This window comes from Aythya fuligula, chromosome 20, assembly GCF_009819795.1.
Source record: "Aythya fuligula isolate bAytFul2 chromosome 20, bAytFul2.pri, whole genome shotgun sequence".
Lineage (NCBI taxonomy): Eukaryota > Metazoa > Chordata > Aves > Anseriformes > Anatidae > Aythya > Aythya fuligula.
Window position 1 is genome coordinate 995,295 of NC_045578.1, and position 53,071 is coordinate 1,048,365.

The following is a 53,071-nucleotide window of genomic DNA, read 5'->3' on the forward strand; positions in this document are numbered from 1 at the left end:
CCGCCGGAGGCTGCCTTGGCAGCTCCCCTGCAATTTTGGCAGAGCCGCACCAGAATTGGAGAGAGCGGCGAGGGAGAGAAATTACAAAAAAAAAAAAAAAAAAAAAAAAAAAAAAAAAAAAAAAAAAGGGAAAGAAAAAGGAAAAAAAAATACAGCCCAATAGCCTGGAGAGGCTTGTGTGTTTGCCCTTTCGTCATGACGTAGTGTCCTGTGCCTCTCTCCCCCCTTCTCTCGTTCCTTTTCCCCTCCCTCCTTCCAACCCCCACACCCCCCCTTCCCCTCACATCCTTGGAAGCAACAATTAAGCAGCTCTGGGATAAAACACACTGACTGCGAGAGCACGGGGGCATTGCTTCAAGAGATGGCAAAGCAGGCAGCTGCACCCCTCCTTCCCGGAGTCCTCCTCCTCTTCTCCATCCTCCCGGCTTCCCAGCAAGGAGGTAAGGAAAGAAAAGGCTCCTTCCCCTTAGCACGGGGAGGCTCTGCCCGGACCTCCCCATCCTGCCCCGGCTGAGGAGGGACGAGCAGCCCCTGCCCTGCCTTGGGGACAACCGGGGGCGGCAGGGCAGCCCGCCTGGGTGCCACCTCCCTGGAGGGCTCCTTGCTCCCCGCATGCCATGCCCAGGCAGGGTGGGATGGCACCCGGGGGGACGCACAGCTCTCCAGGGCAGCACTGCCAAGCACTTTCCGGGGGGGCTCCCAGGCACCGCATCTGGGCACTGGGGATGTGCAGGCAGGGTGGGCACTGCAAGTGCCAGGGGCCGGGGGGCTGACCCCCATCGCTCTCCCGGTGTATATCCCGGTGTGGGCTGGGGGTGTGTGTGTGTGTGTGTGCATCCCGCAGCCCATGCGTGCAAGCTGCTGCGTGGTGGCCGTGGCAAAGCCCGCAGTTGGGCACCGCTGCAGAGCACCATGGCCCAGGACTACGGTGCCTGGTCTGGCCCCTGCGCCGTCCTCTTGTGCTTGTGTCACCGGTGTCGGGGTGGCTGTGTGTGTCCCCAGTGCCACCCAGACCCCGGCTGGGCAGCACTGGCCGCAGCAGCTGCGTGGCACCTCTGGCACACACACATGCAAGTGCATGTGCCAGGGCAGGGGACAAAAGCCACCGTGTGCCAGGGAGCCCCCCGTGTCCCGCTGCACTGCGGGAGGGAGCCGGAGCAGCTCACGCAGCAGGTGCCTGCCCGCGGGACAGCTCGTGTTTCGTGGCGGGGCTGTGAGCACGCACCGGGGAGAGCTGCTCCCAGCACAGACTTGGAGCTGCCCACAAGGGCAAAACTGGGCAAAGGGCCGCGAGGTGGGGACGGCATGCTTCGGGGTGGGACAGGCACCTCTGCTGGGGCTGGGTTGAAGGGGGACAGTGCCTGTCTGCCTGCCCGGGGAAAATGCAATGGCTAAAGGGGCAGAGGCAGCAGCAGTGATGGGGACCGTGCCAGAGCCATTGCATGGGGCCAGCAGAGTGGGGACAAGGCAGGATCCCATGGGCAGGGGAGGGCAGTGCCAGTGCTGAGCCACCCAAGGCAGAACCCTCGGGGCTGCTGTCGGCAGCCAGCAGCTCCGTCCACCAGCGCCCTGCTCTGCTCCCAGGACCCTGGCCCCCGGCTGGCCTGTCCCCTGCCATGTGCACAGGGTCACCCCCAGCAGTGCCGAGCCAGCACCCATGGAGCCGAGCTGCTGTCAGTGCCTGATCCTGAGTAGCTTGGGACCCAGGAGCCATCCCTGATGGGATGCAGCTCAGTCCTGGCCACTCTCCGTGCCTGGCAGTGATGCTCTGTGCTGGCTTTGCTTAACCACGGTGGCTTTGCTCACCAGCTCTCACGACGTTGCCATTTGGGGCAGTCTCAGTGACTTTGGCCCCAGGGTCAGATCCCACAGCGCCTGGGGCTGCTGGCCCCCACTCCAGACTCTGGCTGCAGGGGTGGTTGCTGCTTTGGGAAGCAGCTCCCTGAGGAGTGGGTATTGGAGGTGGTCCCAGGGCTGCCGGGGACACTGGAGAACATTTCCCCGTGGAGGAGTGACCGATGTCCTGCAGCCTGGAGTGCTGCTTTGCACCGGACAGGCTCAGCTCTGCTCAACCAGCCTTGGGGGCCGAGCTGGGACAGGGGCATGGCCAGTGGCACCCACAAGGGTGGTGGGGGTGCACCCACCCGGAGGGAGCTCAGTCAAGGGGGTGAGTTGGTGGCATTTGGGAGGCTCCCAGCAGTGGATTGGGCTCAGCCCCTGCTGCTCTGCACCCCTCTGGGCTGCAGGGTTGTTCATGGGGGCATGCATGGCCCATGGGCCGGATTCAGGCTGCTGCACGGGGAAGCTGCTGTAAGAGGTGCCAAGTGTGGCGTTTGGAGGGGGGCACCCATCCTTCAGTGCTTCCTGGGGAGTGACACCCCAGGGATGACAGAGGCACATGGGGGTCCCAGCCCTGCAGGCTCAGGGGCACAGGAGCAGCTGGGCTGGGCAAAGAGGTGCTGGCAATGGGTACAAAAGTCATCCCGTGGTACCTTCATCTCCACCAGGCCTGGCCCAGGCAAGGCCACCAGGAGGGTTTGTCAGATCCCAGTCTGTGTCACCGTGTGTGCTGGGGACCGTCCCAGATGCGATGGCATCTCCCCTCCCCGCCGCCGCAGCAGCCTGGCGGGGCTGCTCCCTTTGCAGGAGCCACAGGGTGCAGGCTGTCCGCAGCCACCCGGAGATGAAAGCTATGAAAGCTGAGGCTCGGGGGCTGGATGGGAGCCAGGCTCTGGAGGCTGCCTCCCGCTCTCCCGTTAGCTCTCGCTCCCGCCTGGCCTCCCGAGCTGCTACCAGTGGGCTCGGGACACAGCACGACTTCAAAGTTGCCTGGAGACTGCGTGTTTCCAAAACCCATTCTCCCAGAAAAGCACACAGCAAGAGGGAAACGTCTGCCTCAGTTGAGCGCTGAGCCTCCCGCGGGAAGAGGACGGGGGGGTCTATGGAGGCGCGGGGCTGAGGACACGGGGCAAGGGGCTGAGCTGCAGTGGAGCCCAGGCTGTGCATGTCCGTCCTGCTGTGGGTCCTCAGCCCGCTCTTGGATGTGGGAGGAAATAAGCTGTAGAATACAGAAACCATCTGCATTTCTCACTTGGACTGGAATCTGCAAGTAACGCTGCAGGTAGTGGAAATGGAATAATAGAAGTAGTGGTCAGGCTGAAATAGTGCAGCTGTAGTAGTGACCAAACAGTACAGAAATATGGAAGAAAAAGCCTATTTTCTATAAACAACGCCCCACTCCAGGTTCTGAAGCACCTCCATGAGTGCTGCAGCCAGGGCTGTACATTCAGATGCAAATTCTTGGAAAGCGTTGGAAATAGAGCCCTGGGGTGCAGGGCCCAGTCAAGCCCTAGCCCTGTGGGGAAAAAAGAGGATGTGGGAGAAACCCTCCCTTCCCAGCCTGCCAGCAGCCTCTGAGCAGGAGCAAACACAGGGCAGGGACCTTCAGCCCCAGCAGGGCTGTGACTCAGTTTCCCCATCCCTGATGTGCCAAGGAGAGGGCAGAGGACCCCCATGCCAGGATCTGACCCTGAGCCAGGTGATGGGCAGCACTTGCCTCCTCCCTGCAGGGTATGGGACAAGTGCAGCTGTGGTGGCACAGCCCTGGAGCCATCCCCGTAGCCCTGGTGCAGCATCTCAGGGTGTGTGGGTCTGGCCGGAGTGTGGAGCTGACCGAGTTTGGTGTCAGAACTGGCTGGGAGCAGCATCCTGCAGAGCTCCTGAGCAACAGCCTCATCTCCCCCAGATCCACACAGCCATCCTGGCTCGTGTCAAGGCAGGTGGTCCCCATCCACCTCCTGACCTGACCTGGAGGGGGCTGGTGAACCCCCGAAAACAAGCACCTCCTCTTTAACCCTCCAGAACACGCATGGCCATGAGGCGCTAGGACTGTGTGGAGCTGAGATGGGAGAGGCATGCAGGGCTGAGCACGGCCTCTGCAAGCCCCCTGGGGAGTCCCAGGGCAGGTGTCCCATGGGCCTTTATGTCCCCGCACACCCTGTGAGGACTGTGAGCTGCACAGCCTCCTCCCGGCTTCTCTGGGGGGCTCCTCCAGGCAGCAATGGGGCAGGGGGCCGGGGGCTCCCCAGGGTGCCCAGCATTCCCCCTGCCGGCAGCAGGGTGCAGCCTGGCCATGGGGACTGCTCCTGGGGACGCTGCGCAGAGTGTCCACCCAGCTGGCTGTGGCCATCCCCTCCCGGCAAGGCGGGCCAGGGAGGCTGGGCGATGTGCGGATGATGTTTGGGAACAGGCAAAGGAGCTGGGCTTTGTTTTTCCAAGCTGGTGGGGGGGGAGGGGACAGGCGGGGGAATGTGCCGGGAAAGGGAGCTGCTCCGTAAGCCCTGGCCGGCTGCCACCCGGCTGGGCTGGGCTGGGGCGGCGGGGCAAGCCGGCCGGTCAGCGGGGAGAGCAATGACCGAGCGCGGCCGCTGCGCTCCGGGGAGGCCAGCTGCGACGGGAACGGGCTCGTGCCCCGAGCCCATGGTTTGGGGATGCGCGAGGCCAAATCCCGCTGCTTGGCAACACTGGGGCACATCGGCTGGGCAACACGCCGTGTGTGTGTGTGTGTGTGTGTGTGTGTGTGTGTGTGTGTGTGTGTGTGTGTGCCCATGGGGGTGCTGCTGGGGGAGGCTCTGAGCCCGACGTGTCCCCTGATGTGCGTGGGGACAGTGGCACGTGTCCTCCTCGTGTGTGTCCTGACATTTGTCCTTCGCCTGTGCGTGCATCCTGATGGGGGTGCGCGTGTCCCGATGCCTCACCTGTGCCTGTGTGCCCCCCCAGATGAGCACCTGTCCCCGTGAGGCAGGGAGGGGGCTCTGTCTCTGGTGCTCCGTGTGGTGGAGGGCACTCATGAGCAGGGTGCAGGGGACGCCCTTGTCCCTGCCATGCAGGGTGCTCCATGTGCAGCACTGGGTGCCCCCCCTGCTGGGTGCCAGCTCTGCCACCCAGCTGCCACCTGTCCCAGGGCTGTGCCACTGCCTGCACCCAGCTTCGGGGGGTGCCGGGTGCCCTCCAGCCACTGTAACCTTCAGAAACCCCCAAATCCTCCTGCCAGCTCCATTAAGAGTCCCCTGCAGCCCTGCCAGCCCCACCACAAATCCCTTTGCAAGCCCCCCAGTGCCAGAAAGCCCTGCCAGAAGCAAAGTATCCCCTGCACTGCATCCTTGTTCCCCAAACCCTGTCTCCACCCCTTCCATTGACACGATGGAGCAGGGACCATTGATCTGCCGCACGCTGTCCTGCAGGAGACAGAGCAGGGGCTAAGCCAAGCACCCCAAAAAGCATCACTGCAGTGTTTGAGCACCACTGCTGCCTGCCCTGGAAAGCAGAGGGGCCTGGGAGCTTCTCACTGCACAGGGGCGGACAGAGGGACACAGAGCTGCCAGGAGGTGGTTCTGGAGACGGCACTGGCTGGGCGATGGGATGGGGTTTGGGCAGCAGAGCTGGATCCCCCCCACTCTCCCCCCATGGTGTAGGGCCAAATCCTGCTGCCACCCCGTCAGACCCTGGGGCAGCTCCAGACCCCATCACCACCGTATTGCTGGAGAAATTGAGGTGTGCAAGGAAAGGCAGGGAGCTGCCCTCGGCTCTTGCCCTGGGGCTGTGCATCCTGCCTCATCTGGACAGAGCTGCACCCATCCCAGGGGGTGCCCCCCCAGTCCAGCTGGACACACAAATCCTTGTGGGGGTTTTAGCGAGGGTCTCTTCTCTTGCAGGGGTTCCTGGTGCTATCCCGGGAGGGGGAGTCCCAGGAGGAGGCTTTTTCCCAGGTAAGGGGACCTGGGCAGTGTGGGGGCATCACAGGGATGGGCAGGCCCTTGGGTGGGCACCCAGGGCACCTCTGAGCCCAGCAGAGCAGGACCAGGGTGCTGGGACACCCTGCCCTGGGCAGCTGAAGCACCACAGCATAGGGACAGGGCTGTATCAGCCCTGGGGTCCCCAGCCCAGGGCTGGCATCTCCACAGCCCTGGCCACAAGGGGCAAAGGCCCAGGGTGACAGCCTGTCCCTAGTGCTCTGGCTAAAGTCCTGGGGACACCACAGAGGACACCCCATCTGCTTGTGTCCCCAGACCCTCAGCGTGGGCAGGGCTGGGTGGGAGCTTGCAGGGGTGGGTGCTAAGCCTGTGTCATTGCTTGCAGGTGCTGGGGTTGGAGGTTTGGGAGCAGGTAAGTGCCGGGGACCCTTCTCTGGGGCGGGGAGGGGGTGGCAGGGCAGAGGCTCAGCCCGTCCCACCCGGTGTCCCCATCCCGGGATGCCTGCAGAGGGGACACGCTGCAGGGAGGGGCACATCTGACCACCCTCCCTCACTCTCCCCCAGGGCTCGGGGCTGGAGGAAAACCTCTCAAACCAGGTAAGAAACCTTTCCTTCCTCTCTCGCCGACTGTGCCAGCAGCCAGGGTGCAGGAAGAGGCCGTGGGGACAGGATGTTCCCTGGCAGCTGCCCGCGCTTTCTGCGCTGCTCTGCTGTGCTCACCAAGCTCTCAACAGCCCCAAGGGCTCCGTGCGCCTTCATCCTTGTCCCCAGCTTCAGCGTGCTGCCACCTCCTCCACAACTGTTCCCAAGCCCTGGTCTTCAGGTGTCCCCTGCCTGCCTGCACTCATGGCTGGGCAGCTTTTGCTGGGGTTCGTCTGGCCCAGAGAGGAGGGGACAGGCAGGGCCACCACTAGGACTGGGAGGGGATGCAGGCAGAAGGACGCACAGCACTGGGCCTTTTGGGGGACTCCAATCCTGGGGCAGGTCACGGACTGCCAGGCACAGCTGGGAGGTGCTAGGGCAGCACAGACTGCTTGGTTTGGTGCTGGTGGAGACGTCCAGAGCCCCGTAGCCCAGGGGGAGATGCTCTCAGATGGGGACCGCTGTGCCTGGGGCAGGGTGCGCCGGCCTCCTCGGCCCAGCTCCGCGCCGCAGGAGCGCCAGCCCCAGGCGGGGGCCTGCAACCTCCGTTTACTCAGATTTCAGCTCGTGGAAAGAAAAACAAGGCCCTTTATTTCGGCGTAATTAAAACCAAACGCGGTGCAGCCGCGAAGCCCCAGCCGGAGCGGTGTCCGCGCCGTGAGCCAAAGGCAGTGGAATTTGCGCCTGGAGGGAGCGAGCACTGATTAGCCCCAGATGTTGGAAGGCAGCGCTGGCCCAGCCGGAGGGACTCATTCCTCAGCCTGAAACATTTCGGCTCCGTCCCCTCATGGCCTGGCGGGGTGGGGGGCGGGCGAGGCGGAGCGAAGTGGGAAAGGACAGCAGCAGTGATCGGATGGGGACACGTGCCCCATGCCACCGTGGCCGGGTCCTGTCCCCATCCCCCATGCCCTTCCCTGGGGCTGTGGTGGGCTGGGAGCACCAGCAAGCGAGGCGAGACCAGGAGCAATCTGTCCTGCCAGGATGGTGCAAATGGGGACCCCCCACTCAGCTTTTCCTGGTGGGGAACCATCCTGTGCACATCCCCATGCAGCACGATGGCCGGGTCCTGTCCTCCCTGCTTTGCACAGGGAGCAAGCATTGGGGTGGCTGGCAGAGGAAGCTCACAGCTGGATGCTGGAGCTGCGTGGGACTGGGATGGGCAAGGACGGCAGCACCCCAGCCCCTTCCCTGTCCCTGTGTGGGTGCTTCTGCACCCCCCAGCCTCCCTCAGCCCGCTTCTCTTTCCAGGGGTCGGTGGCCTCGGGGGACTTGGCCCTCTTGGCCTCCAGCCAGGTGAGCATGGACAAGAACTGTCCCCAGTGCAGTGTCCCCAGAGAACCTCCCCATGGACTGCGGGTGGCCCATCCCCTTCAGCTGTAGGGCAATGAGGTGGCTCCTCCACCACTTCCTCCCACGTGGCCAGGCTGGGCAGCCCCATGAAGCAACAGGGGAGAGGGCCCTGTGTCCCCACGGGGTTGGCAGCAGGGTGGCAGTGCCCCTGCGTGGCACACACAGCCGTCCAAGACACCACGGGGTGCCTGGGTGGCAGGGGAGCAGAGGGGAGCAGGTTTTGGAGGGGATGTAGGGAGAAGTGCAGGGCACAAGCCAGGCTGGCACCGCAGAGCTGTCCCCACGCAGATGTCACCTAACCCTGCCTTGCACTGCCTCATGCCAGCTCGCCACCCCTCACCGCCACCGCAGCCTGGGGGTGCAGGCACCTTCTTGCTCCCCGGGCTCACCCTGCCCCTTCTCCCCTCGCAGGTGCTGCAGGTCTGCTCCCAGGAGGTGGCTTCCCCGGGGGCGTCTTCCCAGGTGCTGCATCCGCAGCCGCTCTTAAGGCTGCTGCGAAAGCTGGTGAGTGCTCAGGGTGCCTGCTGTGATGCTGGGGGGCAACACTGGGCTTGGGCATCCTCAGGGCTCTGGGGGCCCCCTCTATGCCCAGCCTTTCCTGAGGATGGGGGGCTGCAAGCAGGAGATGTTGCTCTCTCTGCCAGCCCCACCTGGCGCCTGTTCTTGTGCTGAGAAAGGGGCTTTGGTCAAGCTGGAGCCACCAGGAGCATGAAGCCCCCTGTCCTGGGACTGGGTCCCTTGTCCAAACCTGGGGGACACATCTCCAGTGCTCCTTGGGGTGTCCCCTGGGGCCATCCCTTCCTTTGGCACCTCTCCAACCACCCGCAGCCCAAAGGTGGCATCTCACTCTGTGCCCTTCTTTTTCCCAATGTCCCCAGGTGCTGGTCTTGGTGGCGTGGGTGGAGTTGGTGTTCCTGGAGGCCTCGGGGTCTCCGCAGGTAGGAAACGCCCTGTCCCTGTACCCCTAGCCCGTGGCAGTGCTGAGTGGGTTCTCAGGGCTCTCTGCCACCGGCAGGTGCTGTAGTGCCCCCAGGAGGGGTACAACCTGGGGTCGGCGCGGCAGGGAAGCCCCCCAAAGTACCAGGTGGGTGCACGGCCCAGGAGGGGCTGGTGGTGGTTGGGGAACGACTCTGGCTGGGGGCTCACCGCTGCCTTTCTCATCCTGCAGGTGCTGGCATCCCTGGAGCCTTCCCAGGTGGTGGCGTGCTCCCTGGTGCAGGTGAGCTGGGGTCCCCATCCTGCAGCAGCATCCTGATCTCCGAGGGGGTCCTTATCCCACGGGAACACCCATGGGAACATCATCTGAGTGGGTCCCCATCAAATGACAGTAACCCAGCCTGCAAGGGTGGCCCCATCCCTTTGTATCATCCCTACATCCGATGGGGTCCACATCCTGTGGCAACACTCCAGCTTTCAAGGGAAGCCCCATGCAACAGCAGCACCCATCCCTTGAGGGGGTTCCCATCCCACGGTGGCACCCCAGCCTGCAAGGCAAAGCCCACCCAAACGTGGCACCCCAACCTCTTGGGGTTTTCCTATCCCACAGCAGCACCCCAGCTTCCAAGGGGGTCCACATCTAATAACATTGCCCAAACCTTTGAGGGTGTCCCCATCCCATCGCAACACCCCAGCCTCTGAGGGGATCCCCACCTACCAGCAGCACCCCAATCTCCAAGGGGGTCCCCATCCCAAGGCAACACCCCAGTGCCCGACCCTCCTAGCTGGCATCGGTGCTCTCATGGCCAGCTGTGCCCTGGCCCCATGTCCCTGTCCTGGTGTGCTCAGTCCCACTGGGACACCACTATCAGCCTGCCCGGCTGTCACTTTTCCTAAAGTGACATCTTTACGGTGCCAGAGGCAGGGGCCTGTGGCAGCAAGGGGCACCAGCATGGGACACAGAGCGGAGCTGGCGTGGGCCACGCGGGGGCAGCTCGCCTGGCCAAGGGCTGTGGAGGGAGGAGACGGGTGGCGGGGGCAGGAATTCCTCACTGCAAAGCAATCTGGGGAGGAAAACTTGTGAAAACAAGATGTTTCGACATTGTCAGAATGGGAAGTGTGTTGTTGCTGGTCAGGAATGTCTTTCCATGTCTGAAAATGTGTGAGTTATAATGAAAGACATTTGTAAAAGGGGGGGGGGGGGGGGGGGGGGGGGGGGGGGGCTGGAGAGAAAAATACAAACAAGCAAAAACGAAGCAGCTCAGTTTTTCCGTTTTTTTCCCTGGTTGCCTCTGGAGGGTGAGGGCTGGGGGGGGCAGGACCCCACCTCCAGCCTGGGGGGGGCTCGGGTGCCCCCCGGCTGGGTCTGGCTGCGGGGAGCACGTCCTCTCTGGCTGTGCCAGTGCTGGGTGCAGGGTGCTGAGCCAGGCAGGCTGGCAAGGATTTGGGTGGTGGGGGCGGTTGGGTCATGGCAGGAGCAAGGTCTGGAGGGTTTTTCCCTTGCACCCAGCCAGAGATCGTGGGTCTGGGGTGCCAGTAACACCAAGAGGCCCCACCACGCTCACCCGTCCCCTCTGCTCCATCCCAGGTGTCCGCTTCCCTGGCGTAGGGGTGCTGCCTGGCGTTCCCACCGGCACCGGCGTCAAGGCGAAAGGTCCAGGTACGTCCCTGCTCCTCCGCGCACGGCAGGGTCCAGGGCTGTCCGCGGGCCACCCCCCAGGCTGACCAGGCAGGATGTCACGGGCTGTTGTGGAGCCCTGGGGACCGGCCCCATGACTCACGGGGACATTTGTGTTTCTCCCCAGGAGCAGGAGCCTTCGCAGGAATCCCTGGTGAGTGTCCCCTCTTTCCCGCCTGTCCTTCTCTTCCTTTCCAAGCTTCTCCATCACTGCTGTGGCCTCCTCACACCAAAAGGTGCCTCAGGGGCTTCCCAAGCCGTGGCCGGGGACCCGGGGTGCCACGGGCACCCCCCTCTCGCAAGGTCTGGTGGCAGCCTGGGCAAGGGCTCCAGGTGAGCGTCTGCTGTTGGCTTTGCAGGACTGGGAGGCTTTGGAGGCCAGCAGCCCGGAGTCCCTCTGGGGTATCCCATCAAAGCTCCCAAGCTCCCAGGTAAGCGGCCACAGCCAGCAGGGGTGCGGGTGAGGGCCCCGAGCAGTGCCAGGGGGACCCCATGTCCTCACTGCACCGGGCTGAGCCCCGGTGGCCCTGGGTCCCCCGGACCCGGCAGTGCTGGCGCTGGTAGGGGACAGCAGGACGGAGCCGGGCACTGCTGGGCAGGCGATTCCAGCTGCTGCCCACAGCCCCCAGGGCAGATCCTGCCCAGGGCTGCCGCTGCTCCTGCTCCCGGCCCCAGGGTGATGCTGTGCCTTCCGCTGGCTGCCAGGTGTGCCGGGGACAAGCAGGCGTGCTCTGGGGATGTGCGCTGGGCAAGGCCATCCCAGGCTGGCTCCACAGCCCCCTCCTGGCACCAGGCACATCTTTCCAGGAATCCTCTGCTTCCTGTGGCTCCTGGGGGCCAGGGGATGTGCTGGGCATCACCAGACGCTCACCCAGGCTGAACGTCCCCTCTTGGGGACCGCTAACCAAGGCCACCACCAGCAGGCTGGCAGTGGGGACGGAGCACAAGGCAGGTCTCCCTCCTCACTGCCTGCAGAGACGATGCTCAGCCCCAGCCCAGGGGTGCTCAGCACCCCTTTCCCAGCCTGTGCTGCTCCAGTGGCATCTGTCACCTGTCCCCGCGCTGGGTGCCAGACATGCCTGTCCCCAGCCAGCTGTACCCAGCTGGCACAGCAGCAGGATGGCAGTGCCAGGCGGCAGGGATGAGGTGACACAGCCTGTCCGGGGACGCCAGCAGCTGACAGGCCCACCCCAGTGACATCCAGGGCAGGAAGAGGAGAGCCAGATCTGGCCAGGGATCCACATCCCTGGGGTGCCAGAGTGAGAGTAGGTCCACGGGCTTTATGGGCTTTATCCTGGGGTGGAGCCCACTCTGGGGCACGCATCCCTCCCCACCACGGGCGCCAGACCCAGCAGCTCTGCCGGCTTCCCCCGCCAGGGCCCACGGCCGCGAGCGGCAGCAGAAATACTTGGCCAGCGCCCGCTTCCTCCCACAGAGGCTCGTTACGCTCGTTAGGGCGACCCAGCCCCGCGGAGATCGGATGCCGTCTGGCCGCCCGGCCCCAGACTGCCTTTCATGGGGTGCCTGGTGTGGGCACCTGGCCACGTCCCGGCGGCCCTGCCAGTGGCCTGCAGCCCAGACGGGGCTGACCCACTTTCTGGGGAGCCGCCGTGCCTAAATCGGAGGAGGGAGCCCCACCAGCAGCGAGTGGCTGCGTCACCCCTCTCCCTCTCTGGGGACCCCTGTCCCTGTGGCTGCAAGGCCGGCAGTGGCGGTGGTGGTGCCACCCCTTGTAGGGTGCAGTAGGATAGCGGTGCTGTCCCCCAGCCCGGTTTCAGGTGCTGTCTCCCCCAGGATCCCACCTTGTTAGTCCCCAGCAGCTTGGGGACACACTGGGCCGGCTGTCACAGCTCTTGGTTTGAGCAGGGCAATGCTGCAGGTGGGCTTGGGAGCTGCTGGAAGATGTGTGACACGTCCCTGTGTCCCCCGTGTCCCCTGCACTGCATGCCGGAGCTGGCGAGCACAGGGCAAGAGGGGATGAGGGGCGAGCACTGAAAATGACGTGTTCAGAGGAAAGTCTCCTTTCTGGAGGGATTGCTGAAAATGCCCCAGGCAGCTCCCGCTCTGGCCTGCTCTGACTCAGGAGGGGTCCCCAAGGCCACCCCACTTTCTGGGGGTGCAGGCTGATGCTGTGGCTGAAATCAGGGTCCCACCTGGTGTCGTAGAGAAGGGAATGGTGCCCCAGTGCCCAGCCACACCAAGGTGGTCTCAGGGCTGGGAAAATCGGTTCCCATGCCAGCTGCTGCGTCCATTGGCATTGGTGATGCTGGTGGCTGTCCTCGTGCTGGTGCCAAGGGGGTGAGCACCATCCGGGTGGGTGGCAGTGGCTCTGCGGAGCTGGGGTTGGACCAGCAAAACCCCTGGAGCTCCAAGGGCTTGGACCTTTGGTGCCACCTCCACGGGTGTCACCCAGTCAGTGCCAGGCGGCTCTGGGGCAAGTGAGGCGCTGGTGGCACTGGGTGCCCCTGGGGACCCCGGACACAGCTGCCGGATGCGGAACCCATCCAGTCTTGTGTGGCACCCGGTGGAAAGGGCTGCCGGGGGTGTGGGGGGAAATGTGGTGCGCACATGTGTCTGTGGGAGGGGATGCCTGGAGGGATGCCTTCTCACGAGCATCCTGGCCACAGGCGCCGGCCCTGCCCGTGGCTGGGGAGCTGGGTGTCCGCGGGGCACCCCTGCCGTGTGCGGCCCCAGCTGCCACCAGAAGGGACACAGCAGCTTGTCCCTGCTCCTCAGGCTGTGGCCACCGCCATGCAGAGAGGCGGGGATCCCCGCGCTGTCCCACGCATGGGACGCCGCTCTTTCACGAGGAGCCATCTCCCCGGCCGCGATGTTCCTTCTCGTAATCCCCCGCCGTCCCTTCTTGCCGACCTCCTAATGAGGTCACGTTTCAGCGGAGGCTCCCAAGCCCTGATTCCAATTAAAGCCTCGCGTTTGGAGCCGGCCTTGGCGCAGCCAGCTGGGTACAGCTCTCGCCGCGGGGCTCCTGGGGGGCCCCCTGCCGAAACAGGGTCACGGGAGGCTCTGGCAAACACACGCTCATGTTGGAAACCAGCTCTGCGTGCTGCAGCCCTCAGCATGGGGCTCACTTCTGGAGCTGCTGTGGAGAGGGGCACCTCCGGGAGGTCCCGTCACGAGGTGGGGGCGCACCCCAAAAAAGATTTTCCTGACTTGTAAGGAGCCCCGGTGCTGAGGGCTCGCGTTGCACAGCCAGCTGGCAAAGAGGGGCTACACTGCGGGGCAGGGGGGGCACAGCCACCAGCAGCCAGGTGCTAACCAGCCGCCTTCTCTCCTCTCCAGGTGGCTATGGATTGCCCTACAGCACTGGTAAGCTGCCCTATGGTGAGTGCTCATAGCCCTTGCTCCACGGTCGTAGCTGCTCACAGAGTCTGGGCTGTGTGAGGAGCACCCTGATCCGGGGCAAAGCGACCCACGCTGGGTGGGGACGCGGGCAGGGCAGAAGGACAGGGATGGGGTGGTGCCCACGGGCACCCCCCATGCTGGGCATCCCGTGCCATGGGGCCAGCAGCTCTTGGCTCATGCTGGCTAGGATATATCGTGTGCTGCAGCCAGCTCTGCTCAGGGAGGTTTGAGGTGGCATCTCCAGCCTGGGGCTGGCTCGGATGTCCCCAGCATGTCCCCAGATGTGGGGCTGGAGCTGCTGTCTGCCTCGCCCCCCCTCTTGAGGGCCAGATCCTGACCTTGCTGTGTTTTCTCTTTGTGTTTGCAGGTCTCGGACCTGGTGGGATAGGAGCAGGACTTGGTGCTGGAAAGGCTGGGTACCCCACTGGGACAGGTACGGCCCCTTCCCCAGCAGTCCTGTGGGGTGGCAGGGACCCGCAGAGTATGGCAGGGAGAGCAAGCACCCCCTTAGCTTCAGCGGTCACTGGACGGGATACGCAGCATTGTCTGGTGGCCCCAGGGTGGCCAGAGGGGGGCTAGGAACAGCCTGGGGTGGGCTGTGTCACCTTGCTAAGGAGAGGGGGCAGCTGCTGGTGGGAGGCACCAGTCCCCAGGACTGGGGAGGCTGTGCTGGGATGGCCACAGGCCCTCAGCATCTCCTCATGTCCTTCCCCAGGAGTTGGAGCACAGGCAGCAGCAGCGAAAGCGGCAGCTAAGTACGGTGAGTACCCTGTACACCTAGTACACTGTTGTGCTCCGTGGGCACAGACAACGCCTGTGTCCCCGCCCGGGTGGCTGCTGTCCCCCTCCCAGGCTGAGGGAGGCCGGTGGTGTCCCCTTCCCACGCTGACATCCTCTTTTCCCCCCTCAGGAGCTGGTGTCCTGCCCGGGGCTGGTGGCATCCCAGGGGTCGGCGGCATCCCAGGGGTTGGCGGCGTGGTGCCGGGCGTCGGCGTTGTCCCAGGAGCTGGAGGTGAGGCTGGGCTCAGCCCCGGGGTGCGGATGCCGATGTCCCCCCCCCGTCCCACACCCCTGACTCTATTCTGCTACCCCGGCAGTCGGAGGGCCGGCAGCTGCAGCGGCAGCAGCGAAGGCAGCAGCAAAGGCAGGAGCCTACGGTGAGTCCCTGCTCTCGGCAGGGCTGAGCAGTGCTGGCGTGGCTTCACAGGGTGCTGCCCTCTGGGATGCTCGCCCAGCCCAGGCTCCCGCATGGCTCCAGCATCTGCGTGCCCATGCTTGGGGCGAGTTGATCCCTTCTGCTGAGCCATTGCGGGCTGCAACACCCCCGTAAGGCTGCAGGGGGGCTTTCCCCCTTCTTGCAGCAGCTTGGCATTGCAAAGCCTCCGCTGCCTGCGCTGGAGGACGTGGGGACGTGGCAGGTCCAGGCTGTGACAGTTCCTGCAGTCCCGCTGGGAGGGCGTCTGCAGCGAGGCATGGCTCATGAGCAGAGGGACAAGCTGGGCTCTGCAGATCGCATGCTCGCTGCTCCCCTTGTTGGCAGAGGGAGCCGGTTTCGCAGGAGCAAGCACGCGCTCATTGGAGCATCCAGAGGAAATGCGTCAGCCCCGGGAGCAGCTGGGATTTACGAGCCCGTCCTTGGGGGACCTCGGGGTCCCGCCAGCTGCCACCAGCTCCCGAGCGGCCATGTGGGCTCCCAGGCTGGGAGCTGGGAATCCCCTGCCCGGGTGCGTGCGAGCGGCGGGGCCATCGCACACCCAGGAGTGGAAGCATCCCAGGGCTCAGTGGAGAGCAGCACAGCAGCCAGAGAACATCTGCTGCCAGGGGGATTTGCTGTTCCTGGAAGCCCACCCCATGCCCGTGCCTGCTGGGCAAGTGGGAGCCCCAGCTTGGGCACCCCAGCCCTGGAGGATGCACATGTGGGCACTGGTCCCTTAGCAGACATTCTGGGAGGTGCTGAGCCCGCTGATGCTCCAGCTTCTGGCTTTGCTTGAGGGGTCCATAGCCACATGCTCTGGGGCCGGCAGCATGGGGCATTTTGGGGTGCTCTGACTGCTCTGCTTCCCTCCAGGTGCAGGGGTGCTGCCTGGTGTCGGCGGTGTGCCAGGCCTCGTGCCCGGTGTTGGTGGTGTGCCTGGTGGTGTCCCCAGCTTGGTGCCCGGTGTCGGAGGTGTCCCCGGGGTGGCAGGTGACTGTTTCTGTGAGTGTTGTCCCCACGGCGGGTGGCACGGGGGCAGGTGGCTCAGGGTCCCTCTCTCTCCTGTCCTCAGGAGTTGGAACGCCAGCAGCAGCAGCAGCAGCAGCAAAGGCAGCTAAGTATGGTAAGTACCGTAGGGGGCAAGGAGACCCCCATCCACTCCATTATCCTGGGGATGCCTCTGTGGGACTTGGGGTGCCACCAGGCAGGTGGCTTTGCCCTGGAGATCACTCCTGGTGGATCTTTATGGGGAAGCATCCAGGCGCTGGATGTGCCCAGCCTGGCTTCCCAGCTGCTCTGCCTGGGCTCGCCTTTGTCCCCTGCCTCTGTCCCTCCCCAGGTTTCTGCAGGCCGTGATGCTACTGGTGTTTCATGGGGGTGAATGGATGAGAACAAACTGACTTTGTTTGGTTCTCGTCTGAAATTTTTGGTTTCGTTCCAAAAAAACAGTGGGATCCGGCAAGCACACCTGATTTGGTCTAGCAGGACTGCGGGTCCCAGCAGGGGCTGACACCCCAGCACCTTGCACAGCAGTGAAGCTGGGAGGCTGGGCTCAGAGAGCAGGCACAGTGGAGGGCTAGACCATTGCTGGCCATTTCTTTCATTTGTTTTCTGCATCATGAAGGATGAAAAAAAAAAAAAAAAAAAAAAGCAATAAGTGGATAGGATTTAGGGAGAAAATTGGCAATCTTCTTGGCCCCTGCTCTCACACACCAGTGAGCTTTTCATTGCTGAGTTTCTCCCTGAATCCCAGCACTTCCAGGTGGCTACTGGGGGCCACCAGCCACTTCTCTGTGCCCTTTTGGGCCGAAAGGCTCCATCTCCTCATGCCGAGGATCATCTGGAGCCCCCCGTGGCATCGTTCCCTGTGCTGGTGAATTCCTAGCTTCTTGGGTGACCCAGCACCAGGCGCGTGTCCCAGCCGCCTGCAGGGATGAGGCACGGGGTGCTTCCCCCCATGGCATGATGGCAAGGGCAGACCTCCCTCCTTGTCCCATGGCTCAGCCACTCCAAATTCTCTCCTCTTGCTGCCTGCAGGAGCCGGCGTTGGTGTTCCTGGTGTTGGTGTTCCTGGCATCGGCGGCGTGCCCGGTGTGCCTGGCGTTGCTGGTGTCCCCGGCGTGGCTGGTGTCCCTGGTGTGGTGCCTGGTGTCGGAGGTGAGCGAAGGGGCTGGGGACACAAGGGGACAGCGTGGTGCTGGCCTCTCTGCTCCCCCTGACACCCTTCCTTCTGTCCCCACAGTGGGTGGCCCAGCAGCTGCTGCCGCAGCGAAGGCTGCAGCGAAAGCGGCCGCATTTGGTGAGAGACCTTCGTCCTTTGTGCTGGGATGGAAGGAGGGAGAGGTGTTACAAATGGCTGGGGCGTGGGGCTCGGACGCATCCCTGGTCCTCTCTGCAGGAGCAGGGCACCTGCCCGGGGCTGGTGTGCTGAGGGTTGGTGTAACGAGAGTTGGTGTAACAGGAGCTGGTGTGCCTGGAGCCGGTGTTCCCGGAGTTGGAGTACCTGGAGTCGGCATTCCTGGAGTCGGCGTTCCCGGCGTTGGCGTTCCTGGAGTTGGTGTTCCCGGCGTTGGTGTTCCTGGAGTCGGTGTGCCTGGTCTGGTACCCGGTGAGATGCTCTCTAAGGGATGCTCAGGGATGCCTGCAGTGCTGCTGGCCAGTAGGCACTGGCGTGGCCACTGCAGGCCGTCACTGCCCCTCACTCTTCCCCTCTCCCCCAGGAGCTGGCCCTGCTGCCGCCGCTGCTGCCAAAGCGGCCGCCAAAGCAGCCAAGTATGGTAAGACGGGCTCACTCCGGGGTTACCCCACACGCCCTGCCTCCTGCCACCTCCCCGCTCCAGGCTGCTTCCCCAGCTGGGGCTGAGGCACTGCATGGGGTCCCCATGAGTCGGGGTGAGGGGTGAGAACTCTGCGCGTGGGATGAGGTCCTGGCTGCGTCAGGGGATGCTCTTCAGAGAGCTGGTCTGCATGGAGGCTCCTAGGTCCATCATCCATGTGCCTTCTCATACATTCATCCATCCATCCTACATTCTACTCACACATCCGCACCACTGTCCCCTCATCCCCTCATCCATCCACCCACACCTCACCTCCATCCACCCACCCATGCACATCTCATTCCCTCCATTCACCTCACCACACATCCATCCATCCACTACCCACTCCATCCATCCATCCATCCATCCATCCATCCATCCATCCATCCATCCATCCATCCATCCACCCACCTACCCATCCATCCATCCATCCATCCACCCACCCACCCACCCATCCATCCACTACCCACTCCTCCATCCATCCACCTTCCTTCCCACCACCTCTCCCACCGCCCTCCCACCTGCACCTCCGTCCATCCCAGCCCTCTCGCAGCCCCCGTCTCTCTTCCTGAGCTGGAGCCCCAGTCCTTCTCCTTCTTCTTGCAGGGGCAGGTGGCCTGGCTCCTGGCGTGGGTGGCCTGGCTCCTGGCATAGGTGGCCTGGCTCCTGGTGTGGGTGGCCTGGCTCCAGGTGTAGGTGGCTTGGTTCCTGGTGTGGGTGGCCTGGCCCCCGGCGTTGGAGGTGTCCCAGGTAAGGCAGGTGGTGGTGGCAGCTGGGCTGGCACTGGGACAGGGCTGGGGCAGGATGGACACCTCGGACTCCCTCGGTGGTCTCCATCAGCTCGGGGCCATCTGTTGGTGGATGCCAAGGTGGCAGAGATGGGCTTTGCCCAGCACTGCTGGGGAGGCTCCCCCCAGGGATGCTGACCCTTGTCTCGCTGTCCCAGGAGTCGGAGGTCCGGCGGCAGCAGCAAAAGCAGCAGCCAAGGCAGCCAAGTACGGTGAGTACATCTCCACGCAGGGCTAGCGTATGCCGGCACGGCATTGCCCAGCCCCATGCAGCCCTGGGCTGTGTCCTCACCCCCTCTCCTGCAGGTGCCGGTGTCGGAGGGGTACCAGGCGCGGTGCCCGGTGGTCCCGGTGTGCCAGGAGTGACACCCGGCGTTGGCGGCGTCCCTGGGTTGGTGCCGGGCGTGGGGGTACCCGGTGCCGGCGTTCTCCCCGGGGCAGGTGAGGGCAGCACTGCACCCAGATGTGGGGGGTGGCTGGGATGGGGGGCACGGGGGTGCCTGTCCTAAACGCGGTGCCCTTTTTTGCTTTGCAGGCATCCCCCAAGTAGGGGTGCAGCCAGGTGCTAAGCCTCCCAAGTTCGGTACGTATCGCTGCCACCCGTCCCCAGCCTGCTCCCCCTTGGGCACCCCGTGTTGATATCGGGGTGCTGGCCCCTCTTCATGTCCCCACATGCCCTGCACAGCCCTGGGCATGGGGGGGAGGCACGCTGTCACCCCTGGGTGCAGAGTGCCACCCGGTACGGTGGCTTCTTCCCACCCCAGTCACCCCGGGGACATTTTCCTCCCGCTCTGCACTGCCTGCAGCAAGGCACCAAGCAGAAGGCCTCCAGGTCTTTCTGTGCTGGGGGAGGTGGGACGGGTGCCAGGGCCACCCCTGGGTGTTCACTGCCTCCCCTGAGCTCCCTGTGCAGGCTGTGGGGACGTGGTCTCACTGCCTCTCTCCGACAGGCGTTCCCGGAGCTGGAGTCCCAGGGGTTGGTGGCATCCCAGGTAGGTGCTGTGCGGGCAGGGGGTGCTCCCCCAGGGCATGGGGCTGCATCAGGAAGGTCTGGGCTTGTGTGGGGCTGGGTGAGCAGCAAGTTGGACCCTGGGCTGGTGCTGGAGCTGCGATGCTCCCTGCAAATCCCCCCACCATGTGAGCCAGGAATGATGGCAAAGCCAGTGCTGCCGTGCCCGGTGTCCCTGGTCCCCACCTCCCACCCCAGGCCAAATCCCTGGGCACAGACCCCACAGCCCCACGCTGCGTCCCCACGGTCCCCTGGGAGTGCTCACCCAGGCTCCTCACCACAGGTGGCCTCGGAGTTGGTGGCCTCGGAGTTGGTGGCCTTGGTGCTGGTGGCCTTGGTGCTGGTGAGTGGTGCTGGTGGGCTCGGCACTGAGGGTCCCACAGAGGGGTCTGTGCAGGGTGCTGAGAAGGAAGGGGCATCAGGGGAATGCAGGAGATTCAGGGCCACTTCTGTCCCCTCCTGGCCGTGACCCCATGGGCTGGGATTTGGGGGAGCAGTGCCCAGCTGGGTGCTGTCCCACCCTGAGGGAGCCGGGGCCACTCTGCGGTCCCACAGCGTGTCCCCTCCCCGCTGTCACCGTGCCCCGTCTGTGCCTGCTGCCTGCCAGGGGTACAATGGGAGGGGACGGCCCCCACTGAGCAGCTACCAAGGGCCCCAGCCCCAGCGTGTCCCAGGCTGTGGGGACAGGAGATGGTACAGCAGTGTCCCCAATACGTGGAGACAACCGGGGACCCTCTGGGCTGGTGGGGGGCTGCACTGACACCCACCTTTGCTGCTGCAGGGCTCTTGTATCCAGGAGCTGCTGGAAAACCACCCAAGCCAGGTAAGGAGCGGGGACAGCCCTGGCCAGCGGGGTGACATCCCTGTCCCCACGGCCGCCACCCTCACCAGGGCTCTCCCTTCCCGCAGGTTTTGGTGCTGGGGGGCTGCCAGGTGAGTGCCGGGGCCGGGGGCCAGGGTGGGACCCTGTCACCGACCGCACTGCCCCACTCGCTGTCCCCACCCCGCCGGGCACGCCACAGCCTCGCGGGGTGCACTGAAGCGGGGTGGGCACCCGGGGGTGCTGCTGGGCTCGGGGGCTCTTGGGGCAGCTCACGCCCAGCTTGCTGCAGGCTTGGGGACACTGCGGCCACGCAGGGCTGGGGTGGCAGCGCTGTCACCGGCTGTCACTTTTTCCCCAGGGCCCGGAGTTCCCGGCTTTGGCGTGTCACCGATATTTCCAGGTACCTTCCCCTGCGTGCCCTGCCCGTGGGGACACACGCAGCCGCAGGGCACGAGGACACGGCCACGGGGAGTGGGGCTGGGCTGGGCTGGGGGGCACGGGGCCGGGCATCACTGAGGCTTTGCTGTGCTTTCAGGTGGGGTCGGCGGCCAGCTGGGATTTGGCGGTGAGTGCGCCCCAGCCGGGCAGGTTGGGGACAGCGGGCGGGGGGTCACCTCCCCAGGGGGCACCCGTGGAGCCCCCCACCCCGTTCACCCTCTCCGTCTTGTCCCCGCAGGGAAGCCCCCCAAGACCTTCGGAGGAGCCCTCGGGGCCCTGGGCTTTAGAGGTGAGCGCCGCCGGGTCCCCCGCCACCCCTGCCCGGCTTCCAAGCCCCCTGCCGGGGCCCGGGGGGGCTGACCCGGTGTCCCCCCCCCCAACCCAGGTGGAGTCGGCTGCGCACAAGGGAAATACTGCGGGAGGAAGCGGAAGTAACCGCCCGCCCCACCGATAACCTCATGAACTTTGGTGCTACTGCATGGTCCAGAATGTAAATCCCCAGCCCAGCTGAGACCCCCCTGGCCCCCCGGCCCCACACTCCCGGGAGGGACCCCACGGTGCGGCAGCAGCGCCGGGGCCTGCCCCCACCCCGGGAATTCTCCCCCCGACCCCCCCAGGGAGCGCGGAATAAACTGCGGGGAGCAGCTGTCCCCCTTGGTGCTATCGCTCCCTGCGGGGGGGCCTGGGACCCCCCGACACCCCCTGCCCCGGTGCTGCCCCCCGGGGTGGGTGGCGAGAGCTGACCCGGGGGGGGGGCAGGCTGGGGGGGGGCACGAGGGGCACCGGGGGGGGAAGGAGGGAGGGAGGGAGGGGGTCCCGACGGCAGGGGACAACGTGGGGGGGCTTGTCCCCGCCGCCCTGCGACCCCCCCGGCTCCCTTCATGTTACTCACTTTGATATAACTGGGTGGGACGCCCTACGCAGGGGGAATCGCTGCCAACAGACTAATAAAGGACAAGTTTTTAAAGGATTCTGCCTCCGTCCTGCTTCTGCGTCCCCCTGACACCCTCCGTGGTGACACCGGGGACATGTGCGGGGACATCCCGGGCCCCCAGGGGGGTGTCCATGCCCTGAGACGGGGCGACAGCCTCGGGACACGGGGGGACAGCCCTGCCCTGCTCCGTGCCGATAGCCTGGGGACCCCAGGGGGTGGCACGTGGGAACAGCCCGGGGGCGCAGGGGAAATGCGTGCCTCCACCCACGGTGACAGACCAGCCCCAGGGGGACACCTGCGGGGACAGCCCTGCCCTTCCCCGAGGTGACTGTGACACCGGGGGACACCCCCTGCCGGCCCCGTCACACCCCCCCGGGCCCCTCGGTGACCCCCAGGCACCAGGGGACGCCCGTGCCCAGCTGCACGGGGGCATCCCGGGCACCGCGGGTCACCCCCTGCCTGCCGCGGACACCCGCGGACGCCCCCCCGGGCCCACGGCGACCCCCGCCACCCCCCCAAGCCCCGCCCCCGGCCCCGCCCCCTGCCCAGGCCCCGCCCCTCCCCGCCCCCGCGCCGGCGCCCTGCGCCCCCGGCCCGTCCCCTGCCGCCGGTGCCGCCGGAGCCGCAGCCGCAGCCGGAGCCGCAGCGGCGGGGCCGGGACCGGGACCGGGGCCGCGGGGCCGGGGCCGCGGGGCCGGGGCGCGGTGCGGCGGGGCCGGGCCGGGCCTGTCGCGGCGCCGTGCGGCGGGGCCGCATGAGGTTGATGCTGCTGTGCTGCACCTGGAGGGACGAGCCCATGGGGGAGGAGGAAGGTGCGTGACCCCGGCCCCGCCTGACTCAGCGCTTCCGCCGGCCCCCCCCGCCCCCCCGGCCCCGCGCTGCCCCCCCACGGCCTCCCCGCGGCCCCCATCCGGCCCGCGGCCCCCCGCGCTCCCGCATCGCCCCCTCCCCATCCTCCTGCCGCCCCCCCCCCCCCCCCGCGTCTCCCCGGTCACCCCCGCGGCCCTCCCCGCGCCCCCCCCCCCCCCCCCCGAAATCTTCCCCCGCGTGCCCCGTGCAGCCCGCACCCCTCCTGCACCCCTGCGTGGTCCCCTTCATTCCCCATCGCAGCCCGCAGCCCTACGTCTGCAGCCCCAGCTGCCCCCAGACGTTCTCCCTGTGCCCCGATCTCTTCCCCTGCGCCCCCATGCAGGCTGCACCCCCACATCTCCCCCTGCATCCCCCCCACACCCCCAATCCACAATCCAGCCTGTGTCCCTCCGGCATCCCTACATCCTGCATGCACCCCGTATCTAGTCTGTGCTCCCCTGCACCCCCACATCCCCCTAATGCGCCCCCACATCTCCCTACTGCACCCCCATATCTCCCCCTGCACCCCCACATCTCCCTACTGTACCCCCATATCTCCCCCTGCACCTCCACATCCCCCAAGGCACCCCCTGCACCCCCATATCTCCCCCTGTACCCCCACATCCCCTACTGCACCCCTACCCAGCCTGCACCCCCATCAGCCCCCTCCAGCCTGACTCCCCCCTGCACCCCCAGCTCACCCCTCATCCCCCACCCAGCCTGCATCCTTCCCTGCACCCCGACATCCCGGCTGCACCTCACATCCACTCTGGACCCCTTGGACTCCTCGCGCCCCCATCAGACCCACTCTCCCGGTGCCCCTGCAGCCCTCCCCGTCCTGCACCTTCCTGCCCTGAGCCCCGCACCCCCCAGTGCGCCCCATGCCACCCTGCAGGCCCCCATCCTCCCCTGTCCCTGTGCCCTGTTCCATTTTGCACCCTTCCCCTGCATCCCTTCCAGTGCCGTCATCTTCCTCATCGCCCTTTGCATCCTTGCGTGCATCCTGTGATGCTCCTGCACCCTGGCTGCCCCGTGCCCCAGCACCCTCTGTACACCCCCTGCATCCTCCTGCACCCATCCTGCGCCCCTGGTGCCTCTGCAGGCAGCCCGCTCCCTGTCCTGCATCCCCACGCTGCTCCTGCGCCCCTCTGCATCCCTGCGTGCGCCTGCATCCCCCAGCACCCATCCTGCACGCCTGTATCCCTGCATGTAACTTGGATCCACTGCACCCCTTCTATCCTGCACCCCCTCAGCTCCTTCCACACCCCCTTCACCCCCCCCACCTCCCTCTCTGCACCCATCCAGCACCCCGTCTTCCCCATTACATCCTCCAGCACCCATCCTGCATCCCTCTGTATCCCTGCAAGCATCTTCTGTTCCTCGCATCCTGCAGCCCTTCGTTCTTTTGTAGACTCCCCTTGTCCCCCCCCTTCATCCCCTCCTGCACCCACCCAGCACACCTTTGCCCCCTTTCCCCCCCTGCACGCCTCATTCACCCCTTCATCCCCCTGGCACCATCCTGCACCCCAGCGTGTGCCCCCAGATCCCTCCCCACCCGTGCCCCCCTGCCTGCCCACCACAAGCACTCAGGCATCCCCAATGTCCCCGCTCTGTGCACCCCAAACATCTGTCCTGCAGCTGCGACCTGCTGGGCCCCCCAGTCTCCCCACATCCCCCTGACCACTGGGCACCCCGACATCCCCCACACCCACATCACCCCACCCCTTCCTCCCTGCACCCCTCTGCTGCCCAAAGCCTCCCCCATCCCCTTGCACCAGGCACCCCCGCACCCCCTGCATCCCCATCCCACCCAGTGTCCCTTGTGAGGACCCCCACACCCCCCCTGCACCCTCCCACCCCAGGGTCACCCCTCCTGCCCCACCGGCATCCCCCGCCTGCCCCACACTCCCTCCCTGACTCCTGCTCCCCTCTGTCCCCCTTCCCCGTTGCCCTGTGCCCCTCCATGTCCCTGATGCCCTGCCAGCCCCATGGGGCCTGTGTCCCGATGTCCCCATGTGTCCCCTGCACCACCAGCCCCTGGAGCCACCCAGCACCCCGGGGACGTGCACTGGTCCCCTTGGCACTGCCTCTGGGGGAGACCAGGGGGCAGTGTCCCAGCCGGCCCTCTGCCGAGGGGACGGGGACTCTGCCCACGTCCTGGTGGCAGAGGTCAAACCCTGCCCCGTGCTCAGCCCTGTCCCCACATCCCCCCATGCTGGGGACACGAGCACAGTGACCTTGTCCCCGTTACGAAGCCCGGGGATCGATGGATCCATCGATTGGGAGCTGGGGGTGGCTTCGGTCCCTGCGGGCACAGGGGGGTGGCGCAGGCGGCCGGAGCTGCGAGCCCGTGGCGTGGCCGTGCCCGGGCTGGGGCCGGCGGCCGGGTGACAGCCCTGTCCCCCAGGGACCGACCTGCCGGTGTGTGCAAGCTGCGGGCAGGGCATCTACGACGGGCAGTACCTGCAGGCGCTGAACGCCGACTGGCACGCCGACTGCTTCAGGTGGGACCCGCGGGGGCGGCACCGAGCTGACAGCGGGCGGCCGGGGCTCTGCCCCCCCTGCGGCGTCCCGCGGGGTCCCGGCCCGGCTTCCTGCCCCCCCCTTCCCTCCCGGGGGGTGCGGAGGGGCCGCGGGCTGATGTCACCGCCACCGGCCCTCCCCGCTTCCTCTTTGTCGCGCCCTCCCCGAGCCTCGAGCAGCGGGAGGCGACGGGAGGAGGCCGGGCCGTGGGGGGGGCGACCCGGGCCGGGGGGGGGCTCGGTGTGGCCGTGCCGGGCTGGGCCGTGCCGCCCGGTGCCGACCCGTGCCGAGGATGCTGGCGGCGGTGCTGAGGAAGAGCCGGGCGCTGAGCGCCGGAGCCAAGTAAGGGGGGGTGGGACGGGGGGGGCGGGATGGGACCCGCGCTCCTCTGCAGCCCCGGGGGGCTCCTGATCCCCCCCCCACCCCTGGTGCTCGCACCCCGCACCCCGAGGCTGTGGCGGACAGACGGAGGGACAGAGGGACAGGCGGGCGGCCACCAGCCCCAGCGCAACCCGCGCTGCGGGGGCTGCAGCTGGATCCGGCCCCCCCCCGCGCCCCGGGGCAGGCGGGTTTCCGGCAGCCTGCGGCCTCCCCCCGCGGCCTGCGGGGGGCGACGGGACGGGACGGGACGGGACGGGACTGGCGGCGGCGGCGGGGGTAAAAGGGGGCTGCGGGGCGGCGGCGGCGTTTGTGGCCCCCCCCTCCCCCGTGTCACCCATCGGCCGCCCCGTCGGGGCGCAGCGGGCGGCGGCAGCGCGGGGGTTAAAGGGGCGGGGCCGCCGTGGAGTCCTCGCGCGGTGACGTCATGGGGTGGGGAAATTCCGCGCCGTGACGTCACGCCGCGCTGGTGTTGCTCCTGTCCCCGGGGGGGGGGGCACTGCGGCATCGCCCCCCCCGTGCCCTCCCCCAACAACCCCCCGGCACCGCACCCCCCCGAGCCCCGCAGCCCCCGTCCTGCTGGCCCCGCGGGGCCCTTCCCATCCGGCCCCGGATTTTGGGGTCCCCCCTTTTGGCTGCCCCCCCTCCCCCCCTCCCGCGCCCCATAAATAGCGGGGGCGGCCGCGTCCTGAGTCACGTCGGGGCCGTGACCGTCAGCAGGGCCCGCGGGACCCCGGTGGCACCGGGACCGGCAGCGGGTGGGTGGCAGACAGACAGGCGGACACACGGACACAAGGACACAGCCTGCACTGGCAGCCAGGGGAAGGGACTCGCCGCGGGGCTGTCACCCCGCGGTGTCCCCATGCGACCCCCCGGTCCCCACCGCAGGTGCTGCGAGTGCGGGGCGTCGCTGTCCCACCAGTACTACGAGAAGGATGGGCGGCTGTACTGCAAGAAGGACTACTGGGCGCGCTTCGGGGAGCTGTGCCACGGCTGCGCCGAGCAGATCACCAAGGGGCTCGTCATGGTAAGGCTGCGGGGACCCTCGCCCACGGCGCTCTCCGCGTGGGTCCTCGCGGCCGCCGGAGTTCCCCATTGCGCGGGGAGGAGGCCGGGGGTGGCACCCGAGGGTGCCGCGTGCTGACGGAGCCTGCCTGCAGGTGGCCGGGGAGCAGAAGTACCACCCCGAGTGCTTCAGCTGCCTCAACTGCCACACGTTCATCGGGGACGGGGACACTTACGCGCTGGTGGAGCGCTCCAAGCTGTACTGGTAGGTAGCAACCACAGCGGGCAGGGCTGGCGGGTCCCCGTGTGTGTGTCCCCCCCCCATGCCCACCCCTCTCCTCTCGGCCCCGCAGCGGGCACTGCTATTACCAGATGGTGGTGACGCCGGTCATCGAGCAGATCCTGCCCGACTCGCCGGGCTCCCGCATCCCGCACACCGTCACCCTCGTCTCCATCCCCGCCTGCTCCGACGGCAAGCGTGGCTTCTCCGTCTCCATCGACCAGCACTGTGGCACCCAGGGCTGTGGCGCCGAGCATTCGCGCACCGTCCGTGTCCGAGAGTGCGTAGCCCCGTCACCGCGGCGCCGTGTCACCCCCTTGCTCCTGGGGGTCGGGTCCCTTCAGCCGGTGGGAGCTGCCCGCTGCTGGGCCTTGTTGGCGTGGGAGAGTGAAGGATAGATGTGACTGTGGGGTCCTGTCTGTGCAGGGTGGGGACGGTGGTGGCATGTCCCTGTCAGCTGGGGTGGCTTGTGGACGCTGTGCCGGCATGTCCCCAGCCAGCAGGGTGGTGTGGGGCGCTGTGCTGGTGTTCGCCCATCTGCCAGCAGGGCTGTGGGTGCTATATCAGCATGTCCCCATGTGCTCGAGGTGACCTGGGGATACCATGTCAGGTGTCCCCCGTGGGGTGACCTGTGGGTAACATGTCAGTGTGTCCCCATGTGCTCAGGGTGACCTGTGGGCACCGTGCTACAAGGGGTGACCAACAGGGCCGCTCAGTGTGTCCCCAGCCAGCAGGGACACAGCCACAGGGGCTGACCCCCTGCCGCACGCTGGCCCCGCAGGGTGGACCCGGACTGCATCAGCCCTGACGTGAAGAACTCCATCCACGTGGGTGACCGCATCCTGGAGATCAACGGCACGCCCATCGGCCACGTGCCGCTGGACGAGGTACGCTGCCCCCGCACCCCCCAGCACGGCCATCCCGCGGGGTGCCCCCGTGCCACCCCCGTGTCCTCTGTGCCCCCAGATTGACCTGCTGATCCAGGAGACCAGCCGCCTGCTCCAGCTGACCATCGAGCATGACCCCCACGAGCCTCTGGCCCGCGAGTCGGCACTGGCGTGCAGCCCCCTCCCCGACCTGCGCAGCCCCCTGCGCTCCCCGGCCCCCACGCCCTGCGGGGAGCTCGGTGCCATGCGCCAGCGCACCGTCATGTAAGGCCACCGCGCGTCCCCATCCCGTGATCCATCCCCAGCCGTGCTAACACCAGGGTGACCCCGCGTCCGTCCGTCTGTCTGTCCCGCAGGAGGAGCTGCAGCACAGACAAGTCGCCGGGCTCCAGCTCGGTGGGCTCGCCCGCCTCCCAGCGCAAGGACATCGGCCGCTCTGAGTCGCTGCGTGTCGTCTCCCGCGCCCACCGCATCTTCCGCCCCTCCGACCTGATCCACGGCGAGGTGCTGGGCAAGGGCTGCTTCGGCCAGGCCATCAAGGTGTGTCACGGAGGGGGGGAAACCGGCGGCACCCTTCCCAAGCAGAGAGCCCCTGCCAGCTGTGGGCAGCCACCGGTGTCATGAGCTTGGTGGTCTCATCTCCCCCGGCCCTGCTGTGGGGGGAGGACGTTGGCGATGTGTCCTGGGGGTGTCCCCGGAGGTGGGAGCCAGCGACTCAGCGCCTGCCCTCTGCCAGGTGACGCACAGGGAGACCGGCGAGGTGATGGTCATGAAGGAGCTGATCCGCTTTGACGAGGAGACGCAGAGGACCTTCCTCAAAGAGGTGAGTGGCACGCGGCTCCCTGGGCTGGGGGGGACAAGGGATGGGGCTGTCCTTCCCCATGCTGGTGTGGTGCATCCCACAGGGGTGGTGCTGCGACAGGGCTGGGAGGGGGTGTGGGGATGGCCAGGCAGCTCCATGCCCATTCAATCCAGGGCAATTAGCGCAGGGTCTGCCTGGGGAGCACTGGGGTGTCCCGGGGGGTGTGGTGTGCCTGACGGGTGCCGCACCCCCAGGTGAAGGTGATGCGCTGCCTGGAGCACCCCAACGTGCTGAAGTTCATCGGGGTGCTCTACAAGGAGAAGAGGCTCAACTTCATCACCGAGTACATCAAGGGGGGCACCTTGCGGGGCCTCATCAAGAGCATGGTGAGTGCTGGGGGGAGTAGGTCAGGGGGCAGCTTCACGCCCCCACCCCGCGGCAGGGCAGGACCCCTCCCCGTTTCCCTCTTCCCACAGGACAGCCACTACCCCTGGAGCCAGCGGGTCAGCTTCGCCAAGGACATCGCTGCTGGCATGGTGAGCAGCCCCTGGGGACGGTGCCGCTGAAGGGGTGGCTCCGTGGGCTGGGTGCGTGGGGGGGTAGAGTGCTCCCCACACCTGCCCTCATCCCGTCCTTCCCCCAGGCCTACCTCCACTCCATGAACATCATCCACCGCGACCTCAACTCCCACAACTGCCTGGTGCGCGAGGTAAGGCTCGCCGTGCCTGTGCCACCAGCCCGGCCCAGGGGCTCGGCCCTGGGTGGCCCCATGGGGCTGGCCCCACGCCTCATCCCCCTCCCTCCACCCAGAACAAGAGTGTGGTGGTGGCCGATTTCGGGCTGGCACGGCTCATGGTGGATGAGAAGAACCAGCCCGAGCATCTCAAGAACCTGAAGAAGCCGGACCGCAAGAAGCGCTACACGGTGGTGGGCAACCCGTACTGGATGGCTCCTGAGATGATCAACGGTGAGCGGTGCGGGGGGCACGGGGACAGCTGGGGCTCGTCCCCAGGAAGGGGACACCTGGGGACAGACAGGACATGCAGTGTGACCTGACCCATCCATCCCTTCAGGGAGGAGCTATGATGAGAAGGTGGACATCTTCTCCTTTGGCATCGTCCTCTGCGAGGTGAGTGCTGCTGCCCCCGTGTTGTCCCCAGTGCCACCACGCTGTCCCCGCTGGTGCCCATCTGTCCTCCCTCGCTCCCTCCACAGATCATCGGCCGGGTCAGCGCCGACCCCGACTACCTGCCCCGCACAACCGACTTCGGCCTCAACGTCCGGGGCTTCCTGGACCGCTACTGCCCCCCCTCCTGCCCCCCCAGCTTCTTCCCCATCGCTGTCTGCTGCTGCGACCTGGACCCCGAGAAGCGGTGAGTGCTGGTGCCCTGCGACCCCTAGCTTGGGGACATCGGGGTGCTCGTGTGGCCGGGGGGGCTGCCGGCACGGGGGGTGGCACACCACGTGCCACATGTCCCTCTCTCCTCAGGCCGTCCTTTGGCAAGCTGGAGCAGTGGCTGGAAACCCTGCGCATGCACCTGGACATCCACCTGCCGCTGAGCTCGCAGCTGGAGCAGCTCACCCGAGCCTTTTGGGAGACGCACCGGAGGGGAGAGGGGGGGCTGCCCCCCCACCCTGAGCTCCCCGACAGAGTCCCCCACCTGCACCCCGTCTAAGCTGCTGAGATGGGAGCCGCAGCCAGCATCTCCTCTGGCCCGGGGCCGGCCCCGGAGCCACCCTCGTGTCCCCTGTGCTTGCGCCCCATCCCTGGGAGCTGGCTCTCCCCGGGCAGCACAGCCTGCACGGCCCCCCGTACATAGCCCTGGCCTCCCAGGAGCAAGGGGCGGGGGGGACATCCCCCCCTCTGCTCACTTGGTGACCACACGGCCCCCCGCTTTGCACGCCCGGGGGCTCCCCTGTCCCACACCCGCGTCCTCGCGGAGGTGCCTTGGGTTTCCGTGAACTTGCACTGCAACACAGTAGGGGCGTCCCCGTTCCTCAATGAGTGGTGGGGGGCGCGGTCCCTGTCCCCCCCCCACCTCCCCACCGTTGGGCATCCTCATAGCGATGCCCCGGCTGTCCCCACTGACGCTGCTCCCGCCCCGTCCCTGCGGGCACAGCAAGCGGTACCTGCGGCGTGGGGATGGGCACGCAGCACTCCCCACGTCCCCACAGCGCTCTCCCCGTCCCTGCTGCCTGCGCTGTGCCGTGACCACCACCACGTCCCCGGGGGGCCCCTGGGCTGAGCCAGGTCTCTGTGCGCCCGTGGGCACGGGGACGTCTCGATCCCCTCGAGGGCCAACACGAGGGGGCCGCTCCGTGCGGTGCTTTTCATGCTCTTTATTCAGGTTCATTTTCTGTAAGATATTTAAAGAGAAGAGTTTGTATTATTTTTTCATACGACGTAGTTTGCCATTTGTCACTGCCTCAGTTCTGCTTTACCGAAGGATGAAACTGTGAAGCCTCTCCGCGCACTTTGCCCGGGAAGTCAAACGCGACGTCCTCTCCGGAGGCGGGAAGGGAACTCAAACTGTGATGTACCCCGGCCCTCGGTCAATAAATCCTTCCCCGCTCGCTGCCCGGCCTGCTTGGGACTCGCTCGCTTGCACAGGGGCTGCCCCTGCCAGGGGGGCCCTCCTCCTGCCCCCCAGGATCCCTGAGCCATATTTCCCTGCCCCCATGCCCCAGGGCTGGCCGTGCGCTGCCCCTGCTCTCTGCAGTGCCGAGCTCCACGAGCAGCGCGAGGCGAGGTGGCCACGCACAGTCCAGCACAGGCAGTGGTGGCCCTGTGTGTCCCCGCATCCTCGCTGCCTTCCCAGCCCAGCTTTCGGTTGGCTTTGGCGTGTGTCCAGGGCAGTGACGGCTGCTTCCGTGTCACTGCCTCAGCCACACTCGGCTTCCCGAAGGCTTCTCCTTATCTGCGGGCACCAGCTGGAGAAACATCCCCGAGGGCCACCATCATCAAACCAGGGTGTGCCATGACCGCCTGAGGGGACAGGGGCAGGCTGCGGCGTGGGCATGGGGCCACATCCTGCCTGGGGGAAGGAGAGGAGGTGGCATCTCATCCTTGGGGATCTTCAAAAGCCACCTGGAGGTGGTCCTGGGCACCCTGCCAGGTCCCTGCCAGCCTCAGCTATCCTGTGGCCGTGGGGTGCAGCCACCCTGGAACAGGTCCCCAGCTATGTGGGCATCCCTGCCCTGGGAGGGTTTCAAGCTTTGGCTGGAGAAGACCTCAACTCCCAGGTTTTGTGTCTGCAAGCAGCATGGAGGGAGATGGAGGGGATGGGGTAGTGACAACGGGGTGGCCCTAGGCAATGCTGCAGCCAGGCAATGAGACTGCACAGCCATAAGGAAAAGGGAATCAGATCCAGGCTGGATCCATGTGCATCACAAGGAAAACCTCGTGGTTTATTGCTCCAGTGCTGCCCGGAGTCAGGGCCTTCAGGGCTGTGCCAGCAGCCTGTCCCCTCTGCTGTGTCCCTGGCCACTCCTTTGCTAAAGGGGCACCTGGGGGAGTTGGGGGGAGATGGTGGCTGCACCCCATGGAGCAGCCTGAGCGCACCCCCAGCCAGGTCCTGCACCACCCCCGTGCTCTTGTCACCCTGGTGAAGGAACAGGAGCGCCCGGTGCCCTTGGTGACATCACGCTGCGCCGCTTCTCCACTCCGGGCACAGGACACCATCGCCGCGGGCAGCCGGGCTCGTGCGTGCCCTCCTCCCTGAGGACCGATCTCAGCCAAGCCGCGGCCGTGCCCTGCGCAGCCCCATGGCCCCAAACCCTCTGCTGCCGCCAGACAGTGACACCCCGCGGGACCCCTCGGCTGCTGCCCCCCAGCCTGGCAGCGCCTCCACCCCATCCACACGGGTCCCCGAGCCCCCCCGCAGCTGCTTGCCCTGCATGGTGATGGAGCTGCGGAGCGGGATGTGCCTGGTGCAGCCGGTGACATCGAGCCGCTTGCTGGTGGCCCTGCAGAGTCCCCTCGGTGCCCGGCGGGTGGGAGTACAAGCGAGGGCCAGCGGCCGGCCGCAGCCTGGACCAGGGCAGGGACAAAGCGGCAGCCACTCAGTCACCCCCATGACAAGCAACTTGTCCCAGGCAGAGCCACCAGCTGGGGGCTGCCCCCCGCAGGACACTCGCAGGGCCCCGGCCCGGCCCCAGCGCTGCCGCAGCAGGGCTGTTCTTAGGGACCAGATGACCCAGACCGAGCCCAGCACAGAGGTTTTGCCACCCCCGTGGGTCGATGTGAAGACCCAGCTGCCCACACCCCCAGCCCCGCAGCGAGCCCCCCGTGCTGCCCACCCCACCAGCAGCTCCCCGTCCCCACCACCGGCACCACGCAGCCCCGCAGCCATCACCAACACCAAGCCATCCCACAGGGCCCCGCAACAACCCAGGGACGAATCCAGCTACCGGTGCGTGCTGCACCGGGCCTCCCCGGAGCCTGGCACCACGCTGGGCTCCTCGCCCCTGGAGCCCCCACCAGCCCAGCCCGGCATGGGGGCCTCAGCCCCGCAGGAGAGCAGGGGGGTGCAGAGGGCAGAGGCCCGTGCCGAGGAGCAGGAGGAGTACCACTGCGCCCTGCACCGCATGGCCAAGCGGCTGCGGCGAGTGGAGGAGGCGGAGGTGGCCCACGGGGGCTCCTGGCCCATGGCACCTTCCCCGCCGCCACCTCTCAAGAGGGACAAGGGCACCCAGACCAAACCCATGCCCGTGCTCCCACGCCCCACTGAGCACTCCCCCGAGGACACCCATGCCCCTGGTAGGGACCGCCAGGGCCCAGCTGTCCCCCCGCCCCTGGTGCTCGCCAGGGATGTCCCCACTGCCAGGGCTCTGCCCAAGCCTGACCCCGACTCGGCTTGGTGGCCCCTGGTGCACCTGGAGCAGCAGGTGGCCCCGCGCCCCATGTCCCCATCGATGAGGCCGAATGCCACTGAGCTTGGCTCCTTGGAGCTGGGTGCCATCACGGAGGTCACGGCGGGCAGAGGTGGCTTCAGCGAGGATGTGGCTGAGCTGGCACCATGCGGCAGAGCCCCTGCCACCGCTGTCCCACAGGAGGTGATGCCCAAGAGCTTCCCCTCTGGCTGTGACACCAATGATGGGGACATGGCAGGCAGGGAGCCAGAGGCCTCTGGATTTAGGACCTTCTTCATGGGTGAGTTTGGGCTGAACCTGCTGCGGTTGGAGCGGGAGGGAGTTGTGAATGCAGCAAGAAGGGCCCCAGGAAGGACGTCAAGGATGTCCTTGTCCCCTCCACTGGGGACAGGGATCCAGCCAGGGCACAGCCTGGGGACATGGCGGAGGGGACATTGCACGGGGGCAGTGGTCACCAGTGTTAGCTGGAGCTATCACTCACTGCCCTTCCTGTCCATTGCAGATCTGGCCGACGGGAGGCACACCGACCACCTCTGGTCCCTGAAAGGTGAGGCCGGCCCCTTGTGGCAGTTTGTGTAGGGCCTATGTAAACACAGCGTTTCGATCCCAACTGTATAAGCTCAGGTCCCTTGGCCACCAGGCCTGGGCAGGCAGCAGGGCCCCCTCCGCTGCCGTTTGAGCTTCCCCACCACACTGCTGCCACCCTTGCCCTGCCCCTCTCTGCAGCAGGGACACACCGACACACTGTGCCACCCGAACCGTGCCCTGTGCTGGCCCTGGCCTGAGTGGGGGGTCTGGGGGGAGCTGGGGGAACATCCAAGGAGCCCTAGAAATCCTCAGCCGCTACTGATGGAAAAACTTGCTTTTCCTTGCTCTGGCTGTTGTCCTCTGCCTGCTCCGGTGCTGACCCCTCTCTGGCTGTGGCTCCAGACGTGGAGGTAAGTGATGGCCTGAGGTGACACCGGGTGCTGCCAATTCCCCACTGCCACCGCGTCCCCAGGCTGGGGAGGGAAGGGGTCAGCACCATCTGCTGAACACTTTGCAAAGGGTTTTTGGGGGCTGATGGCATGTGATGAAGTGTGGGAAGGCTCAGGGGGTGGCACAGAGCTCACCCCATGCCTGAGCCCCCTGGAGGCCTCCATACCCTGGTCCAGAGGGGCAGCCTGAGGGGCTTGGCACAAGGATGCGGAGATGCCGGTGTGTGGGTTTGGGTGTCTGCGAGACCCTGGTGCAGCGTTTCAGGGACTGCTGGCTGCCTGCAGGGATCCAGCACAGGGGGTGACCCAGGCACTTGGGTGGCACCCCGGGGTGCACAATGTGGCTCATCCTCCTCACGCTGGGAAAAATGAGTTTGCTCCCAGCCTGGAAGTTGCTTGGCTGTCTCAGGGGGTCTTCTGAGGCTGCAAAGTGCTGAGGGCACGTGTCGGCGTCTTTCCAAGGCTGTGTCCTGTGGGAAGCTCTGGGAAGTTTGCTTTGAGCCCTCAGGGATGGCTAGGTGGTGACCCCAGCAGGCATTCCTCTGCCGAGCCTCCGTGCTGGCGAGGCCCCAAAAAATGGACCCGTTGCAACCAAAATAGCTAAAAATAGTGGTTCTCACGGAGGATGCTGTGAGTGGCTTCGCAGCCTCTGAACCTGCCACTGTGAGAGGAGGGGGCTGACCCTGTGGCGTGGGCACTCAGCCCTGGCCCCATGTGCTGTGCACGGGTGGGCTGGGGGCAGCTCCCCCTTGGGAAGCCCACCGAGGAGCCAAGGACCCGTCTCGGTGCGGTGCTGGGGGAATGGGAGCAGAGAGGAGGGTGTGGGTGGGGGGGGAGCGGGCAGGCAAGGGGTTAACGGCCCCGCGCCCGCCGGATGCAGCATCCTGGGATGGGCTCTTTCCATCTTGTTTTGGTTTGGAGGAATAAAAGCTTTGGCAGCGCATAGCCTCTTCCCAAAATAACTCAGCCTCCCATGATAATTATAGAGCGCTGGCCCCTGGTAGAGGCTCGCTGCAGCTTCCCTTCCCAGCCAGCACCCGGCTGCTGCTGCTGGCCAGGGCGAGGGAGGCCGGGGTGCTCAGGGTGCCTTGGGGACCGCCAGCTTCCCTCCATGTCACTGCTGCTCCTCCTGGTTCATTCCCCACCAAGAAAAACGCAGCTGGCCCAGGTCAGCCAGTGCAGCACCCCTAGGGATGGGGACACCACTGCTGCATCCCAGAGCTGCCCTGCTCTCACGGGGAAAATGCACAGGACAACCCAAAAGGCCCCATTCCCTGCTGTGATGTGGCTGTGTTGGGCACACTCAGCACGCTTCCTCAGCCAGGCATGGACAGAGCGTGACCCCCTTTAGCTCCAGCTGCCACGATGTAGCCTGGGCTTGCCCCCCTGCATCCCCCTCCCACTCCACAGCTGATCCCTTCAGCTTTTAATGCTCTATTTAAAGCCCGGGCTGCAGCTCTGCAGCCACATCCCACAGCCCCTGCCAGGCACCGGGCTCCTTGAGTGAGGCCCTGGCCAAATTCCCACTGCTGGAGGCTGCACACATCTCCTGCTGGCCTGGCTGAGCACAGCCAGCTCATCACAGCAGTGCCTGGCTCAGTGCCCCCCCATGGGAGCAGCTGCTCCTTGAAGGGCACCGGGAGACAGGGATGAGCTCCTGGAACGTGTAAGTGAGTAATCCCCAGTAATGCTGCCTCTCAGAGGAAAGCACTGCTGCGGGGATTAGGGATTTAAGCATCCATCCTCCCCTACCTGCCCCTGCCTGCCCCTGCCCCACTCCTGCCCGCTGCCCGCTGCCCCAGATGGACGGGGCCCGGGTGCTGCTCAGGCTCCCACGTGCCTGATTGCGCCTCCGTGGGCTGTTTACAGGAATAAAGCGAGCACGGTGCATGGAGCCATCTGGCCGTGGCCCCGCGGCATGGAGGGGATGAGGCTCTGAGCATTGACAGTGCTGGGGGCAGAGCTGTGGGAGCGAGATGGTCCCAGCCTTTGCTTGGGGCTGGCTCCGGCTTTGCCTCCAGCTGCTGCTGGCCAAGCCCCCCGCTGCCCCTTTCACGGCCGGGAACACAAGCACCCCATGATGCCCCGGCCGCTGTCTTGTGCCAGTGTCCTCCCCTGCCCTCCATGGGGACAGGAGGGACACAGCCACATGCCACCAGCACTCACTGCAGGGTCCCATGGCCGGGAATGTCCCCAAAAGCAGCTGCCTCCAACCCCAGCACTGTTTTGGGACAGGGACAGGGACAGGGACAGGGACAGCACAGAGCAGGCTGTGATTTTGCAAGGCAGAGCCACAGGATCCAGTGCCTGGTGCCTGGTGTGTGATGTGTGGTGCCAGCTCCCAGCAACAGATGTACAGCTCCCAGTATGCAGACTGGTACCGGTGCTGGTACCCAGTGGCCAGTACCCTGTAGCTGGCGTGCAGTGACCAGTGAGTGTTCCCCAGCGCTCAGTGCCTCCTGCCCAGTGCTTGGTACCAGTTGGGCAATGCCTGATACTGGTGCCAGTGCCTGGTTCTGCTGCCCTGTGCCCAGTACGTGGTGCTGATGCCCAGTCCATGCTGTCGGTGTGCTGTGCATGGTGCTGGCGCTGGCTCACAGTTCCCAGTGCCTGGTGTTGATGCTGGTGCTGGTACTGGTGTCCGATGCCCTGTAGCAGGGTTGGTGCACAGATCCCAGTTCCCAGTGCTGGTGCTGATGCCAGTGCCTGGTGTTGGTGCCAGCATTGGTACCAGTGCCAGTGCCTGGTGCTGAAGTCAGTGCTGATACTGGTATCAGTGCTGGTGCCAATGCTGATACCAGTGCTGATGCTGATACCAGTGCGATGCCGGTGCCGGTGCCCAGTGCTGCTGCTGGTGCTGCCAGTGCCCGTTTTCCGGTGCCTGATGCTGGTGCCGGTCCCGGTGCCGAACACTGGCACTGATGCCGGTGCCGATGCCGATGCCGGTGCCGGTGGCGGTGCCCGGTGCCGCCCCGCCCCGCCCCGCCCCCGCCGCTGCTATTTCTGCTCATCCCGGCGGCGGGGCCCGGCCGTGCCGCTCGGCAGCCGCCGCTCCCGGACGGCGCCCGGTAGCCATGGTAAGGCCGGGGGGGGCCGGGGCCGGGGCCAGGGCCAGGGCCAGGGAGGGGGCCGCACGGGGCCCCCTGCCCGCTGCCGGTGCCCTCCGTGAAGGTGACGGCGCCGCGGGGGCGGAGCGGGCTGGGAGCGCCGGTGCCGCAGCGGGGCCGGGGGGGGCACAGCGCGGCCGCACCTGCCCGGGACCGGGGGGCACGGAGAGGGTGGGGGGGGGAGCTGCACATCGCCCCCCACACCGTGGCATCGGGGCGCCCCATTCCTACCCCATCCCCGGAAAGCGGCACCTGCGCCCCCCATCTGCGGCCCCCATCCCGGGCACCGCCGTAAGGGACGGGGGGGAGGCAGCGGCTGGCTCTGTGCTCCCCCCCCCCCTTACCGGGGCCTTCGGCCGGTTCCCGGCAGCCGCTCGCGGTTGCGGTGCCCGCGGCGCTGCCGGCCGGGCCGGGCCCTCCCGCGGGGCCGCTCGGAGCGGGGTCCCGGCGAGGTGCGGAGCCGCCAGGAGCCCGCCCGGCCCCGGCCCCGGCCCCCGCCGCGCCCCGTCCTGCGCCCCGGCCCCGCGCATCCCCCCCGCGGGGTCCCCAGGGGGCCGCGGTGCCCACGGAGGGACCCCCGGTGGGACCGATCCGCCCCGAGCGGCCGCCGTGGGAACGGGAGCGGCGCATTCCTGGGAGCGGGACACGGCGAAAGCAGACGAGAGGGCGGCCAGCAGAGCGTGGCGGCACCGCTCCTGGGGAGCGCCGTCCCCAGAAGCCCCCGAGTTGGCTTTGGGGATGGATGGACCCAAGGGACACCCCTGACCCCCGCGGGCAGGCTGCTCCCGCCTGTGTCGGAGCCGCGTTAGGCTCGCAGTGCCCCGAATCATCTCGTTTGCTCGGTGGCTGTTCCTGTGGTTAATGGCACGCGTCGAAACGCTGCCCCCATTCCAGTCCGGGCAGGCCCCGCTGTCACTTCCAGGCTGCAGCACCCGGGGTGCTGCCGTGCACGCTGTCAGCCTGGGTCCCCCCTCAAGTAACTCAACCTGCTCCTAAAAGGTGCCCCGAAGGGAAGGGGCTGCAGCTCCCGCACCGAGGGGCGCACTGGGAAGCTCTTCTCCTGTGTGCATGGCCACCCTGCATGGCCACCCTGCCCAGGCCTGGTACCACGCCTGACCCCGCGCCCTGTTTGTAGGGTGCCCAGCAACCTGCTCCTCGCCCGTGGTTCCCCCACACACATTCAGGGGTGCTCCAGCCCTGCAGGTCCCAGCAACATGTGTTTTCTGCTCCCCCACAGCCTTCCCAGGCTGCTCAGGCTGAGCGACGCAGCTCGGGGACTTGGTTTCCCAACAGGGACGGCACTGATGGGGTGGGAGCCGGGAGCGAGAAACTCCGATTACAAGAGGGCGGCAGCAGGCAGGTCGCAGCATGAGCAGCCCAGGTGCTGGCTGCCCCAGGGAAGGGGCGCTGGGACAGCCGAGCCCCCCGGGCTGCTCCTCAGAAAACCGAGCTTTGGTGGGGGGTGGTTACGGGGAGGGGAAGCCTCTCGCTGCAGTGCAGTGTGTGGGGAGAACCAGGGGACGTGGATGCTGGGGAGTGGAGGGGGTGGCACGTGGTAGGGATGAGGGCATCTGTGGCCCCGTCTGCCTTGGACACCCAGCTGTGGTGTGTGCAGTGCCGTGGGTGGCACATTGGGGTGTCACCTTCAGGTGGGGCACAGCTGTGGGGACAGCACCTGGCTGGGACACTTCTTCCCACTCCCGTGGGGACAGGGTGCAGTGCTGCCCCTGGGGACGTGGGGCTGGGGATGCTGCAGGTGCCCTGGCAGCCCTCACCCACGTCCTGGGTGCGAAGCCTCCCTGCAGCAGCCGGGGGAGGCTGCGGGGAGCAACCAGGTGTGGAGATGCCAACGGTGGCTCCGCAGCTCAGGCTGTACTGCCCCAGTGCCCCGCCAACCTCACCCCGTGGCACCCTCGAGCTGTCACCGTGCGGGATGGTGTGATGCAGGGTGACAGGCGGGGACAGGGCAGCCGGCAGCGGCTCGCATGTGCAGCGGGGTGTGTAATCCGCTTACGGGACACGGCACACATAAATCCCAGCTTGCAGGTGGGCGCCAGCGTGGGACAGTCAGGGAGCAGCGGCACTGGTGCTGTGTGCGCTGCCAGGGCTCAGCCTGAGAGCCCGTGCTGGATTTATGGGTTATGGGGTGCGGGGGCCCAGCACAGGACCATCAGCCTCTGTTGGCCCCTCGCGCTTCATCTCCCAGCTCCCTCCGTGGCACAGGGCAGCGCTCTGGGGCTTTTTAGCACTTCCCTGGGTAGCTCAGGCAAGTGAAGCCTGCCCGGCTCCGCGCCTGAGCTGCTTCGATGCATCTTGACATGCATCAAGGCGAATCACCGTCGGGCTGAGGGGGGAGACCCCCCAGCACTGACAGCTCGGCCGCTGCCTCCGGCTCCTCCATGGGCCGTTAATGCTTTGGTTAACCCTTGAGGTTGAACACCGGCAGCTGAGCCGTGTTTCTCTGGGGATGGAGCTGTTTCTCTTGGGATAAACGTCCTCCAAGCTTCGTGCTCAGCCCAAGGGCTGGGGGGCTCAGGCAGCCCCATTTCCCCCTGTCTTCCTGTCCCCTCCCTGGCCAGTGATGCTTCGCTGGTCCCTGACACCTCCCAGAGCTGCTCTCCTGCTCTGTAGCTGGCCAGGAGCTGGGCTCACTCTGCTCCCTGTGGCTGGAGGCTCCTGTCTTGTGCCCCCCACGCTGCCCCTGCCCCACCGCACCCAGGAGGGCTGCGCCTGGGTGCCCCGGTGCCTGCACAGGGTGGAGTTATGCTAATGTGCTCCTGTTCCTCTCTGAGCCTCGGCGCAGCCGGTGCCACTCGCAGCATCTCCCAGCCGCGGTGACACCGGCTCGGCCATGGCCACCGGCCCTGAGCTGCAGCCTCTGCAGGAGGTACGGGGGGAGCATCGGGGGAGAGGGGGCAGACATGGGTGGGGGACACGGGGGGAGCCCCACACCCAGCTGGAGGGGGGCTGGAGGAGGTGCCACAGCCGATGTCCCCAGGGACACGCTCACTGCAGGGAGGATGCGATCCAGCTTTGTGGAGCTTCCCTGTGCTGGGGTGTGGGGGGCTGGGCCCCAAAGGGTTGCAGCCCCATGGGACAGAGCTGGGGCAGTGGGGCTGGGAATGCTCGGTGGCAGTGGGCACCTGTCCCCAGCTGGGCAGGGTGTGCTGAGCACACTGACAAGGGGAGGATGCTGCGGTGTCAGGGACCTGGCGAGTGCTATTGACCTGCTGGGGACGGGGACAGGGAGGGGGATGAGGGGGAGACATACGGTGCCACCAGCCTGGCACTGCCATCCCCCATCCTGGTGGCCGTGGGGGTGCCGGGCAGAGCAGCAGCGTGACCTCGTTTCCAGCCCGCTCACCCGGCACCTCTCGCCTGGCCTCCAGCACAGCCGCCCTCCACGGGGACACGGGGTGCAGGGGGACACGCGTGTCCCCATGGGGGGCTCTCACCTCGGTGCCACTGTGCAGGGTGGGGGCTCAGCCTTGCCCCCAGTCTGGGAGTCCCCCTGTGGGTTGGGATTCCCGAGGCAGTTTCCATGGGGAGCCCACGAGCAGACCCCTGTTTGCCCCCCAGCTCCGTGGCTGTTGCCTCTCATCTCTCTTCTCCCCCCCTCCTTCCTTCCCCATGCTCCCTGCAGGCCATGGCGCATGCGGGGGCTCTGCCAAGCCCAGAAGACCCCAAGGAGCGTGGGGGTGCCCAGCTCCCCCCCAGGGCCAGGGGGGACAGTCCCCATCCCTGCCCCCCAGAGCGCCAGGAGCCGTCCGACCCCCCCATGCAACAAGCTGTAAGCGCCCGCGCCGCGGGGTGCATGGACCCTGCTGTCCCCATGCTCCCCCCACGCCTGTCCTGGGGCTGCCACTGTTGTCCCCCTCTTCTTTTTTTTCCCAAGGTTTCCCCCCACCCGCGCCTTGGGGGTGCATGAGGCTGGCTGTGGAGGTTTGGGGGTCCTGATGCTGAGCGGTGCCGCTGCGGGCGTCCCCTCCTTCCTCACCCCTTTTCCCCCCCCCCAGATCAAGCGCTTCCTGAAGGAGGACTCGGAGGAGGCCGAGCTCACCCAGTTCCTCCGGGACTGCCCCCCCACCGATACCCCCCGCAAAGTGGAGCCCCCCGAGGGCAGGCGGGAGCCCGGCCACCCCCTCTGTGGCAGGGTCCCCGCCGAGGAGCCCGCCGATGACAGGGACGTGCGGCCCTTCTCTCGTCCTCGGCCCCTGGATGCCCAGCAGCTCATCACGGCCCCCCCGCCGCCCAGCCCCTCCCGGCCGCGCAGCCCCTGGGGGCAGCTGGACCCCTACGACTCCTCCGAGGTGCGATGGGTCCCTGGGGTATGGGCGGGCTGGGAGGGGGGGCAAAGGGGTGTCCCTTTGTCCCCAGAGGATGTGCCTGCCCAGTGAGCCCAAGGGGACCCCTTGGATTGCCTGGGGGGGCACAGCCCCGGTGGGGAAAGCAGCGTCCCCTGTTCCACATCCCCTCTCCCTGCAGGACGACAAGGAGTACGTGGGGTTTGCCACGCTCCCCAACCAGGTCCATCGCAAGTCGGTGAAGAAGGGCTTCGACTTCACGCTCATGGTGGCAGGTAGGGGCCTGGCGTGGTGGCCGGCGTGGGGACGGTGACCTGGGCGTCCCCTCACTGCTCCCCATCGCCCCAGGGGAGTCTGGGCTGGGGAAATCCACCCTCGTCAACAGCCTCTTCCTGACGGACATGTACAGGGACCGCAAGTTCCTGAATGCTGAAGGTAAGATCAGCCCGCACCGGGCACCGGGCAGCAGCCGTGAACACCCCGATGCTGCGGGGAGGGGATGCGGATGGGTTTGGAGGGACATCTCCATCTGTGCCCCACCCCCAGGGGCTGGCAGCTCCTCTCTGCACCCAGCTGGGCTCCTCCGGTCCCTCACACCCGCGTTTGTCCCTTCTGGGCTTCCCCAAAGGCAGAAGCAGGCGCGATGCTTTGCCAAGGCAGCAGGGCCCCCCAGCACAGTGCCCCCCCCACCAGGCTTTGTCCTGGGCTGCAAAGCAGAGGGGGAACAAAGCCTGGCTTGTTGGGCTGGGGACAGTCGGGGTCCGGGACACGGTGCCACGTGGACGGCTCCACTTCAGCTGCGGTGGCCACGCTAATTAAAAATAGCCCGAAAGGTCCAGATCCCCGCGGTCCGGGGGGGTTATTGGGTTTGTTTGGGTTGCCAGGAGCAATTTTCAGCCTAAATGAACACACACAGCCGCACACACACAGAGTGATGAGAGCATCCCTGGGGCGTGGGGATGCAGAGACACGGTGTGTGCAGGGGGGCTGGGGGTAAAGGGTTATTAAAACACACAGTGGTGGGGCTGTGGAGTCACACAGGGGTGCAGGGAGCTGAAAATACTCCCAAGGTGATGCTCCAGCAGCCCACCTTCCTCATCCTCACGCTGCCCTGGCTGTGTTCACAGAAGGAGGGCTCCTGTTGGCTTCTGAGTTCAAAAGCCAAAAGCAGCTGTGGGCAGTGAAGTGCTTGGGTTTGGAGGACAAGGTGACCAGGAGTATGGGGACACTGGGAGCTGGGAGGCATCCTGTGCCCCCAGGGGTTGGATGTGACCCCAGGCTCTGTTCTAGCACAGGGAGAGCAGTGGCTGCAGGCTGGGGCTGAGCTGGGGTGGGTGCCCTGCTTGGTGCTGGACAGATGCTGTCACAGGAGGTGATGGCATGGCCACTGGGGAAGGGTGAGCGTGGTGCCACCATGGCTGTTCCCACCGTGTGCGGAGATGAGTGCATCCTGCTCGTCCCTGCCCCTCACCCGGGGTGCCCGCACCATCCCCGTTTCTCCTGCCCTCGCAGAGCGCATCACGCAGACAGTGGAGATCACCAAGCACGTGGTGGACATTGAGGAGAAGGGCGTCAAGCTGCGCCTGACCATTGTGGACACGCCGGGCTTTGGGGACGCCGTCAACAACACCGAGTGGTGCGGGGAGAGGGACGTGGGTGTGCTGGGGTGGCCCTGGGGACAGGGAGTGCTGCTGTGGGTGCGAGCGGCTCCGAGGCAGGGACGCCCCACGGTGCTGTGGTTTGTGCAGCCCCCGTCCTCGGGACGCTGAGCCCTGGGAAGAGGTGTTGGGCCCGGGGATGTTGGGGTTGGGACTGGGGAAAGCCCATGGGGGCTCCAGTGGTTACCCCTGCTGCCAGCCCTCCTGTTCCCCCAGCTGGAAGCCGGTGGCTGACTACATCGACCAGCAGTTCGAGCAGTATTTCCGTGATGAGAGTGGCCTGAACCGGAAAAACATCCAGGACAACCGTGTCCACTGCTGCATCTACTTCATCTCGCCCTTCGGCCATGGGTAGGAGCATCACCCCCCCTTCCCTGCCCACCTGGGGCTCTCAGCAGCACCAGGGGGTCAGAGAAGGGACTGGGGGCTCACTGAGCTCCCCTGCAGCCTCCGGCCCCTGGACGTGGAGTTCATGCGAGCCCTGCACCAGCGGGTGAACATTGTGCCTGTGCTGGCCAAGGCGGACACCCTGACACCCTCTGAGGTGGAGCGCATGAAGAACAAGGTGAGGGGGAGCTGATCCTGCCTGGGGCTGTCCCCTCACATCCGGGGGCTGTGGTCCCCTCTTGCCTGGTGGTCCTTCCCATTCCCTGCCTGGGCTTTGCTGTGGAGCATCCCCTGTGACCCCCAGTACTGATGGTCCCCAGGGTCCTCTCTCTGGGGGGTAGGGGTGTCTGTGACATCCTGCCCCCCTCCTGTGGGGGAAAGGTTTGCTGGGTGTGTGGCTGGTCCCTGGGGGACACCAGGTGTGTGCCCTGCCCGTGGCGCTTCCTCACCCCCTTTCCAAGGGGCAGAGACCAGTCCTCACCCGGGCTGTGTGCGCAGATCCGTGAGGAGATCGACCACTACGGGATCCGCATCTACCAGTTCCCCGAGTGTGACTCAGACGAGGATGAGGAGTTCAAGCTGCAGGACCAGGCGCTGAAGGTGGGTTGGGCCCCTGCAGCCCCAGGGCCGTGGGGAGCACACTGTCCCTGGTGCCAGGCACGGTGCGTTTGGGATGTATGGCACGGGGCTGGACACCTCCCTGAGCTGCTGCCACCTGTAGCTCAGTGGGATGGAGAAACCCTGCTGCGAGCTCCACCACCCCACAGCCAGGGCTCCGGGGCATCTTGGCAGAGCTGTGCTGGATACGGCCGGGGAGATGTGGGTGGGGGGATTTGGACCGAGCCCTGCTATAACCCTCGCCATCCTCCTGCAGGAGAGCATCCCCTTCGCTGTCATCGGCAGCAACACGGTCGTGGAGGCCAAGGGCCGGCGCGTCCGCGGGCGCCTCTACCCCTGGGGCATCGTGGAAGGTAACAGCATGGGGGGACCTGTCCCTGCAGGGATGGGGACACAGAGTCATAGAATCATAGAATATCCCGAGTTGGAATGGACCCGTAAGGATCATCAAGTCCAACTCCTGGCACCGCACAGGTGTGCCCAAAATTTTAGAGCATGCGCCTAAGGGCACAGTCCAACCATTGCGCACCCCTTCTCCATGCTGTGGTCCCCACGCTGGGGGGTTTGGGGAGGGGGGGGGGCTGGTGGGGCCCCCTGACCCCCGGCTCCCCTGCAGTGGAGAACCCGTCCCACTGCGACTTCGTGAAGCTGCGCACCATGCTGGTGAGGACACACATGCAGGACCTGAAGGACGTGACGCGGGAGACCCACTACGAGAACTACCGCACGCAGTGCATCCAGAGCATGACCCGCATGGTGGTGAAGGAGAGGAACCGCAAGTACGGGGCTGGGAGTGGGGCTGGGCTGTGGGGAGGGATGGGGCAGCCTCTCTTCTCCCTGGGGTGGCATTGGGGTGGCCCTTTCCTTGCTGGCTGGAGGGGTTGGTGGGGACCCTTTGTCCCCACGGGCTCTGGGGCCAGAGCAGAGCAAGCAGCTGGTGCCAAGGCTCTGCCCTCAATGCCCACCAGACTCGTGGTACTTGCATTCCCTTCAGAATCCCCAGAATTTCAGGGGTGACCCCAAAAAGCAGGTGCCCCACGGAGCTGGCTGCAGAGCCCTCACCGGCGCAGTGTGGGGGCTTGGCGGGTGGCTTGTCCTTGTCTGGGGGGGTGGTCACGGGTGGCAGTCGGGGACGGCTGGTGGTGACAATGGGTGCCCTAAGCTCGTCTCTCCATGCATGCTGTGGGAGAAGGAGGCAGCCCTCCACGCTGCGGCTGTGCTGCGCCGACTGCTCTGCAGACTGAGCCAGGGACGTGCTCGTCCCCTGCTGCCACCGCTGCCTGCGTCCCCCAGCCCCTCTATAAAGTGCTTGCTGGTACCCAATGCTGTCTTGGTCCTTCTGTGCCTGCAAGGGCCCTGCAGGAAAGTACCTGGGGGGCTCCTGAGGACAGCCAGCCCCAGACCACCTGCCCATTGCCCAGATCAGCATCTAGTTGCCCACTGTCAAGCTTCCCATGGCAGGGGCATGGTGCTGGCAGTGCCCACAGCACTGGGAGGATGCAGTTCCCCTGCAGATCTGTGTCACTGGGGCCACCCACCTCACCCAGGCATGGTGGGGTTGCAGGGACCCTGCCCAGCACTGTCACCCAAGCACCCACCTCCAGCAGTGCCCAAGGGGTCTGCAGGCGCTCGTGTTTGCCACGGCCCCGCTGTGTCCCCATCTGGTGGCACCCAGCTTTCCCAGCCAAAGGGAGGCAACCCCAAACTGGGGTGATGCTAGCTCGGGGTGTGGGAGGCAGCTGGGTGCCTGTTTTAAGAAGGTCCCTCAGGTGGGTGCCCAGGGCTGGTGAAGCCGCTTGGCCCGTGCCTGGTGCCAGCTCCAACCTCATCTCACTGCTGGGGCTGGAGCTGGAGCTGGCCACCATCCCTGCGGCTCCAAAATTCCCCCTGCCACTGTCAGGAGCACGGGCGGGGATCTCCCAAACAGAGCAAAACTCAACCAGAAACCATCCCCTGCCTTTGCATGCCTGCACTACCCCAGCACCAGGGGCAACCTCCCCACACATCAGCTCTGCCACAGCCGGCACCACTCCTGCACGTCCCCGCACTGCGGGCACGAGGTGACATGCGTGACTGCTGCGAGCGGCAGCGGTGTCACAGCCACGTGGTCTCCTGCTGGGGCAGCGCGTGGCTCCCGCAGGGACCCAGCCACCAGAGCTGGTCCCTCCCCGTGTCCTTGCCATGGGAGAAGCCATCGATCCAGCCCGCTGCGATGGGGTGGCCGCGGGCAGGATGCGCTGTACCACGAGTGCCTTTCCCGGATGATGCTCTGGGAAAGCAGCGCAGTGCTGCTGGGAGCAGGGGCTGTGGCACAGCCCGGCTGTCTTCAGGGGCTAGGGGACACCAGGGGGCCAGCACTGTCCCCTTTGGTTGGCCCCAGCTCTTGTATGGGTCTGGGAGATATTTTCTGAGTCGGGGGAGGAGGGTTCGGTTCTGGAGGTGGGGATAGGAACAACCTCATCTCCTCTCTCTGCCCCACAGCAAACTGACGCGGGAGAGCGGGACAGATTTCCCCATCCCTGTCATCCCCCCGGTGCCCGATTCAGAGACGGAGAAGCTCATCCGGGAGAAGGACGAGGAGGTGAGCACAGGGCCCCCCGAGCATCCTGCTGTCCCCCTGCTCTGCCCCCAGACCCAGCAGGGTACATCCTGCAGGTGAGCTGGGGAAGCATTTGAGGGGAATCAGAGGTTTTCTCCACAAAACACATCTCTTGATAATCCAGACCTGCTTGGGATGCTCGACCCAAATCTGTGTGCAGGGGAGGTGATGTGGCTGGGGGAAGCCCACAGAGGTGCCACCTCCCTGGTTGTCACCCCTTTGCTCTGTCCCAGCTGCGGCGCATGCAGGAGATGCTGCAGAAGATCCAGAAGCAGATGAAGGACTCCCACTAGCCCCCTCCTCCTCGTCCTCCGGCCGTGTGCCACGCGGATCAGAGATGTTTACATCACGCTCCATCCCAGCCAAGCTGCGAGACTCGGTACCAACAACACCTCTCACCTTAAGCTGCTGCGGTATCGCCTTATGGACCTGGGCACCGCGAGGGGACGGGGTGCCCAGCCCAGGGGTCCCCCAAGCCCTGTCCCGGCCACCCCTGCGCCCCCCGGTGCAGCTTTGTCCCCAGTGCTTCGGTTCCCCCTCTGTCGCCCCAGCCCCGGGTGTCTCCCAGGAGGCCGCCACCACCCAGCTCCCCGCCTTGTGGCTCTTGTCCCTGTGTCACCTAGGGCTGCCTGCTCAGTGTAAAAGAGGATGAAAGGAGGGGACAGTCCCAGCCCTACAAAACAGGGGCCGCCCCACTGCTGGTTCCCACCTTGGGAACGGAAGGGAAAATGTGACAGCAGGGGGACAGTGGGGCACTGAGGGGCTGGAGGGACAGACACCACTTGGGCCTGTGGCACCTCTGTGCCAGCAGAGAAGGGCCTGAAGCTTGATGGTGCCCAGCCCCATGTCCTGGGCATGTTCCCTCTCCCCAGTGAGCATCGTCCAACGGGAGTATCCCCAGTTGGTGCACAAGGAGCCTTGGGGCATCGCTGTCCCTGTAGAAAATCCCTTGAACCCTAAATCCCCATGAGCAGAGACCTTCCCCCCTCCCCCTGATGTTGGCCCTATAGAGCAATAATCGCCATCCCTGCCCTTGGCAAGAGCATCGTCCCTCGCTGCCATTTCGGCCCCTGGTGCCGCTCGCTTGTCTCTTGTGTCCCCGTGCCCCCCCTCCTCCCAGGACGTCCCTGCCTGTGCTGCTCGCAGGCAGAGAGCTGGCCCCAGGGGAGCCCCCCCAGCTCCCTGCTTCCCCGCGGGCAGTGGGGAAAGGCTGAAGGGGACGGCCAGGCTGCGGGGTGGGGACACATCTGTGGCACAGGGCCATGTTCCCTCCCTGCCAGGGCCCTGGCCACCCTCTCAGGGTGGGTTTGAGCCCCCACGGTGTGGTTGGAGGTGTCCCAGGCTGCTGGGGCAGTGCCTGGTGGGTACCACCCGTGTCCCCGCATCGGCTGCAGCCTGAGGGCTCCCTCTGTCACCGCCCCGTGAGCAAGGACCTGCAGGCTGTGTTAGCGCTTTCCTTTTTTTATCTTGCTATTTTCTTACAGAAGTACCTACCTTTGCATGACAGTCATAGATGCATTTATTAAAGTATACAAAGAGTATAGGTTTATAAATTCTTATAGAGCTAGTGGAAATATTTTTAACCCCTCCACAAATGTTCTCAATAAATACGGCTGACCTGGCTTGTCTGCAACCACGTCTCGCTTCCACGGGCTCCGTGCGGGTAGGTGAGGCATCAGGATGATGAGGATGGCCTCTCACTCCTGGCTTCTTTTTCCTTGGAAAGGTGTCAGAATGGATTTCAGGGGGATTTCTGCCACCCCCATGCTGCTGAAGCAGACACGGGGCACCCAGACGGGGAGTGGGAAGCTGCCCAAGCTCTCCAGGACACAAAGACCAGTGCCCAGTGCTGGCTCATCCCCCTCTCACACTGTGCTGTGGGTGCTGCTGGCACCGGGCATTTCTGGGACCCCCTGGGGCCTGAGCTGGGGGCATCTACCCCACATGGCCTGCTCTGCCCCGATGCCCCCATGGCACATGGTGGCTGGATCACCCCTATGAGCACGCGTGACCAGTTATGTCAGTTTGGCTTCAGCGTGAGCTGGTAGGGAGCAGGTTTCTCTCTAGACCCCTCTGCCTGGTGCATGGAGGACACTTGCTGTGTGTCCCCACTCTGGTCTGCTCCAAGCCCTGTCCCCAGCCGTGCTCCATTGCCATCCAGACCCTCCTGCCTCTGTATCTGCACCCCAAGGACCACAGCTACTAGCAGGGGAGATGGGTGAGAGCTTGGGTGGGCTTTTCCCCAAATCCCCCACAGGTGGGACTCAGCTCTGTGGTCCAGCTGGGGGAGAAGCCCAGGCAGAGGTTCTGCTTTTGGATGCTTGTTGCTGTTCCTCAGCTGCTGCAGGTCCTTTGGCTGCTTCTGGTCATCCTCAGCCTGGCCAGGGCTGGGGCATGCACCAGCCACTCCTGCCCCAAGGTGGGACCACACAGATGGGGTCAGGGCTGAGGTTCTGGCAGCCACTCTCCTCCTTGCTTGCAGTTTTCAGACCACCTGAGTCACAGAGTGTGGCACATTCCCCACCAATACTGCCCCAAATGGTGCCAGACCCCAGCCTGTGCCACACCCTTGCTGCGCCTGCTGTATCCCCACAGGGGTCTTTGGGAGCAAAGCCCCAGGTGATGCAAACCCGCTCTGTAGGGCACAAGGCTCTGGTGCTGCAGGAGGGGTGCACAACGGAGCAATCCCTCCTGGATGGTGACAGTGTCCTGGATACACGCTTGGTGCTGCCAAGATTGATCTCTCCCCTCTTATTGTGCTCTTTGGGGCCACCTTGGGCTACCCCAGGCAGCACCAGCCAGGAGCAAGAGGGGCCAAGGGCCAGAGCCTCCCTGCCATGGAGCAGGAGCCGCAGGGTGCACCGCAACCCCACCGACACCTGATGCAGGGGGAAGCCATCACGTCACTACTCAGGGGGCAAAAAAGTCAAAAAAGTTCAAAAGTCATCTTCATAAATGGCAGTCGTTATAACATGAAAGGGAAAGGGAGAAGTGCTTGAGTTCCTCTGGATGCAGGAACTTGCCTCCTGCAGCTCCCCAGCAGCCCTGCCCTGGTGGCCCTGCCCAGGGCAGCCAGCACAGCCTCTTGTGGCCCCAAACCAGCTGACTTGGCCTGGTGCCCTTTGCCCCGGCTCTTTGCTGGCATCCTCAGCAGGAAAACCCCAGTGCTCAGGCTCTGATAACAGTTCCAGCCTGTGCCTACCCTTGGTTCTGCTTCATTCCATCTGATTTTGATCACATCCTTGAAAGAAAAAACAATCCCACCCAAAACCCAGCCTTCCCACAAGTGTTTCCAGGGCAGAGATATTTTAGTGTGGTGAATTCTCTGATGTGCATTCTCCGATGTCCTATTTTAGGTCCCTCACAAGCACTGGCACCGCCTGCAGACAATCATGCTGGAGCTCTCCAGCCCTTTGGCAATAATTGTGGTGGGAGGAAACATTTCTCAGGGAGGCAGAGGAAATCTCTCTGCTCCTTCCAGGGCTGTGTTATCTCCATGCCTGCTGGACCCCCTGCCAGCACCAGCCCTTCCCTCCCAGTGGCCAGGTGGGCACATTGTCCCCCTGGGAGCACCCCTGCGTGGTTCTCCTGCCCCATGGCCTCTGTGGGGTGGGGACAGTGCCCTGGGGCATCCAGATCTTGAACCCAGAAACCAAGTCGCTGCTCTGGTTCCTTCCCACTCCCTCTTGCACCTTTGCTTTGGCAGAAGGGGTTTAAAATTGGTGGGCTGGGATCCACCTGTCCAAACTGTGCCCAGCCCATCTCCAGCTCCATCCATGGTGGCACTGAGGTCTGTCTCTGTGCCTACAAGCTGCTGGCTTGCAGCACCACATGCCTTCCCCTTATTTTTCGGCTGTGATAAAGGTTTGGGATGCTGCATCTGAACACAGCCAACAAATGCTGGTGATGAGTCTGGTTGCCTCTGTAAGTTCCTCTCCAGACCTGGTGGTTTCAGTAGCCCTGCAGCCACAGCGTGCCGTCACACCCCAGAACCGCCTCGCACTCCTCAGGGCGGGACACAGCCCCGGTTCTCCAGAAAATGAAGAAGTGTTCAACATGTTCTGTGGTTTCTCTCTTTCTCACATCCAGAATAGAAAAACCAGAGCAAGAGCTTGAATCCTCTTCCTCAGCACTAAACCCAACTGAAGGAAGGCCCTGGCCTAGCTGAGTGGTATGGCTCTGCCCCTCACCAGATACCTTTGGGAGGCTGAAGAGGAGGGAGAGGAAATGTGTCAGGCTATGGGAGATCTTCTCCAGAGCTTTCCAGTGCCCTTTCCTGCTCCTTTGTGCATCAGGACTGAGTGCAAGGGACAAAGCACCATCACTGTGCTCTAAAAAGCCACCCTTCACTTTTACAAAACACTTACAGTTTGCTCCTCTCCTCCTCAGCTTCCAGGCTACCAGATCACCTGGAACCGGGACATTCCTGATTGTTCAGTACCTCGTTTTGGGTCTTGGGTTCATTGGTATAACCACCAAGAGGGGCATTGCTCAGCTGCCTGAGGCTTTGGCAGATGTCCGTGGGCTCACTGCCTCTTGTCCTGGTGTTTCTGGCAAGAGGAGAGGTGGAAGCCTTTGCTTCCTCCTGCAGCACCCATTTAATAGGTGTACACCTATTTCTGGGGAGCTACGGCTGGGGGGGTGGAGGGGGAAGTTCCTTGAGGAGGACCTGAGGCTATCAGGAGCTTCTTGAGAGGAAAGCACCCCCAGCAGCTATGTGCATAATTCTGAAGTATCTGTTTAAGTTATTTTTACCAAATAGCATCAAACCACTCCCATTTATTGAGTGGTGGGGTGCCTGCTGTCTAACAGACGTTTCCTGGAGGTGCTGCTTCTAAGCCAGCTGAGACAGAATTAATGTTCCATACTTGTGCTGTGCTAGACCTTGTAAAACAAACACTGGAGTTCCTGTTGGTTCCTGAAGCCCCATTGTAGTTAAAACTGCTGGGCAGCCACTTACACGGCCTTGAAAGAGAGAAGGAATGGACGCTTTGCACAAAAGCCCACGGGTGGGTGGATTTTCCGTGATTTCTCATCAACAATGCCACCACTGCAGCTGTGTCAGCCCAGTGTTGTGGGGTGCGGACCAATCTCAACACCAGTCTGCTGGGCTCTGGAGACAGGGCCCTACACAAAAAGCAGAAATGTTTTCTGCTCAAGTTGGGGCTGTTGTGCAAGTATTTGGCTTCCTAATTCTCTATTTGAATAGAGCCCACCAGTACAGCCTGGCTAAAGCTCTTCAGACCCCTGGGTGTGGAGATCGTGGACATGGTTTCAGTGATCCAGCACCATCCATCCCTGCCGCTTGCTTGGCCCCTAGATTGCAGACTATTTTTTGGTCCAGACCCCAAACCACAGACCCTGGCTGTGGTGAGCACGTGAGAACAGGGCAGGTGTAATTATGCAGAAGTGCGTGCCTATGTGGCTATTGATTCTGAAAAGCTCCATTAGATGCCTTCACTGGCAACTTGTGCTATTTCTGGAGCTTCCTTTTAAAGGCAAAATAGACTGTGCTTTTTGCAATATATTCTCTATAACTGCAGTCTCACAAAACCCACCAAGAACACTTGGTCTGACCTGCCTGTCCCCTGGGAGGCTCAGCAAAACAAGTCATTCCCTTCTGCACAGCAATGAAATCACAAGTGATGTCAGCACCAAGTGCAGGCACCACGTGGAAATGACAGTGCCGCTGTCCCCCTGTGGGCTGGGATGTGGTGTCACCAGATTCTGGGTCACCAGAAGGGACTACAGGTCCCTGCCAGAAGCCCTTGGTGCTGGCTGTATTTGGGGAAACAGCACCATCTATTTGCAGCATTGTTTTATGTGTGCCTTTGCTTGCAGAGATGATGTGTCCTGGTAGGGCCAGGTGCCTACGACCCACCACCACTTGGCAGGGCATCCTCTGCTCTCCAGGTCCCACTGGGTTCGAAGCCATCTCCAGGCACCTCCCTGCAGCCCAGAGCTGATGCCTGGAGTTCAGGGCTGTCAGCAGGGGCTGAATGATGTGTGTGCAAGCAACGGGGGAGGGAAAAGGCACAAGAGGTCCAAGAAGAGGTTGGACAGCTCCAGTCTAGGGGCTTCATCTGATGTTTGGTTCCTC

The 53,071-nt window shown here is 65.3% G+C and overlaps 3 protein-coding genes across 4 annotated transcripts; all 3 read left to right on the plus strand.

Moving 5' to 3' along the window:
• Window positions 1–255: 255 nt before the first annotated feature.
• Window positions 256–21,553, plus strand: ELN (elastin). Its single transcript, XM_032201133.1, has 33 exons — window positions 256–440; window positions 5,715–5,768; window positions 6,139–6,165; window positions 6,318–6,350; window positions 7,644–7,688; window positions 8,157–8,249; window positions 8,624–8,683; window positions 8,761–8,829; window positions 8,914–8,964; window positions 10,270–10,341; window positions 10,487–10,513; window positions 10,719–10,790; window positions 13,660–13,701; window positions 14,090–14,155; window positions 14,438–14,482; window positions 14,633–14,734; window positions 14,820–14,879; window positions 15,791–15,907; window positions 15,990–16,040; window positions 16,955–17,074; window positions 17,160–17,216; window positions 17,379–17,525; window positions 17,638–17,694; window positions 18,340–18,483; window positions 18,680–18,733; window positions 18,828–18,962; window positions 19,057–19,104; window positions 19,472–19,513; window positions 19,814–19,873; window positions 20,712–20,753; window positions 20,889–20,918; window positions 21,030–21,080; window positions 21,177–21,553. Exons 1-33 carry the CDS (start codon window positions 362–364, stop codon window positions 21,224–21,226), a joined length of 2,202 nt encoding a protein of 733 aa, XP_032057024.1. The 5' UTR covers window positions 256–361; the 3' UTR covers window positions 21,227–21,553.
• Window positions 21,554–22,479: 926 nt separating this feature from the next.
• LIMK1 (LIM domain kinase 1) lies at window positions 22,480–31,026 on the plus strand. Its single transcript, XM_032200861.1, has 16 exons — window positions 22,480–22,537; window positions 24,982–25,078; window positions 26,364–26,502; window positions 26,636–26,745; window positions 26,834–27,040; window positions 27,542–27,647; window positions 27,727–27,911; window positions 28,004–28,187; window positions 28,384–28,470; window positions 28,704–28,835; window positions 28,926–28,985; window positions 29,093–29,158; window positions 29,260–29,416; window positions 29,523–29,578; window positions 29,665–29,822; window positions 29,939–31,026. The coding sequence occupies exons 1-16, from the start codon at window positions 22,480–22,482 to the stop codon at window positions 30,123–30,125; spliced, it is 1,989 nt and encodes a 662-aa protein (XP_032056752.1). The 3' UTR covers window positions 30,126–31,026.
• A 6,283-nt stretch (window positions 31,027–37,309) lies between these two features.
• SEPTIN4 (septin 4) lies at window positions 37,310–48,604 on the plus strand. 2 transcript variants are annotated; one of them, XM_032201103.1, is made up of 12 exons: window positions 37,310–37,375; window positions 41,422–41,715; window positions 41,891–41,984; window positions 42,058–42,144; window positions 43,222–43,345; window positions 43,584–43,718; window positions 43,815–43,932; window positions 44,253–44,354; window positions 44,629–44,725; window positions 44,989–45,151; window positions 46,854–46,953; window positions 47,205–48,604. In XM_032201103.1, exons 1-12 carry the CDS (start codon window positions 37,373–37,375, stop codon window positions 47,262–47,264), a joined length of 1,377 nt encoding a protein of 458 aa, XP_032056994.1. In that variant the 5' UTR covers window positions 37,310–37,372; the 3' UTR covers window positions 47,265–48,604. The 2 variants fall into 2 exon arrangements, with proteins under 2 accessions (XP_032056994.1, XP_032056993.1); XM_032201102.1 differs by lacking the exon at window positions 37,310–37,375 and adding an exon at window positions 41,177–41,195.
• The last annotated feature ends 4,467 nt before the right edge of the window (window positions 48,605–53,071 follow it).

Excerpts from the sequence above, each read along its gene's own strand:
- ELN (XM_032201133.1), top strand. The coding sequence starts at position 362 with ATGGCAAAGCAGGCAGCTGCACCCCTCCTTCCCGGAGTCCTCCTCCTC. Across the intron at positions 10,791-13,659 it reads CAAAGCTCCCAAGCTCCCAG|GTGGCTATGGATTGCCCTAC; the intron begins GTAAGCGGCCAC and ends TCTCCTCTCCAG. Across the intron at positions 14,880-15,790 it reads AGCAAAGGCAGGAGCCTACG|GTGCAGGGGTGCTGCCTGGT; the intron begins GTGAGTCCCTGC and ends GCTTCCCTCCAG.
- LIMK1 (XM_032200861.1), top strand. The coding sequence starts at position 22,480 with ATGAGGTTGATGCTGCTGTGCTGCACCTGGAGGGACGAGCCCATGGGG. Across the intron at positions 25,079-26,363 it reads TGGCACGCCGACTGCTTCAG|GTGCTGCGAGTGCGGGGCGT; the intron begins GTGGGACCCGCG and ends TCCCCACCGCAG. Across the intron at positions 29,579-29,664 it reads TTGGCATCGTCCTCTGCGAG|ATCATCGGCCGGGTCAGCGC; the intron begins GTGAGTGCTGCT and ends CTCCCTCCACAG.
- SEPTIN4 (XM_032201102.1), top strand. Across the intron at positions 41,716-41,890 it reads ACCCCTACGACTCCTCCGAG|GACGACAAGGAGTACGTGGG; the intron begins GTGCGATGGGTC and ends CTCTCCCTGCAG. Across the intron at positions 41,985-42,057 it reads CTTCACGCTCATGGTGGCAG|GGGAGTCTGGGCTGGGGAAA; the intron begins GTAGGGGCCTGG and ends CCATCGCCCCAG.